At 38.8% G+C, this 72,089-nt stretch overlaps 4 protein-coding genes across 5 annotated transcripts in view; 3 read left to right on the top strand and 1 right to left on the bottom strand.

Annotated features, from left to right (window-relative positions):
* The window catches only part of polr2a (RNA polymerase II subunit A), a 13,607-nt gene extending 7,101 nt beyond the window's left edge, over positions 1–6,506 (bottom strand). The window contains exons 1-15 of the mRNA XM_079852209.1: positions 6,277–6,506; positions 5,239–5,371; positions 4,984–5,120; positions 4,721–4,894; positions 4,343–4,624; positions 4,077–4,238; positions 3,518–3,738; positions 3,255–3,387; positions 3,037–3,161; positions 1,647–1,857; positions 1,315–1,524; positions 1,065–1,233; positions 852–946; positions 545–748; positions 162–384 (exon numbers count right to left, since the gene is read on the bottom strand). Of these exons, the coding sequence (XP_079708335.1) occupies positions 162–384; positions 545–748; positions 852–946; positions 1,065–1,233; positions 1,315–1,524; positions 1,647–1,857; positions 3,037–3,161; positions 3,255–3,387; positions 3,518–3,738; positions 4,077–4,238; positions 4,343–4,624; positions 4,721–4,894; positions 4,984–5,120; positions 5,239–5,371; positions 6,277–6,363 (2,566 nt within the window). The 5' untranslated portion in view covers positions 6,364–6,506. The remainder of the gene's footprint in view (positions 1–161; positions 385–544; positions 749–851; positions 947–1,064; positions 1,234–1,314; positions 1,525–1,646; positions 1,858–3,036; positions 3,162–3,254; positions 3,388–3,517; positions 3,739–4,076; positions 4,239–4,342; positions 4,625–4,720; positions 4,895–4,983; positions 5,121–5,238; positions 5,372–6,276) is intronic.
* Positions 6,507–20,845: 14,339 nt separating this feature from the next.
* Positions 20,846–31,779, top strand: zbtb4 (zinc finger and BTB domain containing 4). The gene is made up of 2 exons (XM_079850522.1): positions 20,846–21,309; positions 24,639–31,779. The coding sequence occupies exon 2, from the start codon at positions 25,019–25,021 to the stop codon at positions 29,723–29,725; it is 4,707 nt and encodes a 1,568-aa protein (XP_079706648.1). The 5' UTR covers positions 20,846–21,309; positions 24,639–25,018; the 3' UTR covers positions 29,726–31,779.
* A 7,590-nt stretch (positions 31,780–39,369) lies between these two features.
* Positions 39,370–44,264, top strand: shbg (sex hormone-binding globulin). The gene is made up of 8 exons (XM_079850521.1): positions 39,370–39,640; positions 41,140–41,231; positions 41,373–41,562; positions 42,315–42,476; positions 42,572–42,731; positions 42,812–42,948; positions 43,567–43,753; positions 43,979–44,264. Exons 1-8 carry the CDS (start codon positions 39,560–39,562, stop codon positions 44,134–44,136), a joined length of 1,167 nt encoding a protein of 388 aa, XP_079706647.1. The 5' UTR covers positions 39,370–39,559; the 3' UTR covers positions 44,137–44,264.
* A 1,038-nt stretch (positions 44,265–45,302) lies between these two features.
* Positions 45,303–70,836, top strand: neurl4 (neuralized E3 ubiquitin protein ligase 4). 2 transcript variants are annotated; one of them, XM_079850508.1, is made up of 30 exons: positions 45,303–45,498; positions 51,913–52,429; positions 53,202–53,267; positions 53,369–53,799; positions 57,144–57,255; positions 57,338–57,426; positions 57,505–57,577; positions 57,665–57,938; positions 58,049–58,230; positions 58,360–58,445; positions 59,200–59,362; positions 59,459–59,669; positions 59,785–59,861; positions 60,286–60,336; positions 62,758–62,836; positions 62,939–63,108; positions 63,408–63,536; positions 63,691–63,836; positions 64,401–64,619; positions 64,793–64,891; positions 64,980–65,132; positions 65,227–65,391; positions 66,046–66,204; positions 66,408–66,587; positions 67,480–67,573; positions 67,661–67,768; positions 67,962–68,106; positions 68,206–68,318; positions 68,433–68,592; positions 69,905–70,836. In XM_079850508.1, exons 1-30 carry the CDS (start codon positions 45,334–45,336, stop codon positions 70,107–70,109), a joined length of 4,821 nt encoding a protein of 1,606 aa, XP_079706634.1. In that variant the 5' UTR covers positions 45,303–45,333; the 3' UTR covers positions 70,110–70,836. The 2 variants fall into 2 exon arrangements, with proteins under 2 accessions (XP_079706634.1, XP_079706635.1); XM_079850509.1 differs by lacking the exon at positions 60,286–60,336.
* The last annotated feature ends 1,253 nt before the right edge of the window (positions 70,837–72,089 follow it).

The raw sequence follows: 72,089 nt of genomic DNA, 5'->3' as shown, positions 1-72,089 counted from the left end.
AAAAAGGTATAAATACAATTTCTACCTTTAACCAAGGCAAAACTGATGGCAATTGTTCAGAACACATCTTACTTGTAATCTGAACTTAATAGTAATACTTGTTTCTTGTCCAATTAGGCTTAGCCCCCAATAGCTGCTGAGCCCATGTGCCTTTTCATTACCTGTCTCAGCAGTTTTGACAGCTGTGTCGATCAGACCCTCTCTTCCTCCCATGGCGTGAAAGAAAAACTCAGTTGGTGTGAGACCAGCCAGATAGGAGTTTTCCACGAACCCTCTACTTTCTGGACCATAATCATCTTTAATGAAGTGAGGGAGGGTGCGGTGTTTGAAACCGAAAGGGATTCGCTTACCCTCAACGTTCTGCTGCCCCACTACAGCAATAACCTATGGGGTGAAGAGGGAAAACCAATATAGAGATTGATCAAATTGTGTGAAACCTGACATTATCATGTTTGCATGTACATTTTTAAAGTCCATTTTCTGGTTTAGACTTTAAATTAAAGAGTCTTTGAATTTAAGATTAACACCAACTGTCTTCACTCACCTGAGAAATGTTAATTTTAGAGCCTTTTGAGCCAGCCACCACCATGGATTTGAAATTGTTGTACTCTGACAGTGACTTCTGGGCAGAGGATCCAGTCTTGTCTCGAGCATCGTTCAGAATGCGGTTGACCTGGTTCTCAAAGGTCTGTCTCAGAGTGTTACCTGGGGTGGGCTCCAACTCATTGTTGTGGGCTTTCTCAATGACCTGTAAGGAAAAAAAAAAAGAAAAGTCAACATGCATGACTGCGTTCATGTACGAGAGCCTTATGACAGCCATGATATTAGTTACACATAATATGCCAACTCACCTCTATCACATCCTGTTTGGCTTTCTTAATAGTGTTCTGAATGTCCTGATATGTAGCCTTATCAGCAATGGAGTCTCCAATACCAATAGAGTGACCTGCAGCAGACGAGATGGTAAATAAATTAAGAATAGATTTTAAGCAAGTGACTTAATATTTGCACGGTTACAAAAAATGCTTTAATCTCCATTTGTTTTTTTTGGGGGGGGGGTTTACCTTCAATGAGCAGCCAGTTGTTGACAACGGTCTGGATGTTGGAATAGAAGAGTCGTGTGATGTCATGCCCCATCTCAAGGTATGAGATATGGACAAGAGAGCCAGCTGAGGTTCCCAGTGACTTCTTACACAGGATCCCCATGATCAGCTCACCGTTCTCCACAATTACCTGCAAAATGAATTGGATAAGGAAAATGTATAGACTTAATTTTGCTTAAGCATGTCCAGGTTTGGGGCTGCACTACTGCACCTTAGTGTCTCCAGGTGAGATGTGTTTATAAGGACCGCTGTCCTCTTCATCAGGGTGAGTGCTGTGTGTGCGGATGGCATTAATGTGTCCAGGGATGATCAGGCTGAAGATCTGTTTGCCCGTCCAGAGGGGTCGAGGCTTTAATATAGCCGGTTGGGGCACTTTGCCATCCCATGTAGAGAGAAACATGAGGAGGTTCATCACCTCACCCTAAAACAAAGCACACAAAAGGAAACAGCAGAGGGCATATCTCTTCATTAGCATGAATCTCATGTACTTGTACATCCAGCTCATTAAATTCATAATTCGGTCACAGCGCTTTGTAAACGCACCCTCTCTAAAAAGACATCTCTCTTGGTGAACTTGCGCACAGCTGTCAGTGTGTCCTGCACAATACCCATCACGGGTCTGTTGGACTGTGGTGTGACAATCATGCGAGGCACCATAGCCAACTCCTGGATCTCAGCACGGGTCTCCAGAGATTGCGGCAAGTGCAGGTTCATCTCATCTCCGTCAAAGTCAGCGTTGTATGGGGTCGTAACACTAGAAGTAAAAAGGATTTTCATTTTTTAAATCCTTGTCATCTTCATAAAACCAAAAACCCTTTTTTTTAGAAAAATGCTGCTAAACATGAGCATTAACTATTTCTATAACGATTTGTTTCTGCAATTATAATGTAGCGCATTCCAAATCTATAAAGTACCTACCCATTGGGGATGTTCATTTCGTTTTTTTCCCCAAACCGCAAACAAAGCTCGTTAACCAATCATTAACCGACAAGATTGTTAGATTAGAATGAATAAGAGTCTGTGACCCTTTAAAAACAATTTCAAATTTCCAGGGGTTTAGTTTTACATGCGCAAATAGCAGCATAAAGAACAGAACATGAGGGTTTATCGTCACATCACGCACCTGCAGCGTGTCTGTGAATGGAGAAAAACAAATTAAAAGTATATATATAAAATACGCTAAATATATATTTTACTTAACTTAACAGATTGTAAAAATTGATGAAAGTTATATACCGAGTTTTAGTTCATTTTTGTGACACTCCAAAAACAAGTTCATTCAAAGGAAACAGAGATGGCAGAAAGCGCATCCAGATTGTTTTCTTTATTTTACAAAAGCACAATGTTTTTGTTTTTATGAATGTACAGAAATAAATGTAAAAGGATTAAAGGGTAAAACTGTAAAAGGTTAAGTCTTACTCTTATCTGTATGACCAAATGAGTACTGAGACATTTCCGCTGTTATAAGGAAACAATTCAAGTGATCACCCAAACGCATTTGACATCACATTCTATATATTACCGAAATAAAATACTCAACCAAACATAAGTTACTGCTCAATTTAAATATTCTGTAGTACAATCTGTGGCGTTCAGCATGACCACCGCCCGTCACAGCGTGATGGTAAACATCGATAATGGAATGCGAGTGAAGTACAAAGCCTAGTTTACATAATAGTTCAGCATCCAAATACATTGCAAATATGGAAACATTTAGATTTGTGCTGAATGTTAGGGGTATTCGACATGAGCCTAACGCCAGTTTCTGTTTCGGCTTGTGACTAAAATGTGACATCTTTTTTCTCTCTCTGAAAAACTCAATTTTATAGGTGTATTCTTAGTGTTGGTTAACCAGTTAATTATGAGCATCCCTACTACCCATGTATCAATCTATAAACAATGTGACAGATCAAGTCTTAGAAATCTAGCATACCTGAGGTTGAGTCGAAATGTTGACCAAGGCAAGATTCGTACTCTATGCCCCATCATAGACATTTTGTGCAGTGTGGGCTGTCTGTTGAACACAATAATGTCCCCATCACACATGTGTCGTTCAACCTAGAAAAAAAACAACCAAGTATTTCAAATACTGTGCTCACTATAACTGCAAATTACATTATATTCTAACATTAACCAAGGCAAGAGACTAACTTTGTATCCAATCTGAAGGTGAAGGTCACTTGGTTTAGGGTGGAATCGCAGGTCAATTCTGTCCCCGTTGTCACGGACGATATATTTGGCTCCAGGATACTGACTGTTACCTCTCCTCACAAGCTCTTGGAGTCTGTAAAGTTAATGGAAAAAAATTAAAAGATTAGGGAAAAGAACAGAGCACAGGGTTACGAAGTCACTGAGTTTGAATATTTTGTAAATGAGATGTGTATTCATTTGAATACAAGAACTCCTAATAATACCTGTCAATGTTAAAGGGTGTGACGATCTCAGGGAAGGTCATGTTTGCAGCAATGGACCGGGGAACTCCCACCTGGTCGATATGCAGGTTGGGGTCTGGCGTAATGACAGTTCGCGCAGAGAAGTCTACACGCTTCCCCATCAGATTACCTCTGACACGTCCTTCCTTACCCTTTAGCCTCTGCTTGAGGGATTTTAGTGGGCGACCAGACTTTTGCATTGCCTGAGACAAGAGCATATGACAGTACAGTCTAAGTCTACATTAAGTCTTCACCACCTTCTACTGTTAACTCTCATTAGTTCAAAAGACTAAATATCAAATTTATTTTGATTGGCTACAACAGTGTCAATGCTGCAGTTTTATTTTTTTAATAAAGGCTTGAATAACCATACAAAAATCAACATTTTAATAATGTAATTGTTCAGTTTAATTCTGAATCATTTATAATAAAATAATCTCACTGAATTAATATTTCTAATACAGTTAAGCATATAATTGTTGCTACTCAAATGTTTTGGCATAAGCCTGTATTTATTTCTAAGGTATAGTGTAAACCTTACCCTAGGTAGACCTGGCAGTTCATTGTCCACCATGGTGGCCACGTGGAACTGAAGCAGCTTGACATCCTCTGCTATAACATGAGCTGCAGCTCCACTCTGCTCATTTCGCTTCAGCTGGTTATTGATCTTCACAATGTCAGCCAACTTGTGTGTTAAATCATCCTAGGGGGAAAAGTGTACAATTGAAAAATCTAACAGCCATCAGTACAAACCTCTGCAATACATCAGATTTTTTTCCCTCCCACTGTTCAAGAAGAAATGCTAACCTGGTTTCTAGCAGAGCCCTGCATGACCACAGCCGGTCTCACAGCAAGAGGGGGCACAGGCAAAACTGTGACAATCATCCACTCAGGACGGGCGTATTTGGGGTCCATGCCCAGGATCATGTCCTCTTCATCTGAAATGCGTTTGAAGATCTCATGCACACGTTCAGGGCTGAGGAGAATCTTCTTCTCCTGAGAGTCTTCATTCACGTGCTTCCACTCAGCATACAGCTCCAGGCCAGAGCGTCGGATACGCGGCTGGTATCTGCCACAACCTCCATGACCCTTGAAATGTAAAGATGAAAATCAGTTTTTAAAAACAATTTTTTTTTTAAATACACAGGAAAGCATTAAATGATTAGAGAATTATCAGTTCTGTACCTTCTCTTTGGTGAGGTCTTCCTCCGTCTCCTGCTGCTCCACTCCAAATTTGTTGTCCATCTCCTCTCCACCCTCACAAATGTTTTTGCCTTTACAGAGGTCATAAACGTGGGTCAGACGCTTCCGTGGCTGCCCCTTCGACTTGGTCAAGATGTCTTTGATTTTTGGATTGTTCTGGGTAAAACAAAATTAAAAGTTAACCATACAGTAAGGAACATTGTAACAAATCTCAAACAAAAGGCAAATAAAAAAATATGGCATACCGAGTCCACAAGGAGCTTTGAACAGAAGAAACACACACAGCGGAGGACCTTCATGATCTTTGTGATGAAGCCAACATGAAAGACTGGCTTAGCTAGCTCAATGTGACCAAAATGACCAGGGCACTCAGTCATGTTACCTAAACGACAGCAATTAAATGAGTACACAATGCATAACAGGAGGAGCTTTAAGTGTTTAAAATTAACCAAAAACAAATACTACGCAACAGAGGATAAAAATCTAAATTATGAATATACCTGCACACGTCTGGCATCTGCCCGACCTCTCAATTACCCCTTGCCGGGGGTCCATGAGTCCCCCCAGTTTAGGGCGTCCTCCCTCTGTGGTCTCAGGGTACTTGATGCCCCCTTCAGTGACGGACATTCGTTTCTGAAACGAGAATGGAAATGGCATTTAAAATGTCGTGCATTTTAACAACAGTGATGAAACATTGGTAAAAACAAACACATTCTCTAATAACATTTGAGAAACACAAGAACAAGAGCAACAGCAGGCTTAAAATAAGCAATTTTAGATGCAAAATGTAAAATTCACCAGATTACACTTTAAAAATGTCAATTAGAAATGTAAACAAAGCGGTTTAATAATTCCATAATAATGGGTTTCCATAATAAAGTACTTTGCACCCATAAAAAATACATTAATCACGAAATGAAGTGTCTGCACAACTGCATTCATTGTAAAATATTTCAGCAGAAACATGATTTAAAAGGTTATGAAAAGGATGACATTACTAAAAACCAGTTACTCTTCATTGGTGTGTCTCATAAGAACCACATAAAATTCTATTTGTAATACATTTATTGTAAAACATAAGTGCACTTCATTAACTTAATGCATTTGAGCCGTTTAAATAAATGAATCATGAATATAAAACTTCACATATTTTATTGCCAGAAAGGGAGACACAGGGAACAATGTGGAAACTTGGGAGAAACTCTGGGTCTACCATGTGACTCCAAAATGGTCAAATAAAGTAAACGAACAATAAACATTACAACGAGTTAAAATTATATAACTTCAAACAAGGCTTTCCGTGTCGTGATGCTAATTGTAAAAGTAGGACTCTTGTGTAGTGTTTGTTCAACTTTCTAAACACATGCTCTTACTAGAGGCAGAAGTGGCTAGCCGGCTAAGTTAGCAAAACACAGGCTCACAGAAGACACTGTATGTTAATATCCGTATTTAATAGGATTTTAACAAGATGATGATTTGAGTAATACAATAATACTCAAAGAAGTAAGAGAATACCCCTTCCCAAGAGCAAAACCTACAAGTTCATCTGGGCTGAGGACGCCGAATTGCACTCTCTTGATGAGGCGCAATGGGCATGCGCTGTCGCTGGAAGGCGGTCCGTGCATCCTGTCTATTCAAAGAGACGCGTCCTCCCCCGGCACGCCGCTTTGTAAGAAGGAACACCTCTGAAACGCCACCAAGACTCTCCTGGCACCCAATGGTGACCGGAACTTGTCCGATGGCGGTTTCCCAGTGACCACCGTGTCTTGCTACTCAATGTGCTTTTAAATTTGTGTTTATATACTAGCTATTGTAGCTACCGGCAATCCCCTTCCCTTTCCCCGATCTACACGCCAGTGCGCTCTAAGCGCATCTGAGAGAAGACTGCTCTCACACGTCTTTATATAGACTGAATGCTTTGCTACAGGTTTACACAGCCTACTTGGCAGGGGCTGAACAGTCAGAGGGCGGGTTATGGATCGACGTTTCTGAGCGTTGATTGGCCGTGAGACTGCAGCATATGAATAATTCATTCAAATTGACGCAGGACCAATGGAGTTGTGCGCTTTTGATTCCTGCGAATCCCATGTAGGTGGAGGCGGGACATAACGTATGAAGAGATTTCATAGGTCCGTATAAACCAAGGGCGGATCCGTGGACGCGTAATACATGAATATTAAATTATATTCGGCAATATGAAACCTTATTCGTCTAACGTTTTCTCAATATGCATGAGCAGAGAGCATTTGGCCAATTGCAACCAACGCTTTGACGGCGGTAAAATAACTTTCTTGCCGCCCGCCTTCTTTACGAGCATTGCCGATTTTACCCGACTGATATTTTTTCACCCTCTGAGCAAAAATAAAAAAAACCAGAGCTGTTTCGTCCGTCTCGCTCTGGATCAGCTAAGAGTGCTGGAAAAGAAGCTCGTGTGAGAGGCCTGCACCTACCGTCGAGGATTAACACCATTATTTTTGTTTTAAATATGATTTTTATGTAATTCATATAATTAATTTTCTCTTATTTTGAAGATTTGTTAATATTTCCCGAACTATTCATTATGATTTCCCTTGATTTATTTGTGTTCTACGGGAAAATGCAAGAATCCACGAGGTCGAGTAAAAACAATGGCTGGACGACATGCGCCTTTCTCGGTATGATCAGCTGGAAACACCGCTGAAAGCCTGGGTTTTCGGACAACACATTTTTAATGTAAAAACACTCGAGAAACGTCGTAGATTTAAACATTTGATGTTTTTTAAACTATTTGGACAATTTGTACGTTCTAGCAGTTCATTGTAAAATAAAAAAATGGATTTGTACATCCAGGCCATGTTGTTCCACAGAAAGGCGCTAGCTTAAGGTTTCTTGTTACTAGTTTTCATATAAACAGGCGCACGTCCATGATTCGTAACTTATTTCATTTGATAGTCTAATATGGTCCTTATTCTCGCAAGTATAGTGTAGTCAAGAAATTGTAGTAATGTAACATGATGTTACCTAGCGACTGTTGTGAGCTTTTGCTAGCTTGTTAGCCGCCATCCTTTGTGGAATGGGAAAATTAAACACCACCCGTTTAAACGATTATGGCACATTTGCTTTAAAATGTTATTTGCTACCTTTAAAATGTCAATGTATGTTTATGTATTTGAGTAAATTGGTTTACATAAGGGTAAATATGAAACATTGTTCGGCTAAATACCCATGGATTAAGGTTACAGTGTGTACAGTGGGAAGTAAAAGCACAAAAACGTTTTTGAAATGGTTCTTATTCAATCACATTTTTATACGCGATTTTGTCTCTTAGATGCATGTTAATAATGACGCGAGAGATACAGAAGACTGTAATATGCACGAACATTTATGATTGTTTAACCAGTTTGGGTTTAAAAAGCTATTTTCGATTATCTTGGTCGTCTTTGTATCGTTTCAGATCGTAGATGTGCCTTTTTAACCGATCATGTGTTACTTGTATCACGTCCATGTTAGCCTGTTAGCATAGAGTTTGGATGGTTACGTTACGTATGTACTTACATTACAAAATACATAGGTTCTCCAAATAGTTTCCGATTGAATAATTACATCTATTGCCTAATACGACAATGTGTTTATAACCGAAACGAGTTTGTTTATTACGGCTATCTCAACAAAGCTAATCGGATAATAGAGTAAGAGCTTATGTTGATCTTATGTATCAAGTCCAAATCGACTCGTTCGATCCCACATGTAACGTTATCTGGAAATTTAGGTGATACCATTTTGGATAAAAATAAATAAATAAGGTATTGGTTCTCCAACGAGCTTTAAATTTTAGTCCCACTGCGTTAATAGTCAAAATCTCATTATTCTTGACCGAGAATATCGAGTGTAGGTCAAGATCTGAATCGGTTTCCTAATTTAAATCAAATCCGTGTTTAGAAATAAAACCAAATAGATGTACATTTTTTGAGGGATCATTTAGTTTATGGCGGGTACAGTGGCGGTGCGATGAACAAACATGGAGTCTGTGCTTGTGTACTTGGGCGGGTTTACAGGGCAGAAAGGAAGCGGAGTTGCGTAACTATAGATTGAAGTGAAAGCCCGAGCTAGCTAGCTAGCTATAGCTTTATGTTCACCGTGGAAACATTCTTCTACAAAAACCAATTTAATGCGGTGCGTTGATAACATTGAAGGCTGTATCGTTGTTTCTGGAAAAAAAGTACTTTGTAGATATTGAGCTCAACAACCCACATAACATAAGTCTTGTACTTGGTGTGCCGTTCATGTCTGTGCAACATGGAGGAGTCCCCGCTGTTTTTTTACATTCAGGTTTTTTTTTCAACATTCGCACTGATTAACTTTTACTGTTTTACTGTCATAAAGATTATAGCTTAATGACCCATACAATAGTATTTGAAGGGGCAGTTCACTCAGAAATAAAACTTTTAGACTTTATGGTTTTCTATGGAGCACAAATGGAGATGTTAAGTTAAATGTCGGGATATTGACAGGAATGAAAAGCTGCAATTAAAATAATTCTGCCTAACATCTCTTTTTGTATTCCCAACGTAAATTATGTGGTTGAGATCACATGGGGGTGTGTGTAAATGATAGAATTTTCATTCTTGGGTGAACTGTCCCTGTTGCCATCTGGACAATTGTCACAAAACTTAACTCTGAATGGTTTGAAATATTCATGTATTTCATTACATGTTCTTATAAGTATTTGGTGTATAAATAAACTCGATTTGCATTCAAATGATTGGTTTTCACTTTTTAAGCTGGGGTCCAAAACGAAAGAAAAATAAATCTTGTTTTCTATTGTCAGGGATGCAGTACTTTAAACTTTACACTTTAAAAGTACACATAAGTAGAATAGTGCAAATTCCAATCGGAAGTGAGCATCCCTATGCCCTACTTTGAGGGGCAGAACATGACAATGATTTAATTACTTCCTTGAAGTTACCATTGCATGTTCTCTTCGCTAACAGACCTGTGGAAGGGCCCTTCGTGAAGGCATTCAGTTGTTCACTTTCTTTTGGAACGCTCCCACAAATGAAGTCCCCTTCCCGAAGTGCCCCCAAGGGTGCAAAAATGCCATTTGAAATTCGTCTATTGTCTAAAAGTACAAATTTCGTCTGTTTACGTAAATAACCCTGTCCAGATAGTCTTATAGTTCAAACCGAGCTGTAGCGTCACCTTGTGGCAGACAAGATTACACAATTGCGTAATTCATTCCTTCAGACTCTTTCTTGAATACTTTTACTACAACATAAGTTTATTTAACCTGCTGTAAATAAACGTAAGTCTGTGCGTTTTAATAGAAGGCATTAACAAGTATATATCAATTTGTAAAAGGCATTTTAAACCTGTATATCGGTTCTGTGGAATTTAACATTGTGGACCAAAATAAAATCTGTCTAGTACCTGAAAAGACAAGGTATTAACAAATAAAATAAAAAATTAAAGGATATTTTCTATTTCTTACACATTGCAAAGCAATTTAGAAATATGGTTCCTTCAAGACATTTAACATAGCACTAAATATTATTGCAGTGCTAGAAACTAAAGTAAAAATATCATCTCACTTAGAGTAATTCCAAACAAGAAGTGAGCTCACTTCTTGAAAAGTGAGAAAATATTAATAGCAAAGGCTGACCAGACATTACCTAAAACTTCATATGACACTTCTTAATAGGCTACCACATTAGGGCCTGATTTCACAAACTAGGCTTGGATTAAGCCAGGATTAGGCCTTAGTTCAATTAGGGCATTTAAGAGGCTTTTATAAATGTGCCTTAAAAAAAAAGCATTACTGGTGTGCATCTTGATACAAAAACTTAAAGTTAAAACTGCTCAAACACGCATTTTAGTCTGGGACTAGGATTAAGTCTTGTCTTGTGAAACCAGGGGGTGGTGTTAATGGATAGGGATAGGGTTAGGTTATCTCCTATACAGTTTTTTCTTTATCTGATATAGCCATTTAAGGTATGTTACAACATACTAATGTTACATCATGGAGATGTTCCAGTCTTGTGTAAAATGCAGAAGAGATGCTGAGAGCGTCGTCAAACTACAGATCAGAGGAGAGACATGACCACTAGATGGAAGCTATGAGCGCACTTCAAGCTCCTGTTACTTCACCAGTCTGTCTGGATCTTCCTCTTCCAAGCGGAAGCCACAATCAAGCAGAAAATGGGATGTGCTTTGATCATGAGCTCTCAAGGAAGCCCTGTTGTTCCAGTTTAGTAATCACAAGCCTCCACAAGTAAGCTTGTTTGGTAAGAAAAAAAGAAAAAGCACATTTACCAAAGGAGTATAATGATATGTTTTTAAGATGGAAAGGACTGAATGGTATAAAGTAAGTCTTACAAAATTAAGCTCACCAAGCAGAAAAATGTTTCTAAGCCTATATTTTAATCATCAAAATGTTCTATTATTTAATTGACGCATCATATAATTATGATGACTGTGAAAAAAAGGCTAAATGTCAAATGAAAGGAAAAAGTAAATAAAATGCAGTGCTAAAGTAATTACACTAAATGGCACTTCTCACTTAAATTATAGTTTATATCTGATTATCCCAAGCTTATATCGCAGTCATTTTATACCTTCTCTTGTAAACAATATGGTAAACCGGGAATGGTTATAAAGTGGGGTGAGTTGTAACACTGTCAGTAATAAGTTCACCACTTAGAAACTGAAATCACTATCATATGAGCATAGGAAAGGATAGAGGTGGTAAGTTCCGGTGTACTAATGTAAGGGACTTACAGAACAAAAAAGTTTGAGGTAAAATACCATTAAAAAGTTTTAGAACAAAAAGAAAGAAATTAATACTTTTATCCAGTAAGGACACATTAAATGGAGCAAAAGTGGCAGTAAACATTTATAATATTACAAAAGATTTCCATTTCAAATAAATGCTGTTCTATTGCACCAAATCAGCATATTAGAATGATTTCTGAAGGATCATGTGACACTGAAGACTGGAGTAATGACGCTGATAACTCAGCTTTGCCATCATAGGAATAAATTAAATTTAAAAAAAAAAATTAAAATAGAATACGCTTATTTTAAAATTATAATACTATTTCACAATATAACTTTTTTATATCCTTATTTTTATTTTGGATCAAATAAATGCAGCTGTGGTGAGCAAAAACAATTAAATGAAATGAAAACGTATTTTTACCATTTTTAATTAAAATGCTTAGAATCCAGGTTGATGTGGGTTGATATAATTATGGGACACATTATGGGAAAGAAAGGATAAGGTTCCATATGATGCTTTGGACTGTATATTTTGAATTATAAATTGTGTATCATTGTGAAGCATGTACACACTTCTTCATTTTCACTTTACATTAGCTAATAATTGAACCCCCAGTTGCTGCCTCTTCCTGTGAATACACACATACATAGAGACAAAGAGTGAATTCAGGTTGACTGGGACACTTTTTGCCACTGAGATGACTGGGAAAAAGTGATTTTCCTTTAAAAGTCTACAGCTTGTATACGTTCATAAGGTCTTCCAGGTTTTTGGAATTGCACACACAGACCAGCCACTAGGCATGTGCCTAAACTGAAAATAGAGACCCTCACAACATTTGATCACTGGATTTATAGAACTCATTTCACTTATAAGAAGTGTTTTCTCAACATTGCATATCTAATCAGCTCCTGACAAACATAAATTATTATTTTGAGTTATCGCTCAGTGAGTCATTTAACCATGTATTACTGTCTTTGGAAGGCTTTTGTCTTTCAAACACATTAAACTGTGCAAATTCACATCATTTCATAGTTACATGCAATGCAGGGATTCCCCAACATTTGTTTGTCAGGTGAATCTCTTAGATTTTAAGATAATAAATTAGATCAGTAATAAAATTAAGCCAATTATAAATAAAAGGTTCACTGTGTTATGGAACAGAGAGAGTCACAACAAGGATGAAAAGGATAATAAACAGTTTATTTGAGATCGGCGGGTATATGGACATAAAACAGGTATGTATCACTGACGTTGGCAAACAGGAATGATGAATGAGATACTGACAATTCCTTTGTGTTGTAGATGGATGAGGAGGTTGTGGATGAGGTGGATGATGGCAGCTGGTCCACACAGAAGATGGGAAAGAGGTAAGTAGCCGTTGTACGAGAGAAGACCACAGAAGGCCAGGGAGACATTGAAGACAAGGAGGATGCAGGTAGACTAAACAGTAAACGTAACATACACTATACTGGAAGTAAGTGATGAACATAAATGAGAGTCCTTACTCAAACGAGACCGGACAATGTGACAGAGTGATGTGTGTGCTTAATGCTGCCTGTGGTGATGAGATGATGATGTGCAGGTGCAGGTGATTAGTATTCAGGTGATAGCGATCTCTGTGATTGGGTGATGGTGGAGCCTGACTGATCCCTGACAGTACGCAATGGAACTTCAGTACCCTGAAGTTCCACAGTGGTCATGGCAGTGGGTAAGACCTTCAGAGTAATTAAGCGGCAGGATTTAGAAAATCGGTCTACTATGACTAGTATGCATGTGCCGAGTGAGTGAGGTTGGTACGTTGTGATCTGGGGACATAGATGCGGTCTGGAGGACACCCCGGCGGAGATGGTTCGGAGACATTGGAGGAGAGTTGCTGGAGTATGGACCATTGGATAGGGCATACAACGATTTCATGAGGCAAGATGGGCTCAGGCTCTTCAGATCTTTTCTCAGAAGTATGGAGACGGGATAGGGCATCTGCCTTGAGGTTGTGTGTACCTGGACAATAGGAGATGTTGAAATGGAAACGGGTGAAAAATAAAGCCCATCTTGCCTGTCTGGGGTTGAGTCGAGATTTTTGTGATCAGTGAGTACGGTAAACTTCTTAGCACCCTCCAACCAATGTCTCCATTTTTGTGATCAGTGAGTACAGTAAACTTCTCCTTAGCACCCTCCAACCAATGTCTCCATTCCTCCAACGCGAGCTTGATGGCAAGCAGTTCCCTGTTACCGATGTCGTAATTTATCTCTGCCGGGGTTTGTTTCTTAGAAAAGAAGGCCCATGGATGGAGACGTGCTGGAATCCCCTGCTGGTGGGGGTGGGGGATACATCGACCTCTACAATGAATGGCTTGTTAGGGTCTGGATGAATCAGGAGCGGTACGCTGGTGAATGAGTCCTTGAGGCTTTGGAAAGCTTGGGTGGCGGTCGATGTCCAGGACAGAGACTTGGGTTTCTTCTTGAGGAGGTTGGTTAAGAGAGGTTATGGAGCTCTAATTGTGGATGAAGCGGCGATAAAAGTTTGCAAATCTGAGAAACGTTGGAGTTCCTTAATGGTTGAAGGTGTTGACCAGTTTCTAACCGAATTTACCTTCCCCTCATCCATCTGGATGCCGTGTTCACTGATGTTATAGCCTAGGAATTGCACAGTGGCTTGATGGAAGGAGCATTTCTCAACTTTCAGGAAGAGCTGGTGTTTTCTGAGGCGTTGAAGGACCTCCGCAACGTATTGGCGATGTTCGGCCAGGCTCCGGGAATATATCAGAATATCGTCTATGTAGACAATCACAAATCGATGAAGGAAGTCCGGAGCACCTTGTGCATTAAATCCTGGAATCCAGGGCTGCTGGGACGAGGGGAAGTGGATAACAGAATTTAGCCTCCGCAAGCCTCCGTCCTTCTTTGCCACAAAAAAAAAGCTTGAAGCAGCAGGGGAAGTGGAAGGGCGGATATATCCCTGTTGTAGAGCCTCTTCGACGTACTCCTCAATGGCCTTCTGTTCTGGAAGAGACAAGGGATATATTTTACTGTGAGGCACTGGCTCATCCGGAAGGAGGTCGATGGCGCAGTCCCATGGCCGGTGTGAGGCAACGACGACGCCCGTTTGGGGCAGAATGTGTCACTGAAGGGGTCGTAGCAAGCTGGGATGTCAATCAATTGCTGTTCTACAGGACTTTCGATGGATGTGGAGTTGACAGGAAGCATCACAGGTTGAGGTAGATGAGGGAAGCATGCTGGAAAACTATCATATTTCAGAACCAATTCAGAACTTCCCCCGTTGTCCAGGAAAGATTGGGGTCGTGTTGCACTAGCCACGGGCGCCCTAAGATGATACCAGTGGTGGAATTCTCCAGAACCAGAAAGGAGGTGGATTTGGTGTGCAACTGTCCCACTTGCAACTGGATGGGTCCCACGGTGAATCGAACATGCTTATTGTTGAGAGGTTTGCCAATTATCGATTGGACCTGATAATGGGTTTCGGAGGACCTCTTCTTAAGGTTGAGCTGGCGGCAGAGGGAATCGGAGATGAAGTTTCCTGCTGACCCAGAGTCGAGGAGGGCGTGTACTGGAAGAGAGATGTGAGAAGCAGTAAGGAGGACTTCAGTGGTGAGAGGTTGCATATTGACATTCATGACAAATTAATTAATCAGAATACTTACCAAAAGTTGCTCCTGCTCCTAGCTCATGGACAGCTCCTACTCACGCTCTCCGTCTCTGCAAGATTCGGAAGGGAATTCCGAACTAGCGTTGACAAACAGGAATGATGAATAAGATACTGACAATTATTTTGTGTTGTAGATGGATGAGGAGGTTGTGGATGAGGTGGATGATGGCAGCTGGTGCACACACAGAAGATGGGAAAGAGGTAAGTAGCCGTTGTACGAGAGAAGACCACAGAAGGCCAGGGAGACATTGAAGACACGGAGGATGCAGGTAGACTAAACAGTAAACGTAACATACACTATACTGGAAGTAAGTGATGAACATAAATGAGAGTCCTTATTCAAACGAGACCGGACAATGAGACAGAGTGATGTGTGTGCTTAATGCTGCCTGTGGTGATGAGATGATGATGTGCAGGTGCAGGTGATCATGAATGACGTGCAGGTGATTAGTATTCAGGTGATAACGATCTCTGTGATTGGGTGATGGTGGAGCCTGACTGATCCCTGACACACGGTTCTATAATGTTGGTTAAAAGTCACATGACAGGTAAACAAATCTTTTTTAATCTTTTTTTAGTAAATGTATTATATTTATTATATTATAATATATTATATTTATTATTTATTTATTATGATCTAATTACCTAATAGCTTTTCATTAAACTCACAAACCCCTGCAGTTCCTTCATGAACCCCAGTCTGCGAAACCCTGACATAATATTTAAAGCTACACTGTGTAATTTTTTAAGTTGATTCTTAGCAAAAAACACTTCTTTCAAAATGATATGTGCTCATTAATGTGTAATTACTTCTACCAACTAATCAAGTCAAATCAACAATTCTCGTAAGCGTAGAATCTGCCATTTAGAATACATACGAGCGAGTCGCTCGAATGGCGGCAGCCATGTTGCGCCTCCATCTTGAAAATACATTAGCCAAAGAGGGACATACCTGGAAATTCAAGCTTCGCCTTTCGCGTTTTGACACTCAGTGGCACCGTGACGAATGCGAGGGGGAGATTACTCGCGACTGCCGGCAGATTTGAAATAATACGGCCACCGTAGGAGTTAAAACGCCCTCGGAATGGGAGGGGCTAGAAAGTAATATTCAGTTGGTAGTCATAAAAAATTTCACCACTAGATGAGAGAAAATCCTACACAGTGTAACTTTAATGAACTTCATGTTGATAACAAAGAATGGAATATATTTTCTTTCTCTTTGTATTTCTATATTAATATGGTAGAATATTATCCTATTCAAATCAATGTGATAAATGAGTTAGGTCAAAATTAATCTAAAAAGTAACCCAAAAGTAGTCAGAATAAATGACCTAAAATGAGTAATCTAAATTACATTACTAACAACAATTTTTGTCATGTAATTTGGAATCAGTAACTGAATACAATTTGTAAGTAATCTAGCACTGCAAATACACACAAGTGTGTCATCAGCGCCTTCTCATTGTAACTTTCTCAAAGGGACAGTTCACCAATAACTCTCATCATTTACTCACCCTCATCGTTTCAAACCTGCATAACTTAGTTTCTTTGGCGAAACTATATTGTCCATTCAATGAAAGTCAATGTTAGTCAACTGTTGTTTTGGACCCTGCTGACTTTCAATGTGGACAATAACAGTTTCAATATATTTTAATATTGTGTATACAGTAGTAAAACTTCATACAGGTTCAGAATGACTTGAGTGTGAGTAAATGATGACAAAATTTTCATTTTTAACCGGTTCCTGACTGTCACTTAATGTATGCTATAAAATTTGTGTCATAAGTCAGTCCTCTAAAATGTGATTTGCAACCCATTGTTATTAAAAATCAAAAAGTGATGAACACTTAAAATATCTCAGAATGAGAAAAAAGCAACAAATGCTGAGACATTCTAAAAAGGCATTTGATAGGTTGTTATGGCCCTTTTTTCTTTTAAATGTGTGAGGTCTTTGGATTTCTACAAAGGTTTACAATGATTAAAGGGATGTATAAACAAGCTGACATAAGAGTGAGGGCTAATGGAAATATTTTGGAAGCATTTTAAATATTGAAAGAAACAAGACAAGAGGATCCATTATCACTATAGATATCTACTTTATCTACAGAGCTTTAAATAATAAGAATAAAAAAGGTCTTAAATGAAGAGATTGAACTTACAGCATTGAACCATATATATATATATATATATATATATATATATATATATATATATATATATATATATATATATATAAGAATAGAGCACTTGTAAAAAGAATGAATTCAAGAGGGACTGAACAAAAATAAATTATTTAAAAGCTGTAATACCAAACATTTGGATCATCATTATGGAGTTTTAGAGAATTTCTGCAATGAAAAGAAACCAAGATTTAAGCAAAATGTTTTAAAATAAAATACTGAAATGGATGAAATGGCAGTTCACAATTTGGTGTATTATGCAGCACATATTAGGTCAGTATTAGTATGGATGGTTAACGATAGCAATTCAAAATGGAAGTATATGGAAACTGGATCAGTGGATTAGACTGAATCAGTTTATTGAAAGAGAAATGAGTAAGATTTTACACCAAACTTAATGTTTTAAGTTATGGGCAAGCAACGTCAAATGTAATACATTTAAGCAATAAAATATGGACTTCATATAACAAGTTATTTATAATAGATTTAATAAATACTTATAATAAATACTTAAATACTCAGATAAATGTATAAAACTCATGAGAAAATGCATAATATTTAAGAAATATGGGAGACAAATAGACAAGGAATGGGAACCGTTTTAAAGAAGCATTTGATAGAATTCGGCATTCTGCCAGGAATATGCTTGGAAGATGAATATGAGAAATCATCCAAGAATAACAAAGTTACTCCATGGTGTTAGGACAGAGTGTCATGAGAGTGCTGCCAATCTTTTTTTTTTTTTTTTTACTCATCTAAGCAGTTACAAATGTTTTGGATTGTAGTTACACAAATTTTTTATTATGAGATAAGAACACTACAAAATACAGCTTTTGGGTGTATGTCCTGTAAACTTAAATCAGGGATGAACTGAGAAAATTTACATCTTGGCACTGTAATCAAATATTATAAAAAATGTGTTTAAGATTTTGTATAATTAATAACTAATCATTTGTAATATTAATATTTATACATATTAAAAATCATTTTGTTTTTAATGACCCTAAAAGTTTGATTAAACTTTCAGCAAATATATATATATATATATATATATATATATATATATATATAAAATATTATATATATATATATATATATATATATATATATATATATATATATATATAAACATATGCTGAAAGTTTAATCAAACTTGTAGGGTCATTAAAGACAAATATCCCCTTCGGACATCACTTTTGGCCACTACTGTATATGTATAAAAAAATAATTATAATGTTTTTGAGATGGCAACTCTATAAAAAATTATTGGTTTAAAAATAATTGGAAAATGGTATAACAAAATCAAAAGTTAACATAAAAATAGAAAAGTAGAACAATTACATAGCCAGAGAAAGAGTTTATTGCTGTTATGAGCATTCTATCAGCTGCTCTAATATAAATCAGGTTGTACATAAAGTTGCCTACAACACAATAGCTACAAAATTGAAATCAAGAAACGATTTAATTTCATTATTTCACTAAATGAATGTCATCTGTACAGTTTTTGATAAATATGAAAATATATTCTTTTTTTTACACAAGCTGTGCAAACATGGATTCTTTGTACTGATAAAAACTACCAAGCCTCAGAGGGTTAAATTGACATTTCATTCATCTGCCCACTGCCATATTTGTTATCCAGTCCACCCATTGCAGGCGGACATCTGACGACCCCCTCTTCCCCAAAACTCTCCAGGAGTCTGTGTGTGGCTGACTCCAGATGTCCCAGCCTCTTTTGTTACCGTGGAGATTCAGCTGGCCACTGCCCTCTCATTAGTGTCTGCTGATCCATATGTCATGTTAAAGACGGCCTTTGATCAGCAGTGAGCAGGGGAACATTTGAGCCACCTATTTTCACAGCAGACAAAGATTAGAGGCAATCAAATGACAAATACAATAATTTGGAATATGACAAAGCTTGTTTGCAGAGTTGAATGGCTGATTCTAGTTTGTGAAGACCACCTCTGTCTGGCCTCTTCTTATTCACTTGAGCAAGAAATAAAAAGTTATAATAAAATTACAATAATAACATAATAGGATGAATGTATAATTACTTAGTGCATGATCCTTGCATTAAATGTCACTCTCACAACATTTGCTATCACACTGACTTTGACTTGAACTGAAGTCTTATCTCAAAGGTATCTTAAATCAAATAGACAAACTTCCATAGAACTTCCTTATCAACAACTACATTTTCTTTCCCCCACCAAGTGATGAAACATGCATTGCCTAAATATATTGACATGTTTTCTGGCACCACTTAATATTGACTATGGCAAAATGTCTTACAGCTTTACAGTGCATTTTGAACCTATTCCTAAACCTATTCCCAAACAGCTCATAACTTAAAATATCAAACACTTTGGGGTGAACCTCTTTAAATAAGTTACATTGCCTATTATGAATTACAAAATAAACATTGCAAGAAACAAATCATTTCAAACGACAAAACACAAACATGTGAAATTAACGTTTTACAATCGAGCACACAATAAGAACCCGTAGAAAAACAGAATCTGAGAAAGGTGTGAGAAAAGTGACAAAGTTCCACCAAGTCGGAGAGATCATAAGAACAACACCCCTTCCAAACCGAGTTCCCATGGAGACAAGTGGGCTGGCATACAATAGAAGAGAAAAAGAAGGAGTGCGAAAGAGAAAGGAAAAATAGAGAGAAGGACCGAGGGGCACAGGGGAAAGGAACGTAGGATGGGGGGTATAATGAGCTGTTCGGCAGAAATTTGGGCATGAAGAAAAGGGGATAAAAGAGGAAGAGTGAAGCGAGAGAAAAAATTCAGTAAAAACCCGAATTTCCTTTATCCTCTTGCCCTGCTCTCTCCGCAGGTCCAAAATATTTCTGAATGTCAAGACAGACAGTTTTAAATCATAGTCCTCCACACACAATTCTGTAGAACAGTTTTAAAACAGGTGGTTCCTGAACTTTGTAATAGCTATAGATTACGCATTGACAGTGAACTGGATTGATCGATCCAGCAAATGTCAGACTAAATGTTTAAGCAAATGAAGGCAGGACAAAAAGTACATAGAGGTGCTATTTCTCTGCTTCAGATAATGGCGAGAAGGCCAAATCTGTCATAGAGGGCCGTCTCGGCCAAAGACTCCAATGTTTACTCCTCTGTTCCACCGCTTCTTGCCATAAACGTCCTTCTTTTCAGTCAGGGAAAGTAAAAGAGAGGAGAAAATGGAAACCAAAGTGCATGTCCATGCCTTTCTCTTTGATCTCTCCTTCGGCTACCTCACTTATTTAGAGTTATTAAAGAGTTTAACCCAAGTATTGTCTGGCGTCTCTCTGTTTCTCCCCACTCCTACTCTTTATCTCTTTCCCTTCGTGTCTCTATGGCCAAGCTTTTTTTCTGTTGGCATGGCTCCTGTTTGTTTTCAGCCATTTTGGGGACTGGCAGTGCTCGTAACAAACTGCTTAAATGGCGTCCTCTCACTCGCTCATTCTCTCCCTCGCTCCCGTTCTCCCTCCCTTCCTTGCTATCATCAGGCTTGGTGTATGTAGAGAGTGTGCATGGTGAAAGTGTGTGTCTAATGAACAAAAAAATGTAGAATAAAAAAGAGAATTGGAATTAAAATGAGGCTGGGGGGTGGGTGCGGGTGAGTAAGGGGTACGAGGCTGGGGTAGATAAAAAATGCAAAAACAGCCCAGAATCATGTGTCAGTGGCAAACTGAAGTGTGAGAGAGAGAGTGAGCGAGAGTGCAGGCGAGGGAAGGAGAGATAGAGCGGCAGAAGGAGGGGGAGAGTCAGAGTGCGAGAGAGTCGTCTCTGCCCTCTACATAGCGCTGCCTGTATGCACGCGCTTGTCTTTCCCTGTGTTCTCTCTCTCTCTCTCACTCATACACGCACACGGGAACACGCAGACCAGGACACACAGACCGAGGGAGGGAAAGTGAGAGAGTGAGAGAGAGAACACATCGCAGCCGAGATGCAGCAGAAGGTTTTCCGAGGTACGTTGTCTTGTTGTGTGCTTGCCTAGCGGAGAATGGGAGCGAGAAGGAGAGACTTTTTCCTCTGATCTATCTCTCTGTCTTCACCTCTTCCTGCTTCTTGCATTTCTGTGACACTCTCATATCATATCGATGTTGTTTTGGTTTTGTGTAGACACCAGAAATGTGTGTGTGTGTGTGGGTTTGTGTGTGTGCTAATCAAGGCCTGTCTCCCTTATCCTCCGCTGTTGTGGCTGAACCACGCAGTTCTTTTTCAGGGCTGGTGAGTCGCTCCAAGATTAAAGTAAAATGAGAATAAAGCTTCATACTTTTTGCGTTCTCTTTCCATATTTATGTTCTGCTGAATTTGGATACTTTATGTTGTGGTAAGTTCACATCTGATGAAATTATCTCAATAGCGAAGGACTCGGTTTTAAAATTAATGACCAAGTGGCGTCTTGAAATATGGAGCCCTAAAAAAACAGCATCTACCTGTGCTTACAGATGGTGGATGATATTATAAGATGCACATTTCATTTTCAAATTTACAACTTTTTTTTTTTTTTTACTGTGTAGCATACTTAGTGATACACAACCCCTACAAGGCCATAGGGTCAGAGGTCGTTAGAAGCCAAGCAGCCAAGTTGTATGGTTTTATTGAAGTGAGTTGAATATATGCCAGGGTCAAATTTAATTTACTGTCACCGCTTATGGGTTCAAGTCTGCTAGCATGGGATATTTGTAATTTAAACTCTGGCATATGTTAGCATAAAGTTTCTGCCATAATGTAGCAAAAGAGGTATCAATGTTAGAACGGAAACATGGCAGGGCTGCTCGTCTTCCAAAACAAACTAAAGCATTATGGAAGCAGGTTCAGGCATGATCTAGAGGAAGTAGCTTCAGCCAGGTCACTAGTGGAGTTTCTCACTCTATTTGTGATGAAATTTTCTTCCAGTTTTGCTCTACTTAGAATATTGTCCTTGATCATATTACAGCAACAGATTCATGGGAATCACTTGTCAAGTTTAAACTCAGTGGACCATGTCGAACACAGCGTGTAAAACGGGCAGACTCGCTGGAGCATGGCCCGTCATGCCAAATCACAAAGATACCATAAATTGCTCAGGGGGAAAGCAAGGAGTGAGGACATTCACCCACAAACTCAACCTCATCCTTCTCCATCTCCCAACTGCTTCCCTCTTGCTCTTCCAAAACAGCCTACTCCTCCTTTTTGCTCTTTTCCCTACCCCTCATCTATCCTCTGGCTGGCTCCACTATGTTTTTGGCAGGGGGTTGTGCAGAGTTCAGTATCTCGCGACAGCCCCCTTTTCACAGTCAGCCTCACCCTGGTGGGCCCCGTCACGGCCACACGGAAACAGGCGGCCTTCACTCATTACCCTTTTCCACTGCCATTCAGTCCATGGTCTCTTTCACTGGCACAGCTAAATTCAAGACCTTTAGCTCATTATCCGGCTTCTTCCAAGCCTCTTCTCAGTTTCTAACCCACTGGTGACAGCATTATAAAACAGCGGCCTCATGTGCGTAAATTGAAAATCTTTACCTGGTTGACTAGCATGCACTTTACGTTCCAGCGGATGACGCAGATGTGACGCTTGTTTTCAATTTCCTACATTTGGGAGAAAGTCAATTTGCCAACCCTTTTTTTAAATTGACTTGACATAATATTTCATTTAGCAAGATGCAACACTTTAATACTTCAGTTCTAACTCTTTCAATCGGTCAGATGTTTGAGTAGAGGGGCAGTTTGAGGGGGAAGGCAAAGGCCTTGTCACGCTTGGCCAGCCTCTTGCGCCAGGAACTGTTTGTTGAGAGGCAGTGTGTGCGTCATATGTGAAGAAAAAGGAGGGTGAGAGGGAGAGATAAATAGGGACAGACGCACAGAGAAAATGAGGGGGTGGCAGATGTGTTTGTCCATTCACTATGCGATCACCATGTAAAACTGTGTCATCCTTAGGCCTTGTTTTACGCCATAGCGGCCAGTCACAACAAGTGCCGGACAGGTTTAAATAATTTTTTCAACTCTTCCTGTCTAAATATACTCTTATGTAACATCTATTATTATGCAGGACATCCTTTGCACACTCTCAGCAGCTGCATTTATGGTGAGCTGGGTAACGCTAGCTGTCAAGCCACTTGTTTACAGACAGACCGGTTCATATGTGCCTGCACGCCTGCAAAAGTGTTTGCGTGTTGAGAGGAGAACGCTTGTGTGCTCATGCAGCTTGTTGACTGCCTCTGTGTGTGTGTGTGTGTGTGTGTGTGTGTGTGTGTGTGTGTGTGTTAGTGTGTGTGTGTGTGTGTGTGTGTGCATGTGTGCATGTGCATGTGCATGTGTAAGTGTGTGTTTGTGGCTGTTCCTGTCTCCAGGCCTGTATCTCGCTTTCTTCCCCACCTCTCTCTCTCTCTCTTTCTCTCTCTCTCTCTCTTTCTCTCTCTCTCTCTCTCTCCATTGCTCTCCCTCCTCCTCTCTTTCTCTCTCTGCAATAACAGTGCTGACCTAGTTTCAGTGTGTTCAGGGCTGCTTGTGGAATTTTACAGAGGCCTGCCTGCCTGCCTGCCTGGCTAAAACGCAGGCAGAAAACCATGACTGGGGATTTTCTCTGGTGTCGCATCATTAGTGCTAACTAAGAATGCTCTTTCTTTATGGCTAACAAACAGGTTAAGCAAACAAGATGATCATTAAATAAGCAACCAAAAAGGTTTATGAATGCAACAACAATGTGGACTATTCACTCTCAGACTGCTAAAGAAAAACTGACATGACAGTCTTCTGTCTTCTGCATTACATGCTATATAGTAAAATTGCATATTTATACATATATCCAAATAACTTTATCAGGAATACAAGATGCTTCAGTTCAAAAGGCCATCTATATTTTGGTACCTGTTCAGTCTAGGCATATTTGGAGCACTTTGACTATAAATAACACCCTGTTGGGGAAATCTTAATTAAATCTTAGCAGTGTTCAATTAGGTGAAGCGAATGCTGTGACTCAGTGGGGTTGATTGCTGAGATTCTTTCCACACTTTCAGATTTTGTCATGCCAAATTCAGAAACTGAGATGACTGCAGCCAACCTTGTCTGACTTGTCTGCATGTGTATGACTACCATAATGGATTGCTTACTTGGTGCTAACTTGTATTTTATAGGCAGCAAATTCTAGCTCACTGATTTGCCACCACACAGTGCATACTTTTTGTCATGTGTATTTCTTGTCAGTTTAATACTAGCACAAAACTCTCTGGTGTTTGTGGTTGTCTAAAATCTACAATGTTTCCTGTGATTAAAACAAAATATTTGAAAACAAATTATTTTCGTTCTGTTGCAGGACAAAGAGCGGGGTCATGGTGTCGGGAGAGGATGGCTGGGACCCTCTCCACACCTGCGCTGCACTCTTGGAGCTGAATGTTCAATGCACGGCAATCCCCGTCCTGTTTTATACCAAGATAATCAAAGATGCACAATGTTACCTACACATAGGAGTCGTCATCTCTGAACTTGACCTCCATGAACTGCCATCTTCTTGATCTGAAATTTCTGTTCTCCATCATCCTTCAATCGACAACTTCTGCACTGAAGATATAGACACTCTTTAAAGTCTTTTCCTGGACCTTCTGGACTACAGATAAACCCTTTGACTGTCTAGTGCTCTGTTGTTGGCCAACGATAGCCTTGGAGAACATCTTAGAGAACTTGTACAAGGATCCAATGAAACACAGAAATAAACACATGAGAGGAGACAGGATGGGAGAGGGCACGGAGGAGGCAGATGGTGCCAAAACTACGAGGATATCGCTCAGTTTTCCCCTCAGTGCTGGATTGCCTGGCTTTTCTGGACAGAAGCACTGCTCCTCATCCCACCCTACTTCCTCCTCTGATGACCATGACAGAGACAGCTCAGATGGCACAGCATGGAAGGGGGAAGCATTCAGAGACAAACAGCTATCCAAAATGTCATCAAAAACTGAGCGCCTACCATGCTCTTCCTCCTCCTTCCCAGTTGATCTAACTGCTCCAGTCAGTAAGAACTGCAAGCCATCTCTGTCATTTTCTGTTGATGGAAGTGGTACCCGATACCCAAAATCTCCCTTACAACACTCTAATAAAATGGACTGTTCAAAAGAGACAGCTGGGGTTAGTCTCAATAATGGGTACAAAGAGCATTCAACAACAGAAACAGCACACATCCTTTTCAACCTCAGCGCAAGAGCCTACCAGGACCAAGGTGTAAAGGATCCAGAGAGTTCAAAAGGCAAAAAACGCAAGGCAAACAGCCTCCATGTTGAACTGAGCCTTCCTCTCCCTAGCATCAACCCTCGCTCATCCTCATCAACCCCTCCTCCTCCTCCTTCACCCTCGTCTGTCTCTCTAACTTCCTCCCCCTTGACTCTCCCCACGTCATCTTTCCATGACTCCTTTAAGGCAGTGCCGAAGCCAGAACTACTGTGTGGGGTGTGCCACCGTCTGTTCAGCACTGCCTCGTCCCTCACTGTTCACATGCGTCTCCATCGGGGGGGACGAGTACTCAGCTGCCGCCACTGTGGCAAAGCCTTCATCCATAATAAAAGGCTGCAATCCCATGAGGCCACCTGCAGGCAAGGGCTGCCAGCTTTTCCAGTGCCACCCAAAGAAGAGCCCCTGGAGGAGGGTGAAGTGGAGGGGGAGAGAGCAGATGAGGCTGCAGAGCCAGAACAGCTTGGACAAGAAACAAGGCCTGGACGACCCATAAAGAAAGTGCGCGACCTTTATGCCCATCATGCTGAAACACTGACTTGCAGGGATGCCCTGGGGGAAGAGGATCACTTTGTAAAAGTGGTAGATGGACATATCATTTACTTTTGCTCCGTGTGCGAGCGCTCTTACATGACTTTGTCTAGCCTGAAGCGACACTCCAATGTGCATTCATGGCGCCGAAAGTATCCCTGTCACTACTGTGACAAGGTTTTTGCTCTGGCTGAGTACCGCACCAAACATGAGGTGTGGCACACTGGTGAAAGGCGCTACCAATGCATCTTTTGCTGGGAGGCGTTTCCTACCTACTACAACCTTAAAACACACCAAAAGGCTTTCCATGGTATCAATCCTGGCTTGATCTCAAGTGAGAAAACAGCCAATGGCGGTTACAAGCAGAAGGTCAATGGCCTTAAACTGTACCGCCTGTTGCCCATGCGATCTCTAAAGAGACCTTACAAAACCTATAGTCAGCCAATGGCTGATGAACTACTCACTTCTGATTCATCAGTTACCCTGCCTTTATCTATAGATGGCAGCCTCCCACAACCTCTAGACACAAAGAAATTGGAGTCTTTCCTGAAAGATCTTAAAACCCCAGACATCAAGGCTGAGCCTGAGGGATTCCCTATCAGGTTGGATGTAGAGCAGGGTAAAAAAATAGCTTCTCCCCAAACAGACATTACAGAAGAACCCAGAGAGACAGAGGGGTCAGATTTATGGCTGTCAGGTAGCAATGGCAAAGGAAAAAATCCAAAGTGCCCAGAAGGAGCCGTCTCTTCAGTCATTGCATTTGCACACAGCAAACCATCAGTCATCATGCACAGCACTGCAGTTTCTTCCTCTGTCATTGTTCACAGAAATAAGATGGATTCTGAGGAGAGAAAAAGAAGTCCAGAAAATCATACAAAGACAGGTCATAAACAGATTAGAAAACATAGCCAGAGAGAGCACACAGAGGCATACAGGGAGTGGGATGCTGTCAGTTTAGACCCAGAGGTCTTGAAAATCAGACAGCCAACAGAGAAACTTCACAAGGGACGAAAAGTTCACAATAAAACAGAGTCAACAAAGACAATACCTTTAGCAGTGGGATCGGAAGTCAAAGGCAGCGGTCCACTTTGTCAGATTACTGTGCGCATAGGCGAGGAGGCCATTGTCAAACGGAGCATCTCTGAAACAGATCTAAGGAGAGACAAAAGCCCTACACGCAGCAAACTCAAAAAGAGTAACCTATCACAAGAGGACCAGAGAGAGCAACGGCACACCCATCACCACCAACATAAACACCGCAACTCCAGTCAGGAAGGAAAGGAAGGGGAGTCCAAATGGAAAAACCCTAAACTCAAAGGTAAGGTGAGGAAATATTTCTTCCGGCAGGAGGTCAGGGAGGACAGAAATGACCATGATGTGGAGGACAACCTATGGAGGCCTTACTATTCTTACAAACCCAAGCGAAAGGCTCTTCATATGCAGGGGGCAAAAGCTTGGAAACGCAAAATGCACTATAAACGATCCTTGAGGCCTATGAGGAGAGCTGAGAGACTCATAAAAAATTTTAATAAAGAAGTTGAGAATGAAGATGCAGATGAGGGAGAGGAAAGGAGACAAAAAGTAAAGAAAGAGCAGAGAGAAGTTAGTGATCCACAGAAAGCTGAAGTCAAAGAAACGCCACACACTTTTCCTGTCTCTTCAAGAACAGAACAGAAGGAAAAAGAAAAGGGAACTCATGGAAAGCCTGATCTCCCTCTCCCTTCATCTGTTCTTCAGGCTACACTCAATCCTCAACACACAGCATCCTCTATCATCAAGCAAAGATGGTCAGAAGATCAGGCATCTGAGTGCGGAACATGTGGCCGCTGGTTCTCCAGCCCAAGGAAACGAGACAAACATGAGTTGACACATCTGTTTGAATTTGTGTGCATGCTTTGCAGGGCACCATTCCCATCACAGTCCAAGCTAGAGGAACATCAGAGAACTCAGCATCCCAAAAACAAGCCCCTGTCTGCCCCTACTTTCTTCACTTCTCAGTCATCAAAAAATGAGGTGGAAATGAAAGTGGATGAGAATGGAGTGGATGGACGGTCCATAGAGAAAGGCAGCCCAGTTCGCTTGGGCAGGAGGCCTTTGATCAGATATACATGCTCACAATGTGATAAGGTCTGCAAAACCTCTGCTGCACTCAATTGCCACCTCAAGCGACATGAGTTAGGCAGTTCAACCGAGGTTGAAGACACACAGGAAAAGCAAGACATGTCAAGCTACGCACCTTCTACAGCGGAGACTATACCAAGCAAAGGTTTAGATGCCAATTGTGAGCAAGTACAGCCTGTGTCTGTCATATATTACTCCAAACCAGACTGTCAAATCACTGACAACCAACTAGGTGAGAACATGGAAGAACACCAAAGAGTCAGAAATTGTGAAAGTCCCAAAGTGGCAACTAATGACAAAGTCCACAGTCCATTGTGTGCACAGTTTTCCCAAGTTATCCACAGTCCCACTTTAGAAAGGTTTAACGTCATCTCTCCTAACCTCCCTAGTGTACTAGTAATGAATGGTGCAGAGTGCCTAGACTACAGAACGCCAGAAAAACGGAATTTAGACACACTAAACCAACAGAAAAGAAGCCAAACGCTGAGCGACAGGCAAGTCCAGGTTTCTGAAATGCTGACAGAGCCTCAGATTAGAAGAGAAACAACTCCATCTGGACCCATATCACTAAAAACAGGCAGAGGTTATGTGTTTAGTGAAAGTGACATTAATCCAAATGAAGATTTCAGTGATTTACAAGATGCTCAGGATCTAAGAATCTTTCCTCAATCCAGCAGCCAAGCCCAAGACTTATCCATGACAACAATACTGGCAAAAAAGAGAGAGCTTGATCAACAGATTAAACATCCATCCAACATCTCAAAGGAACAGTCTTGTAATGAGGAGGTGTCGTTGGTAGTGCCCAAAGAGGAACCACTCAGTCCAATACCATCTCCTACATGCTCTGTCATTCAAACCACTCCAAAAGGACCTTCTCAAAGGTATTCAAAGTCACCTTGTCACTCTCCAGGACCCTTGGACCTACAGTTGCGACCACAGCTGGAGCAAAGCCAATCACACAGAGGAAGGCACAACACAGAAAAACAGGGTCTTATGTTGCAAGCGAATTCAGCTGGGATGATTGAGCCTTCTTCCCACACCCTGCTACATTCTCAAGTGCCCACAGCAGAGCCTGAATCAAAGGACAACACCTCTCTCACTCCTACAGAATACCACATGGGCTCAGGCTACCCTGTCCAGGAGCTTACTCTTCCCTTGGTCATACCTGGAGGGTACTGCTCTGGTAAGAAACAGGAGGAGCAAATCCTGATGTCTTACCCTGCTGGACCCCTACCTTTTCCATCACTTGGGAAGATGGTATCCCACTCTGACTCTGCTAAACTGCCCTTTTACCCTGACCCCTATCACCTACTGTATGGCCCACAGCTACTGCCATACCCCTATAACCTTGCTGCCCTTCCAATGACTCTAAATATGATGGCATCAGGGGACAAAGAGCCCTTGCCCTTCTTGCCTTTTTTCAATTACGCTGCCGCCCCTTTAACAGGCACAGTACCCCATCCATTAGTAGTGAACCCCAGCCTATACAACAGTGGCGGCAACAGTAGCACAAAGCAGGACAACCCATAAGTGAGTACACATTGGCAGCAAGGGAATACCTGTAAAAGAGCAGAGGAGGCCATTAAGGGTGGAAATTATTTTTTTCTGTTTGTTAACTGACTCTTGCACAGCTCTTACTTCTCTTTTGTAATGCAGCAAATGCATAGGCATACATAGGAATCAAATGTGATGGAAAGATGGAGGGGTTTCTTGAAGACGAGGAGGAAAGATTATAAGGGGGTGAAGAACAAAAAAGATAACGCCCCCTTTAGGCACTGCCAAGATGCACCTTCAACACACCACTTCTTTGCCTCTTCTGTAGTGTCATTAGAGCTTGGGTATCCATCCTCAGAATCATTATGATATTATGGATAACACATGGAACAATAACAGCTAACAGGATGTGTGTTTTGCTAAATGAATTCTGTCTGTTTCCCATAATAAGGACAGTATAACAACAATAATGATAATAATAGTTGTGTTAATTATACTGCTTATAGTAATGCAAGGGTGGCTTATCATTGAAAGCAAAATGAACAACACACAGGGAAGGAAGATGCAGCAGCTGTTTTATGTGTGTGTGTGTGTGTGTTTGTGAGAGAGAGCGAGAGAGAGAGAGAGAGAGAGAGAGAGCATGTGTGTGTGTGTGTGTGTGTGTGTGTGTGTGTGTGTGTGTGTGTGTGCGCGCATGCATGAGTGTGTACAGAGTGTGATTTTGTATAGAGGTAATGCATGGAGACTTTGGGGTAGCTCATAGTGTCATATCTTACATCGGTACTCCAGTCATGTGTTTTTCAGTATTCCGGCTTTATGTGTGCCTGCAGGTTTGTGTAAGTGTTTTTGTGGGGTGTGTTGGGGGTGTAGGCATGCACACTTAAAATCATTGTGCTGCATCAGCCTTGGTCAGTTCCATGGAAGTTCACGTAAAATCATCATTCCTGGAAAAGCTATTATAATCTTAATAGGTCAGTAAATAGAAAACATAGATGAAGTTCTTCTTTCGTAAGTCATAGCATAGCAATTTGATGGTGTAGCTACATGTCATATGGACTAAACATATTATTATGTGATGCCTTCACTAACCAGGATTATCATGACAAGATCAAATGTATGGTGATTTAGAATCCACTCTACTTTTGACCATGTTATGTATAGAGACAGATTGTGTTTCACATAGTTTCGTTTTGTAGGATGTGGGTATTAATCCTTGATCATTTATGAAATAAGTCTGTGTACTTCCAATACTCCTGCCAACTGTTTCATCTCTTCCAACAACATACGTTCCAGTCGACTCCATGTTTGTGGCCTTCTCCTCCCCACTGCCCCCTGGTGTCCACCAAAGACACTCCATTCATTGACTGAATTTGAGACGTGACAGAATGGGTGAAACAAAGTGAGACAAACAGAGATTAAAATAGAGTGAGAGTGTGAGCAAAATTTGGGAGTAAAGTGGAGAAAAGCGCAGCTGGGCAGTATGTTAGCATAAATGGAGCTTCCTTTATAAAGACAGAGAAAATCGTTTAGGCTACTTGTAAGAGGCAGTAGCTGGTGTTAGTTTTAGGAAAACAATCTACTACAAGCAAGCCACCATTTCTGTTGGTTAGCAAATTCTCTCTCGCAGAGAGAAGAAAAGGAGAGGACGTCAGTCAGTCCTGACGCCCCTGCAGGGCTTGCACTATGGGACTTATAGCACTGGAGTGGCTTGAGCTCTCCCTTGTACTTTCTTGTTTTTTTTTTCTTTTGTTTTTCACTATATTATTTGTTTGATTTATATATTTTTCCCTTTTTGGTAGTGAGACAAGGCTTGTACTTGAAGCTCATTCAAGTACATAAGAATATGAATGTAATTTAGTCATGAGGTTAAAAAATAAAGATAGTTTGGTAGATCATTTCTGTACGCTGACTTGAAAAATAACATGTAATATCGAACCGCTATGGGGTATTCATATATATATATATATATACAGTAGTCTTAGGGATATGTCAAGGAAGTTGGATTCAATATAACCACAACGCATGAGCAACAATTGCTTCTTCAGTATCTTCTGGTGTTGTCACAAAACTCAATTTTCCTTCATATGTGGTTCTTTCATTTCATTTTCTCCTGCTTTTTCTCTTGAGGCATGTACTCACAAAACTTTTTGGACTCTTTTTTAACCCCTCAGTATCAAAATTTTCAAATCTAAAACCAAAAAGAAAAACTCCTATGTTGCCTTATTTCTTTTCCCCAAGCATTACGAAAGCCTTTCAAATACTGCCCTTCCATCTCCACATCTTTCTCATTCCAACACCCTCTCCCTGTCTATTCTCAATATTTTACCTTCTCCCTTTGAATTATGTGTGAAACTGTGCAATGTAGCCGCAGCACTGTTCATTTCCTGAGGGTAAAACACAATGCAATGAATGGTTGTGGATCATGTAGCTTCACTCGGGTATGAGTACAAGCCTTTTGTTTGCATTGTAAGAGTGTGGTGTGTGAGAGAAAGGGTGTGTTGTGGTAAAGGAAAAGGAAACCAAATCAAGGTCTATCTCCCTTGATAGCTACCAACAAACTTGTGTTTGACCTCTTGTTTTTGCTGTATTTTCTCCACCATGACAACATTTTTACATAAATTCTAGAAATATATAAATGAATGAATTGCATCAACTACCTGTACCAGTGATTGGTTAAACAAAAAGTAAATGTTAAATTTGTGTAAACGAATGTAAAAACCGTTAGTAACAACCATTGAGAGGTTCACATAAAAATGTAACAATTATTTTCAGAGAATTAATAACATTGGGTTTGTAAATGTATTTTTTTTTTTTTTTTTCATTGAGTATTTAAGTCTAATTGGGTTTAAATATCGGCCCAAATATCAATTGTTAATTGTTCTGGATCAATTGTTCTGAATCAGTAACTGGTTTAAAATAACTAAATCAAAAATTCTGATGTTTACATTTAAGATGCCTTTTTATTTAAATAAGCTAATAAGTATATGCACATAATCTGAACGCACCTTACAAAGAAGAAATTGTGATACCATTTTCTATAAAACATTCTATTTAAGTATTACTTTGAGGAACATCAAAATGAGTTACGCTCTCATGTTCCTGTTTCATCCATCAGCAAACATTCAATGAAATTCAGTAGATAGTATGCTTAAAAGAGGTCACTTGTGGCTGTGTGGGCTACTATTACTACTTCTAGTCCTACTTTAAAAAAAAAATATTTATCAGTCAGCATCTGGATAGACTACTGAATATTTGCACAGAAAAAGGATAAATATTTTAAAAATGAAGTAATGCCTTTTGGGGGCATATGTACTGAAATAATCACAGATCTGTCCAGTACGTTTGGTTTTGAACAATGCCTGAACTACAAAAAAATAGCCTCTTCTTGGTCCATCCAGAACAAGGACCCTTGAATTTTCAATCAAAGTGACTTAAATCTACCAGCTACATATGTTCTGCACTTGGTCATAGTTGTAGGCATGTGACTAAATTGTCTGGTATTTTGTGACAATGTTATATTGTGCCATTGTTTTAGAGGTCCACATTATATTTGGGCAGTTTCAAAGAAGTGAAATGTTTGAAAACTTTATTTGTGTCTTGTTGACTTTGTGACCATTTAATACAGAGGTTTGCTGGCATTGCCGATTCAAGTCTACAATCAACAGTTAATTTCTTTGCTCCTGTTCTCTTTTCTCCCTCTGTCTATGCTACAACCATACAAATAAAGTATTAACCTGATGACGTGCAAAATATCTTTGAATTCATCATCAATATGCAGTGTTGGCAGTTTTGACACAACATTCAAAACAAAATGCAGAAGTGCAAAAGAGAGCTCTAAATTGCAACAAAAAAAAAAAGTCAGTAAATTAATTTACAAAAAGCTTTTCCCCACTTATTTCAATACAGAAAAATATTTTGTCAGCCACATATATGAAATGTGAAAAAATGTGTTTTTTTCATTTAGGATCATGAACATGCTTGCAAAGTTTCAACGAGCTGATGTGTTGTGAAATGTGCATACAGAAATTCAAAAGCAACTGTACAGACACAAAATACAAAACGCTTCTTTGTTGTTTGCCAGAGCTCTTCAACTCTAGTCCTGAGGTGCCCGTGTCTTGCTGAGTTTAACAACTTTTTCTTTTCAAAGTTTGTAAAAATAAGAAGTTGTTTTACCTGTTAATTGTCTGTTCCGCATAGACTTGAAAATGATTTTTCCAACTTAATTTGTTAAAAAATCAAACTTCAGTTTGGTATCTTTTTAAAGGGAACACTTCACAAATTATTAAAGAAGTAAAAAAAGTTGTAAACGTAAAGTTTGAAAAACTTTATAGAAGTTTAAGTTTATGAAAATTTTAAATATATAAAATAATGTACATGTTTTATTTTAATTCAATGTCTAAAAAACACAAAAAACATACGGAAAGAATCAGAGCGTGTGTAATAGTTTGGCACCACATCACAAATGCAGAATCTAAAAGCTTTCAAGTGCTATATAGTTTGTCAAGATTACTTTAGGTTTAGACCAAGATATTGTTATAAACTTATAATGGCAAGTGCACCACGAGTGTCAGGGAGGGGTAGTCTTAAAAATAGTGGTTAAAACATTTTTATAAATCACAAATTCAGATATTTATTCTTTGTAATGTGTGAAAAGTATTGATATTAAAAGTTAATTATTTGTACATGATTGTATGTTTTTTTTCACAGTGTGATTTTTGGGGAATTGTATAGAATCCAATTAGGGTAAATTTGACCCGGACCATACAGGCTGTAACCAGAAATCGAAAACAGTGCATGAATGAAATACTTAAAATAGTGGAACTTTTAGTTTTCAATAATTAATTTGACAACTGTTGATGATTGTTAGTTTTAGTCTGAAATATACCAAACTAGGTGCAATTTTTGCATTCTAAGAACAAAATATACATCAAGGTTACACAGTACTGAATGAACAAACATCAGGGACCTTTCAAAGTTCATTTGTTATGCAATCAGACTAACTGCCAGGTTGAGGATGAGAAGAGGTAAAGTCTGCATACACAAAAAAAAAAAAAAAAAATACACATAAATAATGTTAAAATTAATTATAAATAAAAAAAATGATATTATTATTTTATATTTATATTATTTTATTTTATATATTTCAATCATTTAAAATATTATATATTTCACACACACACACACACACACACACACACACACACACACACACACACACACACACACATATACACATATATATATATATATATACATACTCACCTAAAGGATTATTAGGAACACCATACTAATACTGTGTTTGACCCCCTTTCGCCTTCAGAACTGCCTTAATTCTGCATGGCATTGATTCAACAAGGTGCTGAAAGCATTCTTTAGAAATGTTGGCCCATATTGATAGGATAGCATCTTGCAGTTGATGGAGATTTGTGGGATGCACATCCAGGGCATGAAGCTCCCGTTCCACCACATCCCAAAGATGCTCTATTGGGTTGAGATCTGGTGACTGTGGGGGCCATTTTAGTACAGTGAACTCATTGTCATGTTTAAGAAACCAATTTGAAATGATTCGAGCTTTGTGACATGGTGCATTATCCTGCTGGAAGTAGCCATCAGAGGATGGGTACATGGTGGTCATAAAGGGATGGACATGGTCAGAAACAATGCTCAGGTAGGCCGTGGCATTTAAACGATGCCCAATTGGCACTAAGGGGCCTAAAGTGTGCCAAGAAAACATCCCCCACACCATTACACCACCACCAGCCTGCACAGTGGTAACAAGGCATGATGGATCCATGTTCTCATTCTGTTTACGCCAAATTCTGACTCTACCATCTGAATGTCTCAACAGAAATCGAGACTCATCAGACCAGGCAACATTTTTCCAGTCTTCAACTGTCCAATTTTGGTGAGCTCGTGCAAATTGTAGCCTCTTTTTCCTATTTTGTAGTGGAGATGAGTGGTACCCGGTGGGGTCTTCTGCTGTTGTAGCCCATCCGCCTCAAGGTTGTGCGTGTTGTGGCTTCACAAATGCTTTGCTGCATACCTCGGTTGTAACGAGTGGTTATTTCAGTCAAAGTTGCTCTTCTATCAGCTTGAATCAGTTGGCCCATTCTCCTCTGACCTCTAGCATCAACAAGGCATTTTCGCCCACAGGACTGCCACATACTGGATGTTTTTCCCTTTTCACACCATTCTTTGTAAACCCTAGAAATGGTTGTGCGTGAAAATCCCAGTAACTGAGCAGATTGTGAAATACTCAGACCGGCCCGTCTGGCACCAACAACCATGCCACGCTCAAAATTGCTTAAATCACCTTTCTTTCCCATTCTGACATTCAGTTTGGAGTTCAGGAGATTGTCTTGACCAGGACCACACCCCTAAATGCATTGAAGCAACTGCCATGTGATTGGTTGATTAGATAATTGCATTAATGAGAAATTGAACAGGTGTTCCAAATAATCCTTTAGGTGAGTGTATATATATATATATATGTATATACAGGGCTGGAAATGGGGGGGGGACGGAGTGGGGGGAGTGAATTTCGAGGGGGGACGGCGTTCCAGTTGAAAAAAAAAATGGTTATATTATTATTATAAATTTTTTTTGTGGACATTGTAACGATTACTATATTTTATCTACAGTATAATAGCTACATAAACGTAGCACATGATAATAAAAACTTAGAGGGATATTGATATTTATCAATGACATTCTGTAAAATTGGCTGCGCTATGTCATCTTTTGTTATTGGCCAATGCCTGCAGACTGCAGCCAATGGAAATGCTTCTCTATCAGTGCGCGTCTTTCTTACTACTCACAGAACTTCACAACAGACCGCTTGAGGTAAATAAATAATATTGGATGATGAACTGTAATATTGTTCGAAAATCTGAATAGAAACCGTTACTTTAACAGATGTCATAACAGAAACTTTCGTATGGGTAAGCTGTATTAGCTGAAATGATCCGGTCTAAAATAAAAATAAAAATGGCCATCTTAAAATTAACCGGTTGTTTTGTTCGAAAAGAGCTTTTCGGATTTCGAAATCGAATTTCCGTTACACGTATCTAGTAAAAAAAAAAAAAAAGTGACAGATCCAGAAACGCACACTGTAGGCTAATCCAGAAATACATGCGTGAGATGCACAAAACAGGCACGGCGCCAGGATTCCAGTTTTGAATGGGCCAGACCAATTGTGGTAGGCCTTAAATTAAAAACGTTAAATTAAAAACGTTATCCAATCACTGTTTAACCTAAGAAAAATTAATGACTAATATACTGTTATATTATCTGTAAGTACATAATATAGATTTTAATAGCTTGATGCTCTTTGAATATTTTGTTGCATTGTAAAAAGTTTCGGTGCATAGGACGGAACTATCCACGATCGCTCTCCATGGTTCTGACCAAAGAAGAGCGCTTTGGAATCTCCTTTACGCATCGCATCATACCTGGCGTTGTCTCTTAGTGCGCTACGAAGACTCTTGAGGTATAACTTAACTAAAGGTATGCTACCACTAAAGGTATACTACCACTAAAGGTATACCATTGCTAGGCGTCTTCAGGGCTATCATCCACTCGCGAGGCAGAGGCGCTGGCGCCCTCCTAGCAACGGCGCTGGTCGCGAGAAAGATGACATGGATAAGAGTTTTTTTTTTTTTGAAGAAAGACTCTTTTTAAAAGATTTTCGTTTTGTATAAATTGTATCTTAATTTTGATCAATGTTTTATCAAACAATTAGGCTACCTGTATTTAATAAATAAGAAACAAAAGCCTATATAGCAGACAATGTAATAAGATGCCGGCACGATCACTTGTATTTCACGTGAATGGAGGGCGCCGAAACTCAGATTTTAGAAATATAGGCTATCTATTATAGAAAGCTTGAAATGTCTACTTTTAAACGAAAATATTCAAAACCAAAAGAAATAGGTTACTCTCTGATTATGAAATCCATATGAAGTGTGCATTTCTCTCTGGCGTTCATGGCGAGTCCGCATTGTCAACTTCATCTTTGCAGCGACACAGAAAACACCAGTTTATTAATAAACAATTAAATATCTCCATGCTAATTTAGACACATTCATAATCATTACTTTAACCGGTTCTTTGTGACGCTCATTATCCTGTGTAGGCTATATAGCCTATTTAAGTAATTAAAATAATATACGATTTGTCCACGAATGGCTTTATGAAAAACTACTAGTCGACTAGAAAACATTTTTTTAGTCGGAGGCAGCCATATTCCGCATATTTTCGAACCAGGCAGCAGGCCATTCTGGGTTGAGCGAGCGACCCTGAGCGGAATGAGCGAGCGGAGCGGTATATTCAGAAATGCGCTCTCCGCTCACGAGCTCTGATCGGAACAAACCCGAACCTCTGCTGAACTTGCGCAGAAACATCACAATAGACATAACCAGCTTTTTAAATTTGTTTTTAAAACTAAACAAGACTATTTTAGCACAATGATGAGCTTATTGCCGAATTTTTATAATTCTTGACAAAATTAGAATATATTAAAAGTTTTTTCTTTTTGAAGAAAGAATGGTGAAGCTGCTCTCTCTTACATAATTTGTTAAAAAAAGATAAATCAGCTACATCAAAAACAAAATTGTATTGATATAATAATGATTTTAGAAATGTCTAAACTTAAATCTAAAAGAGATAAAACACATTGAGTAATCCTCTGGAGCCATATAGTGGTTGTAGGTAAAACTAGTCTTTGATCATAAAAGTTTTTGTTTTGGCAAATAAATAATAAAAATACCATAAATCCCCATAAAAGACTGAGTGGCAGCATTTGTTTGAAAAACACATAAAAAGGGAAAGAGCTTTAAGATTGACTGCACAATTAGATTTGACAACAAATCTGAAGTAGCCTATATTCTTTACAGAATGGCGAAAGCTACGCAAATGGATCACTGCAATTCTGAATTCCAGGCAGTGAAAGGTGGATTTGCAGTTATCATTTTGAAAAAATATGGGTATTTAGGGGTAAATTTATGAAAAACACAACGTTTTGTTTTTATTATTTGCAATAGCCGACCCCAGGGGGTAAAATGAAACATAAAATAAATAATTTAGATAATTTAGTTAGTATTGATTATAAAGGTTTTTAAACATCTGAAAGGTCATCTAAAGCCTGGATGACCTCTATTTATTTTTTATTTTTTTCAAAATAGAGTCCGCCCAGTGAATTTTGCCCATTTCCACCACTGTGTATATATACTATATATGTACTAGTATATTATATGGTATATTTATTTATTTATAATATCCACTCTTTGTGAAAAGATTTACAAATAAGTTGCTCTGCTATTTAAAAAAAAATCTTTATTTTTTAGGGGTAAACTGTCAGAAAGAAATCTGCAAAGGTTTGAACTTTAACAGAAGTCACAAAATGTATTTGTACCTTATCTACCCCAAAAGACTATATATTATCTTGATGTCCCTAGAGGTATAAATTTTACACAGTGTACTCTACATTCATCCAATCAGTCATTCATTTTTCATTTTGTGCCCTACTCTCACCCACTTAATTTTCTGTAGTCATTAAACATCATAACAAAAGCATATAATTGAACGCTGGTTATGATAGTACACTGGTAAAATGAATCACCATGTTATCAGGATACAAAAGACCTATACACTCAAACAAACCCAAAATCAATATTTTTTCCGGTTCTGTGATGTCGACATCCTTATAGTCTCTGGTCTTCTGGGAGGCTGTGTGCTAGACCGGAGTTTAATCAGTTCTCAGAGAAAGAGACAGAGAGGTAGTCTGACAGCATTCGGCTAAACCAAAGCTTTTGGTCTGATTCCATTATTTCTTGTTTCTACTCATGTTGTAATCTTTGGAGTTAAAAGAGAATGAACTATCTCAAGGAAGCGGTCATACTATTGTTAGGCCTGTACCTGATTCTGCTGTGCAGGAGAGTGTCAGGTGATCAGGTGAGTATGAGATCTCTAAAAGACAGGTCTAAAAAAAATCATATATTTTTAGCATTTCACAAGCTACAAGAGATACATAATCACCAATGCCTTTGTTTTTTACTATGCAACTATGTTGAGAAACCGGTGCCTTTTACTATGTTACACATGATATGCAAGTGAAAAACTGCGAAAGCAAATGTTACCATGCAATTTAATCATCAGAAATTGAAAAGTAAAGCCTAAATGTTGACAACACACATATGAATGAAGATTCTATGTATACTGAAGCTTGCCTGCTTGCTTGATCCTCACTTACTTTACACTCAGAAATATGACTTCTGGTAATATCAGATGAATTAGATTTATTTAAATAAGCTTAACTTTGAAGTATGAAATGAGTTCAATTAATGCCAAAGAAAATAAATGTTATTTGCTTTTTCTTTCAATTAAATTCTTAAATTCAATTAAATCCCTCATAAAGGGATTCAATTTGGATAAAATGTAAAGTGATATACTATGTAATGGAAATATTACATTAAAGCTACAATTATTCAAGCCAAATTCATTGGTTAGATATAAAATAGATAATACTGTATAATCTCTATGATTTCACTTCAATTGATTTTTTAGTTATTTGGATTTATATGAAACATTTTATAATTCATTAAGTTTTTATAATTAATTAAAAATTCTTAATTCTTTGCATCTATGATATTTAAAGGATATATATATATTAGGGCAGTCAAAAGATTAATCGCGATTAATCGCATCCAAAATAAAAGTTTGTTTTTAATAATATATGTGTGTGTACTGTGTATAATTAAATTTGTATATATAAATACACACACATGCATGTATATATTTAAGAAAAATGTGTTATTTATATTAAAAAAAATTATATTTATATATAATATAAACTATATAAATATATACAGTATATGTATGCAAATATTTCTTAAATATATACATGCATGTGTGTGTATTTATATATACAAAATAATTATACACAGTACACACACATATATTATGTAAACACAAACTTTTATTTTGGATGCGATTAATCGCGATTAATCTTTTGAGAGCCCTAATATATATATATATATACTGTATATATATATATATATATATATATATAATTTTGTAACAACAAAAAGAGCCATGCACCTGCTGACATGCCTGAATTCTACATTGGAAAACCAATTACATAAGATAGGACATTGCAGGCAATGTATATTTTGAGCTGACTGGCTGGCATGGAAGCAACTTTAGCTGACAAAGTCATTGCACTGTTGGCGTATTCAACTCTGAATTCGCTGAACCCTGGTTCCACACTTGCCTGGAGGAGTAGTATTTACACTGGCGGCTTGCCTGGGATGTTGCAGATGCTTGTGTTTACCTAGCCTTTAGCAAGAGTGAGAGAGATATGTCTAAATGTAATCTGAGCATGCTTGGCTGCTGTATGATATTTGATGTATGATGTCAAAACCATTCTCTGGTTTTTGGGATGACTGAGACAGATATCCGGCAAGGGAGTTGTCAATCTTGCACACAGACAGTCCAAATGGACTCCCTTAATGCAGACGAGCGCAAATCTCTCGGACATCACAAGGTGAGTTGAGTGAAGATTTCACTTCACTTTCTAAATCGTAATTCCTTTGTGTTTGGCTGCAGTAGCTGGTCATCGTCTATCTAATTTAAACATAAAGAAAATCACAGTGGTAGAATTCACTGTCTTACCTCGCACATACAGCATCAGATCTTTCTTTGAGTTTCGGACCTTTGACCCAGAGGGAACCATCTTTTATGGAGACACCAAAGAAGGACAGGACTGGTTTGTGCTTTCACTGCGTGATGGCATACCTGAAATGCAGATTGGGAAAGCAGACATCTTAGTGAGCGTAAAAGGAGGTCGCAAACTCAATGATGGAGCCTGGTACTTGGTAAATACTGTTTGTATTTTTTAATCTCTACTGATTTCTCTGAAACCTGATAGTGTTTTAAAGCAACAACCCTTTGTATGCTACTACTGCTGGCTACTACTGCTTATGTTCACCAAGGCTGCATTTACTTGATCAAAAATACAGCAAAAACAGCAATATTGTGAAATATTGTTACAATTTAAAATAACTGCTTTGTATTTTAATATATATTAAAAATGCAATTTATTCCTGCAATGGCAAAGCTGAATTTTCAGCTTTGTTACTCCAGTCTTCAGTGTCACATGTCAGAAATCATTCTAATATGCGGATCAATAATCATTTCTTTATCAATTAATGAAAATGAATGAATGAAAACAGCTGTGATGCTTAATATTTTTGTGGAAACGGTGATACATTTTTTAGGACTCTTTGATGAATAGAAAGTTCAAAAATATAAATATTTGAAATAGAAATCTTGTGTAACATCATAAATGTCTTTGATGAATTTAATGCATCCTTGCGGAATAAAAGTATTTCAAAGCCTTACTGACTTATGAACGGTAGTGTATATATATATATATATATATATATATATATATATATATATAAAACAATTTAAAATTTAATAAAAATGTGTGTGGTTTTTTGAGACATCCAGAATCAACATGGCATTTTGAAACATGCTAATTAAAGCTCTGTTTCGAACAAATATAATTTCATTAACATTCATTATGTGATCAAACATCTAAGTATTCTCTGATCATTTTGGACAGCTGGAATTGCGCAGTGAGGGCAAATTTGTGGTGCTAGAGGTAAACAACAAGCCAGAGCTTGTAGTTGGTCTCCATTCTAACCTGGCAGAAGAAGAACTAACAGGAAAGATACGTCTGGCTGTTGGTGGCATGCTGGTGGACAAACAAAAGCTCTTCCATCCAGTAAGATTAATCGTATTTTCCAATAATATTCTAATTGAATAACATTGACTGACCACACATAAAACAAACTTATAGGTGTCCTTTTTATTACTCAGTTTCAACCGGAAATGGATGCGTGTATTAGAGGAGGGCATTGGCTAAATCTCAGCACCCCCTGGGATACAGACTCAACATGGGAACCCCGGCCCTGCTTCTCCGAGATCAAGAGAGGGAGCTATTTTCCAGGAACTGGAGTGGCTGTGTTTAATACATCTGGTGAGTGAAAATTCATGTATGTTTAAACTTACATTGCAGATAAGATGACGTTATCTATTCCATGCACATAATCACGACAGATCTTCCTGGACTTAAGACAGAAGAGGCTGGTATCACAGTCGAGATCTTTGGATCTTGGACTGGGACGGTGTTGAGTCTCCAAAGCACAGGATTTCAGTATATTTTGGAAGAGTTAGATGGGCATAAAGATGTCAAGGTAATAAACAAAAATTCATTGCAATATTAGCATTTAGGCTAAACGATTAAACCGCTAATGATTATTTCACACAAAACTTATGTAAATGAACATCTGATCCTCTGTAAAAAGTGAATAGTTGGATCAACTTAAAAAAAATACTTCAATTGGTAACACCTAAAGAAATTAAGTTTTCTCAACTTAAATTATCATGTTTTATCATGAAAAACGTGATAATTTAAGTTGAGAAAACTTAATTTCTTTAGGTGTTACCAATTGAAGTAATTTTTTTAAGTTGATCCAACTGTTCACTTTTTACAGGTCTATTACAAGCAACCTTTTCATTACATTTATCAGTAACACTTTACAATAAGGTTCCATTTGTTAACATTACTTACCTACATTAGTTAACATGAACTAACAAGGAGAAATTATACTAAAGCATTTATTAATCTTAGTTCATGTTAATTTAAACATTAAGAGTATTTGTTAGGACCTATGCTGACATGAACTAACAATGAACAGTTGTATTTTTATAAACTACTGTAACAAATGCTTTGCTCATTGTTAGTTCATTTCAGTAAATGCATTAACTAAAATGAACTAATGGGACCTTAAGTATTATCTGCATTGTAACAGGAGGAGCAGCTGGGCCTGAAAGAGGGATCGGAAACGGTTGACCTTCCCCGTGAACCTGCAACACTTACTTTTACCATACTGAAACATTCACTTGTGGTAAACAGCAAATCAGTGCATGAAACGGAAAGTCTGGACTTTTTCACCATGTGGAAAAAGGGGATGCTACTGACTTTTGGGGGAATGCCAGGTAAATTTGCGAGATGGAAGTGAGCAAGAATTTCCGTGCTCAAGTACTCTTCCATTTACCAATATCCTTGATGTTTTGTGTTGAATTCTTTATATTTTACTTGTATCTGTCAGGTAGACAACTGTGTCTTATCTCAGGGAGTATATTTAACAAATCTTGCTACTTTACTGAAGTAGAGGATTTGTTTGAGTTGATTCTCAGAACTCTTTTTTTTTTCTTTTTCAGATGACAGTGAGGCGACAAAGAGTACACATCACCTGCATGGGTGTCTGGAGAAAATCCATGTCCAGGGCCAGGTCATTGATCTTGATCGGGCATTGTACAAACACACAGCGGTGTCATCTCATAGCTGTCCTACAGAAGCAATGAATGAACTCAGTTAATAGAGATTCAAGGCAATCATCCTATTTAAAAATAATGAATGTTCAGGTGACCCAAAATAACCTCCAAAAATGTACTGATGGACTGTTATGTTACTTACACTGAGCAATAAAATACATTTGAAATTAAACGGTGCGTCTTTCTAATACAGTAATTTAATGATTGAACAAAGGATAATCCCAATGAACTGATACAAAAACATCTAAAATGGAATGTTTATTAAAATAAATCAAAATCAATAAAATATGCAGTTTCATTAATTTATCATTCCATGAAGCCAGTCTGATAAATCCTCTGATGAGCAAATCTATTCTTTTTCAACCTAACTCCTTTATTTTACAATGGATATATCTAGAATTGTATGTATACTAAATACACAGAATTAAATAATATTTTGACACTTTTTGTATAATTTGATAACATTACCGCTTAACATGTGTTAAAAATAGTCTGATCACAATATATTTCCCTGAACTGTTTGTTGTGGAGGAAAAGACACTGTTAAAATTGTTCATTTATTTATTATGTCTCTTTGTTCATCATAGTTAAACATGCAATACTTCACATGGTGGTCAAACCCCCATCTAATGTTTTGGCTATACATGAGCTTCATAAATCAGTTTATCTGTAATCCACTGCCATCTAGAGGATTTTTTCAACAAACCTAATATAGTGCCCATATATTTGAATTGGGGTTATTTAGTAATATCAGCAATCGATTCATTAGTTTTCTGTTCAAATTATTTCCTTAGGAAAACTCGGCTTTTAACAATTCCCAAGAACAGCCATTGATAGAGTTGTTAACGTCAATATAATATAGTATTATGTAATCTTATATAATAATATAACGTCAATAAAGTTCTTCGAGTGAGCCTGTTCTTAAACTTACCACTGACTTAATTTGTATTGTTGTGACCTGTGGCGTTTGAGAATGTATTTGTGATATAACCTATTTATCCAGTTTTAACAACCCTTGCTTGTTTTCTGTATTGTTATTTAAATTAAAAATAAGAATTCATTTTTGCTGGCCTATCTAAAAATCGTGTTATGTGTTTAAAACAATGTAGTATCAATGCCACTGACATGCCAAAAAATACACCTATAGCAAAACATGATAGCAAAGCGCGAACTGCCCACAAGCGGCACTCTACTGTCGCAAAACGACGCTGGTTGTCGTGCACCGCGCCGCCCGTGCGAAGATGGCGGCTGAGCTGCATCCGCGCAGCGGAAAACTGATCGGTTTGTCGAACTCCAACAGAACCGCTCAACGAAATCAGCCGGTACAGGAATTCAATCACGGCCTGGTCCTCAGTCGGGAGCCGCTGAGAGACCGCGATGTCTTCACTGTCCGCATCGACAAGAAGGTAAACAAGCATGTCTCAACAGAGAGAGAGAGAGAGAGGGAGAGAGAGAGAGAGATCGAGATCGAGAAAAGGGTGTGAGTGTGTGTCATGTCGTCTGCAGTGGTTCATTACTTAAGCATGAGGGTCTGTCAGATCTTATTCATAGGTCATGTGTGGTGTTTAGGTGTGTGGATGTCTCAGGACGTGCGTGTGCTGCGGGTTTGCAGTGAGCTGTCATGGTTTGTCAGTGCTGGTGATGTTTGGATGCTGTCCTGCCTGGCTATTCCGGGACTGTCATCGGGTTAACGAGATGAATCTGTTAATGATCACAACGGTCTGGATATATACCGCATATTTTTGGGGGAAATGCTACTATATTTGTTCCATCGGAAGCCCATGTAAACATATATACACTCCGTTTGATGTGCTGTTAGCTACTGGTTTTGGCTCAGTCCAGGGAATCGATTCATTTGAATTCGCTCGCTGATTTGTTCAGTGACCCTTTCAGCAGGTTACATCTTTTACAGTGTTATGAGTGAGTCACTGATCACTCAGGTGATTCGTTACAAAATCGAGATGACCAAAACAAGCAGAGCATGGTGACAGAGAACAAGTAGGAACGTTGTTCCAGGCCCTGTGACAAGAGAAGGGCCCACTCATTGGTACTAGGGGAGAAGGGGGCCACACAGAATATTTGTCCCAGGCTCCATGAATTTTACATTGTATTATTTTTTTTTTTCGTTTACAAAGTATGCAAAGATAAAACACATCTTCCCTACAAATTATAATCATTCCCCCCCTCCATTTTGTGAGACAAAATCAGTGACAACAGTAATACCCTATATACATAAATATAATTTATATATAGCTAATAATTATGCAATAATAATGCCTTTTTTTTTGGTTTATTCGTCAACAGGGTATTCCAGTTTTGTTGTGACATGCAACTTCTGTTGTTTTTTTGTTTCGTTATTTTTTTTAAATTCACGTTTGAGGTGTTCTTAATTAATGTTACAAAATGTGAAAGTTGCTGCCTGTATGCAGATGCTCATTGTCCACCTTGCAGCTTGCAGATAGTTTAAATCAGATTGTATTATCATCATCATATTTCATAATGATAAAAAGCTTATTTGATTTTCCCTGTTCTCAATTCTCAGTCAGTATCGTTTCACAAGGCTGATAGACAGCAGATTCAAGTAAAAATGTTTAACTTTTGTTTCTTATCTAGGATATCTTACTTTTATCCCAATACATCTCAATAGATGGTTGAACAGCATTTAGTTCATGTTGTTTGTAGTGTTATCAATGGACTTTTCATTAAGCTGTTTCTCACTTAAAATTAGCTTATGGTTTTGACCACCAGAGAAGATGGTGTTAAATATTAAAATCCTGTTTTTACACATTGGGTCAGTATAAGATCATTTAATTGATCATGTAACAGTGAACAGATGGCAAGCATTCCAGAAAGTTTTCTGTGGAAATAAGTATAACCTGATACTCAACATATTCTCTAAGCATGTGTACGTACACATTGTTTTTGAAATCATGATACACCAATAACTTCATTCAAAATCTAGGAAAAATGTAAGAAGTAAGAACGACCAAAACTACTCTGGGTGGCCTTTTAACCGTGTTAAGATAAATTTATACATAGATATGTCATCTTAAATGTAAAAAAGTAAGAAAAGCTGCTGTATATATAGCTCGAGCTGTGAGGTTTCTCTGTACAACAGCACAGATATGCATATGCACAGCTGGCTGATAAGAAGTCTGCAATCAGGGTCTTAATAAAAGGTGTTTATTGTGTTAGAACTGTTTTGAGAATGGCAAACTTTGGCACCTTGCTTGCGCATGCTGTCAGGCAAGAGCACATCTTTAGAGAAGGTCATATATGTTTGCAACGAGTGACGAAAGGCTGTTAAGGAAAGGCATGTGGTTGCTGACCATCGCTTGTTTTAGAATACTCCAAATTCATTAACATTAAAATCAGGATAACGTCGGCACAGAAGTTGCGATAGTCATTTACATTTCTGTATTATTTCTTACTTGAATACTTCGAAGTAAAATGAAAAATGTAAAGCACTGTTAATTTCATTTGTTTGTATTTGTTGTACTATACTTATCTTTTAATAGCAAAGAAAAAAGAACAAAAAATAATTAATAAAATAAAAAATATTATTATTGAATTAATTGGAGTAAAAGATGCAAAGGGATGCATGGAGAATTGTTTTATAATCGAATCATTACCCACTGAATCGTAATCAAAATGAATCGTGAGGCTTGTGAATAATAATAATAAATACTGTAATATTCCATAAAAATATAAGAATTGTCAATTTTGATTATATGGTGACTTTAAGAACAAATTCATGTTTGCACACGTATGTTGTATTTTGTTGTAATTTATTGTGATTTTATAAAAACGAAAAAATCAATGCAACTCCTAGTGAATGAGACTTTCTTGTTGTTATCTGGAAATGTTTAACATTTATAGGCTGATGCTGTATATTTTTCCATCTTTTTGAACTGTGGCTTCCTCCAGTCAGCTCCTAGACAAAATGCTTGTTAGAGGATGTGTTTTAGACAGATTTGATCATTGAAATGCAGTCTGAACAATTTTATGATAGTCTGAGAATGGGAAAATAGTCTGAGAATCCAAAAAAATGGACTTTCAGTTTATGTGGCTGTAAGCTAGAAATTAAGACTTGATAAAGGAATTGCACAGCAAAAAAAATATTCGTATTGTGCTATGATTAATATTCCTGTTTCCTTTGTTTTCACTCTTTCTGTTTCATCACTTCTAGACAGAGGGGAAAATGACAATGAAGCAGATTGCTGGTCACTTATGTAACCAGATTAGAGAAATACGTTTATCACATTCAATGCCACCTGTCCCTCTTCTCAGCCTGCCTTAACCCAGATACACACGGCCCTGCTCCACTGACAACCTACATACCATAAACATAAAGACATTTGGAATGCAGTGATGAAGCAAAATCTAGAGACAACATTTCACTGAACAGTGTGAGATGGAGATTTGTTTAATGGAATGTTGCTTTATTAACTGCATCTGTGGCATGTGGGTCTGGTCTGCTAGAATATGCTTTCATGCTTGAATGTTCATTGTTGCAGCACCTCCATTCTCAGTCTGTCAGTAACGCTCTGTTTAGTTCGAGAGTCTCTATCCACTTTATTTTTCAACAAGGAATTAAGGTGTTTTCTGTGAATGTGCGAGACTTTCGATTTACTAGCCTCTATAGGGAAATAACGAGAAAAATATATCAAAATGCGTAAACTGTAAAACAGTTTGCGCTACAAACCAGCATGTTTATAATTATAATTAGGACAATACATTGAAATAATATGGTAAGAAATACCAGGTTGCAAGATCAAGCAGCATAATGAGATGTTTTTACAGCTAAAAATAACTGGAAGCGAATGACACTGGAAGCCAGACACATTAACGTTCTTTCCTGAAAAATAAGGTGGATTAAATGCAACACTAAAGAACTTTTTTTTACCTTAAAATAATATTTCCAAAATCATATCAGTGGTTCATCAAGTCGTAACAGGGTGAAAGGCACTTGCAAGTTTGCCAGATTGGGTAGCGTTTCTGTAGTTCAAATGAGACATAAGAAACTACAAATTTGACTTGCTTTACGGTAAGCGTTACAATTGTCATTATTTTGTTTTTCTTCGTTTCTGATGTTGCAATACATCATACTTTCATAAAATCATGCGACATACTCTACCTTGTCTGTGGACAGCCGGTGCTGGATAAACATCGAGTGTGTGTGAGGTGAGACAGTAGGCTGCGTAGCCTAGGCGAAATTATTTACGACAGTGGTAATGGACAATTCCGCTTACAACCTGTAGGGGGACCGAAGAGGAAAAGTTCTTTAGTGTTGTTTCCTTTCTGTCTGAAAAGCGCAGTGTGCTGACTGTGCTCTGATTGGTCAGCTGGACCAATGTGTTGTGATTGGTCAACTCAACTGCTTCGAGCATGTTTCGGAAATGTCACACCTCTTGCCATAACTGCAAATTTCAACCATAGACTGGATGTCAAGAAAAATATGTAGGTTTCTGAAGAGCATTTTTGAAGCCCAAAGTGGGCGGAACTGGCCGACGCCATCTTGGCAGCGCGTCACCGTGCGTCTTTTTATGGTTGTTGATAAACTGAACATGGGCAAAGAGACGGGATTAGCTGAGGTGATGTGACGGCTAACAGAAAGCAGACAAACAGCTAGTAGTGACAGCAGCGGCAATCCACCTGTCACTCAAGTGGCCACACCCTTATTTACGCAGAACTTTAACTGTGCGTTCACACCGCAGAGAGCGTCGCGTCTTGGAAAGCGAGAGCGGCGAGAAGAGTTGAAGTCAGGTCAACTTTATGGTAATGAGCTATGACGCGTTTCGGCGGCAACCAATCGGAATGTAGAAGTCCTCCGCTTGAGAGGATTCCAGAGAATGCAGTCCTGTAAACTGTGGTTCCGACCACATTAGTTCCCAAGCATAATAGAGGAGAAGTTGATCATGTGAATTTGATAAGAAGGTGCATTATAGGCAACATTTTCACGCTAGAACGCTTATTTTTCAGCGGGATTGCAAATTAGATTAGCACTTAACCATGAACGGAAAAGATACACCACATAAATGGCTTTTAATTGGTTTATTTCGTTTACAAACATGTCACTATAATTGTTAAGTTCTTTCCATCGATCAACTTACTTTCACATTTAAAAGTTTATTGAGGTTAACTTATACCCTTCTTGGTCAGTCTGCAAAAATAACAATCAACATGCTTGTTTGCTTTGCGGCCCCTTAAATTAAGTTGAAAAAAAGACCAAGCATTCGATCTATGTCAGAGCGTCGGCGTCCACGAATCTTTCTACTCAAAACTGAAATCGGAAGTGATCAAAACGAAGTATATCACCTTTTGAAAGTAGCATGGCGCTTAAAATAATAATTGTATCGATTACATCATTATGCAATCATCTGAATCAAGTGAATGTTAAAAATGTAATTGTCATTGAATTATTAATTCAAGAGGTTTTTTTTAAAAAAACGCTGATCCATCCAGTATTGAAACAAGAAAAGTATTTTTGAGTAAGTCATTAAATCATTTATTCAAACCGATTTTAAAAAAATCATTCAGAGTCATTAAACATTTTAAATAGACTACAGCGATTAACATTTGTCAGAACACCTCTAGTAAATGACATGTTGTTTTGTTTAGGTGTCTGTTCAGGATCGTGGGAGAATAGTGAAAAGATTGATTCTCAATTTATCCAGAATCATGTAGCTCTAGCCAGCAGCCAGACGACTTTCCTGTGTTAACCATGTAATGCTCATAACCCCAGTAACTTTCATATAATATGTGTGATAGGATGCCAGAAAGGGAAGTAACCATCCACAAAGTACTTTTCCATTGAAGCTAACTCCACACACAGGACACACATTGGTGGACTCATAACAAAGTTTTTCTGTCTAAAACAGTAGCCCCACTCTCGCCACTAAAAGGATGATTTAGACAGCTTTTATAGCTCCGATAACACAATTTTCAAGAGAGGCATTAATATAATTTCTTGAACAGAAATATGAGTCACATAGACTTCAATAGTGGTTTACTGTAAACAAGATTCTTCTTTGTTTTTTTACATCATAGCCTATATAAACAATTGTCTTGGCTCAATATAGTTTATTTAAGGGGAAATATACTGTATATAAATACACTTCCATTCAAAAGTATTTGAAAAGCATTCTAATATGCTGAATTAGGTGTTCATATATGTGAATCAATACAGACTGAGAAGAATTTGAGAGCAGAGAGAACATCAAATCAATGTTTCATTATTATGAAACTTGTAAGATGATATTACAGTCTAATTTAAGCTATCTGCTGGCTGCAAGGTGGATGTGAAGCTAACAAGCAGTATAATAATGGCAATGAGCATCCGCATACAGGCAGCAACTTTGACATTTTGTGCTACAACATTAATAACAGCTCAAATGTTAATTTCAAAGCCAGTGTTTTATAAAAACATAAGCTGCTCAGGTCGCAACAAAACTAGGATACCTTGTTGATGAATGAACTGAAAAAGGCATTATTATTACATAGTTATTATATATAAATACTATTTATTATTTATCTACGCTATTACTGTTGTCACTGATTTTGTCAATTACCAAAGATGGAAAGACATGGGAACATAGGATCACAAGACATAGTATCATAATATGTTGCATGCTAGGCTTGAACTTGTGCCACTCAAATGAGAACCAGGGCTCAACATAACATGTTCACATGCACTAACCACTGCTCCATGGTTCTGAGATCATTTATAAAATGAGAAATCAATGAAGATGCTTGATTAGTTGGGATAAACGAACTGTAATTTGACTAGCATTTAACTAACTCGCATTTCTTTGGTCCAGGTTAACTCTTGGAGCGGTTCTATAGAGATCGGCGTTACTGCGCTGGACCCAGCCGGTCTGGAATTTCCCAGCAGTGCCACAGGGCTGAAGGGGGGCTCGTGGATCGTGTCCGGGTGTTCTGTGCTGAAGGACGGCCGCTCAGTCCTGGAGGAGTACGGGCGCGACCTGGACCAGCTTGGGGAAGGGGACCGTGTGGGGATCCAGCGGAATGGGAAAGGAGAGCTGCACCTGTGGGTGAACGGGCAGGACTGCGGCACAGCAGCCAGTGGACTTCCTTCTCGTTTGTGGGCCGTGGTGGACCTCTATGGGAAGTGTACCCAAGTGACTGTGGTAAGCTGTGAACCACCACCTGAAATGGAAGCGGAAGAGAATGAAGAGGCGGAGGATGAGATGGTGTCGATGCAAGCGGTGTCCATGATGGCAGATGCTTGCCATAACCATGATGACAGGGCTGGAGCTATCATGCTGTCTGCAGCTGCTGCTACAACAGCCGCGATGAATGGATCCGCGGAGGAAGGTAAAGCTAGAGTGATGGAGAGGTCTTCAAAAGTAGTTGGGTCAATAGGGGCTTTTGCACCGGAGGAACCTTTTCATAGTTCCTAGAACTACTGGTGGAAGTACCTGTTATTATTCGATAGAAATAATTTTTTTTAACAAAACTGCTTATTAATATTTGAAAAACTTTTGTCCACAAAAGATCTAAGTCACGTGATGCCTTGAAACATGCAGAAATATGCATCGTGACACCCCAAATATTTGATATGGTATTTAGTAATAAATTCATTATATTTGAAATATACATACTGGTCAAAAGCTACTCCAGTATACTCAGCCGTTACTCCAGTCTTCAGTGTCACATGATCCTTCAAAAATCATTCTAATATGCTGATTTAGTTCTCAAGAAACATTTCTTATCAATGTTGAAAACATGCTTCCATAAGTAATACACTAATAATCGTAACTTTGTACCCGTAGTGTATATTTAAAAACCTTTTTTTTAAAAAATGATTCAGATGTGTACACTAGCATGTATTCAAGTTGTAAGGAAAATGTGTTATTACATTTTACATGATGGTTACACCTAATATACCACATGACATTTTTAGGGTCATTCTATTAAAGCTTTTCTTAAAACCAACATAAATTAAAAAAAAAAGAGTACATTTCTAAGAATCTGGTTCATGAATTTTAACTTTTTATGATTTTTCCATTTCTTTATCATGGACACTCTAATATGTCATCGGCCCAATTGTAATGAACAAATGCTCACTGTTTTCTTTTCTCATCAGTGCCTGAGGTGTCCAGGACGCACAGTCGGCCGGACAAATTTCCAAACAACTTTGAGCCTGATAGTGGTACGTCACTTCTAAAACCAGCCTAAGTAATCGTTGTTAATCTGCGATGTCATTGTGGTTCACTCTATCTTTTGCTCTTTTTCTCCCTGTTGTCCACACAGTTTTGACTGAGCATCAGTTATTTGATGTGTTCAACAATGCCATTGTCTCTCTGTATCGTTCGGAGGATGAGGGTGGAGAGGACTTGGGGGTGGGAGGTGGAGGAGGTTGCTCTGACTCCTCGAGGGGCGGCACAGGAAGTAACGGTGGTGGCAGAGGAACAGGAAGTGATAGTGGCATTGGTGGCGGAGGGACAGGCGGAGGCAGTAGCAGCAATAGCAGCCCAGCGGGGAGCTCTGGTGGGGCAGCGGGACTGGGGGTGGCCGCTGGCGGCATGACGACCAATGACGCACTGCTGTTTCATGAGAAGTGTGGCACGCTGATCAAACTAAGCAACAATAATAAGACCGCAGAAAGAAGGAGGCCGCTGGATGAGTTCAATAACGGAGTCGTCATGACCAATCGGCCACTCAGACACAATGAAATGTTTGAGGTATGAGCATTTACATTCTAAATGTGATGACAGCCTTTATTATACAGGTGTTAGTTGTGATATTTTTAGGAGTATTTTCTGTGGAAAAAAACTGTATGTATATAATTATATGCAGAAGTATTAAAAGTACTGGGAAAGTGTTAAATTTTTACTTGATGTAATATCTAAGTATCTAGCCTTAACCCTTTCGCACGTTCGACCACACCGGTGTGATCAGTCTTGGCTGGTCCCTGGAGTGTACGATCACACCGGTGTGATTAGAATGGTCAGTGCATCACGTGATCAACTGCTAAATTCAAACGTGCTTTCGCGCATTGGCTGGCACTGAGCCAGAGACGGACGCGCTCAGCGCTGTCATATATCACAACTATTCAGTGTTTTCAACCACATGCTTTTTATTTTAGGTTTCAGACATTTAAAATCACATAATTACTAGCAAAACAATGAATTTGAGTTTGTAAAATACACACTGATGTCTATGGAAGCGGCAATAATAATCCTTTCCATTATAATAAGACGACACGTTTTATTCATGTCAGATACACATTGTGTAAGTAATTTGACATTTTACCCTATTCTTCTCCCAGTTCACCGGCCACTTACTTTCATGTATTTTGTGACAAGTGGAGGAATTGATGTGTTGTAAATCCAACAGATCTGATTCTCTGAACTGACAAACTAACATGGCGCCGCCCATCGCGCATACAGCTCAACTAACGCGATCGTTATAAAGGTATTTATATATCCAAATATTTTGGATAAAAAGGGAAAAATGCCATAAAAGCGGATCATCATTCATTCAGCGCTCTGTTGTGGTTGTGTTGTGTCACGTGACAAGGAATGACGCGTCACTATGGAAACAATAAAGTGACAGGTTCTAAATAACGGTCGCTTTGAAAAACTCATGCTGGAGGGGTCAGTTCGAATATTTTAAACTTAAAGGGTCATTTCACCCGTGGAGACATGAATGTGTATTGAAAGTGGGTCATTTATGTAGAAGAAATGTGAAATTATTTTTGAATTTGGAGCTTTCTAGACTGAGAAAAGCCAGAAAATGTATTTTTGGCTTATGTGGATGAAAGACAACAACTCCCAGAATGCCCTACAAGGCCACTCCCAAGCCACGCCTACCGGTAAGACAGCGCAGTTGAAAACAAAAACATCAAGGCAAGGCTAGGCTACGAGTGAGTCTCCGTGACGAGTTTGCCCAAAATGTCCGGGATTCGGCTTTTGCGTTCTACAGTCGCCATTCATCATGTTTACTGTGGCGAGCAGGACGAGGCTGAGGGGCGCGGGAGAACGGCGTGAGGCCGGTGGCGTGATTACTGACGACCGACACCTGTGAGGCACTGTTCTCGTATCTCGCACGGAGGAGCAGGTATTTTCTTAGCAATGGTAAAACACACATTAACCGATCACACCACCGGCCTCGCGTCTTTCAACCGATCACGCCACCGGCCTCGCGTCTTTCTCCCGCGGCGCTAGCCTCGTCCTGCTCCCTGTATTACTGTGATTACTGATGAGCGCGCCTGTGAGATGCACCGGTCTCATGGGCTATCTCTCACGGAGGTGCGGGTATTTTCTTAGCAATGTTAAAACGCAAATCAACCGATCACTTGTTTAGCATTCATGTAAACATTACATTCAGATTCACCAATCGGGGTGAATTCAGTTAAAAAGGTGAGCATGTAAACAATGGATGGCGACCGCAGAAAGCAAAAGCTGAATCCCGGACATTTTTGTCGATCTCGACGGCCGGACATGTCCGGGAAATAGAGTATGGTAACCCCTACTACTCAGCTTTCTTCGTCCCTGTTTTCTGCAGGTTTCTGCCGTTGAAATCAAACGCACTCGCACTGATTTGTGATAGGTCTGTTAGCGCATTAGGTCCAACCCCCTATGGGCGGGTTTGAAAGGGTGGATCTAGTGCTTGTAGTCTTAACAGAAATCCCCCCCTCTTACACTTCCTCCTACAATGACGCAAAATGACGATTTTTGCGTCATTGTAGGAGGAAGTGTAAAGAGGTAAATACAGATTTCTCTCGTCTCGGGGGAAAATGAAAAAATGTTGCATGACCATTCAATAGTATGACTGGGTTTCTAACAATGCAAAGCTTAATGCAAATGGGTGAAGTGTCCCTTTAAGTCTGAAAGGGTTAAAGGCACACTATGCAAGATTTGTACCTTAATATAACAGCTTCGAAATCATTTCGATGGTAAAAGAACTCGTAGTAGGGCGAATCATCCCGATAGCAAAGCGGGGTGGGGGGACGCCGCTGGCAAACCCAGCAATGCAAGTTTAAAAGGTGGCGCCCCGACAAATCTTGCGAGAATCACGACTTGCTTTATGGCACGACGCCACATACATCAACAACATGTGAAGCAGCCTCTATGGAAGACACTAGCACGCATTTCAGACGTGAATCATGGCAGAGTCGACGAAGAAAGCTCGGTCGGAAGAGTGCAGAAACGGCTCTGCGTGAGTGGTATTTACGACAGTAACGTTACTTACAAGTACTCCACAGTGACTCTAGGGGTCGCTGTTTGAGAAAAACGGAAACTGCATAGTGTGCCTTTAACCCTTTAGAACCTGAAGCTAAAATAGGTGTTTTTCACATATTTAGATTTTTTGACTAAAATTCTAAAACAAAGTGCTATCTTCATGTGCAAGGTGTCATCTTTTTCTGAAGAAAAATAGCTTTCAACAAATTACAGTTATTGACCATTGCTGTGTGTAGTGAGTTTGTAAATAGAATTTAAATAGACAAAAACAAAAAAACGAGAATAAATTCACTGATTTTTATTTAGAAAAAAACAAAAAAATCACGAACGAAAGAAACTAACACTTTAAAGTTGAAAAATGAACTATAATACATATATATAAGTCTTTTTTTGTGACATTGGGTTGCACAGTTTTCATTTGGGACACTTTTTTTTCATACACGTACACACATACAAATGCATGCATACATAGGCACGCACACATACACATGCACACACCACATGCTAAGATATGTGAAAGAGTAAGCCATCCGCCGTTAAAAATAATTTTATTTAAAAAATTTTTTTATTTATTATTTTTTTTTTTTATTTACTATTGAAATAGCTTTTAAGATTGAAAACAAGGGATGGAAAAGACTTTCTCATTAAAGTTGCTTTATTGATTTATATTTTAATTTAATTTATTTATTTATTACAAAAAATATTATTTAGTACAAAAGTTAGAATAGTCTTTTCTTCAATTTTCTGCAAAGATCAAGAATTTCTATAAATATGTATGTTATTTATTTATTTACAAATCAATGATCCTTCAAAAATGATATTCCTTCACTTGTTTATTTCAGATTCGCATCGACAAACTGGTGGATAAATGGTCTGGTTCCATTGAGATTGGAGTGACAACTCACAACCCAAATAATCTCGACTACCCTGCAACAATGACCAATTTACGCTCAGGTACACTCTTTATTATCAAGCATTTCTACATAGCAGGTAATAATTAAATCACATTTTTCATCACATTCTTGTTGTCTTTAAGGCACAATCATGATGAGTGGTTGTGGGATTTTAACCAATGGGAAGGGGACTCGTCGAGAATACTGTGAATTCAGCCTGGATGAACTCCAGGTAAGTTGGCTGCTGGATCTGTGAGTTTTATGTTCATCTCATGCAATCTAATACTCAAGATGTCGTTGTCTTTTATAGGAGGGAGATCACATAGGGCTGATGAGGAAAGCCAGTGGAGCTCTGCACTTCTATATTAATGGCATTGATCAAGGTGAGAGAGGCACTTAAGATCTCAGCAATAAGAGATTCACATTTAGTACAGAATTTTCTAATATACTTTTGCAAAATGACGTTATAGGCGTTGCAGCCAATCAGACTCCTGGCGTAGTGTATGGAGTGGTGGATCTCTATGGCATGGCAGTTAAGGTCACCATTGTCCACAACCATAACCATAGTGATCGTTTACGCCGCAACAATGCCATCATGAGGGCGCTGTCACCTGACGTGGGCCGCCCTCGGCCTGCTCTCTCATTGACTCCTGAGCCTGATGTCCCGGACCACTTGCTTTTTCATGCAAACTGTGGGCAGAAGGCTGCAATCATCAGTGATGGACGCACTGCTTTACGGCCTCAGTGAGTTAATTTAATCCAAAAATATTTTAATTAACTGATCTCTACCTACTGAATTAATAGGGGCACTGCATTGTGGGGGCAGTTCAATAAAATGTTGATCTCTGGTGCAGTGCGACGGATGACTTCAACCACGGCGTTGTGCTTAGCAACCGTCCGTTGCACTCCAATGAGGTTTTCCAGGTGCGCATCGATAAAATGGTGGACAAATGGGCAGGCTCTATAGAAATTGGTGTGACGACTCATAACCCCACATATCTTCAGCTACCATCAACCATGACCAACCTTCGCTCAGGTAAGATACTGCCATAGTTACTACACAGCTGACTGAACAAAGTGCTCATGAGTCAAGGCCACCTTACCTCTAGCATGAAATTCATGAGTGTTGGCTGACAACTAATCTAGTTCAATGTTATGTCCACAGGAACCTGGATGATGACAGGAAATGGTGTCATGCACAATGGAACTACAATTCTTGATGAATACGGGCACAACTTAGACCGTTTAAAAGTGAGTTTGAAGCCCTGCTCAATCTTTTTACTTCTGTTTTCAGTATTTTTAAGAAAGTTCACTTAAAATGAACAATTACTCGTTCTTATGTTGTTCCGAATCGTTATGCTGTTATATTTTCTGTGGAACACAAAAGGAGAATTTTGGGAAAACCTCAACACAGATTTTTTATTATTTATTTTTTTTATTTTTTTTACACAAGAAGTTTATAGTGACCATTTTTTTGGTTGTTTGTTTGTTTCAGCCCAAATAGAAACAATTGTGACTATGCCAGTGTCTAGTCCGTGCATACAACATGGATAAGCAACAACAAGTAAACATGTTAACATAGTGTGAAAGCACTTCACCATAATCAAAAAAAGGATGCAAGAGTAGTAATATGTAATTTTGTTTGGTGGAAATATTGAGAGGCCGTAGAGCTGTACGATTGTGGATAAATTGAGAATCAAACAGATAACGATTCTCCCAGACAACTAAACAAAATAACGTGTAATTTACTAGACAAAATATCAATTAATGCAGTCTATTTAAAATGTTTAATGACTCTGAATGAACCGAAAAAATCGGTTTGAATAAATAATTCAATGAGATTTCACTTGTTTCATTAATGAATGAATCAACGTTTTTTTTTAACGAATCTCTTGAATGAATGTCAAACGTGCAACAATGTAATCGATAGAATCATTATTTGACGCGCCATGTGTTACTGCTCTAGAGGATTTTATATTGGCGTGCCTCATGTGAATGTTTACAGGCTGGAGATACAGTGGGAGTTGTACGAAAGGAGGATGGGAGTTTGCATTTCTTTGTGAACGGAGTGCCTCAAGGCCCCGCGGCCTGGAATGTCCCGTCCAGCGTGTATGCAGTGGTGGACCTGTATGGACAGGCTGCTCAGGCCACCATCATGGATGATATGGGTGAGAGCAACAAGGATGGAGTCGAAATGAAAGGATGGTAGACACCTTGAAGCACAGGCCTTTAGTAAAAAATCTCTTTCTCTCTCTCTCTTTTAGCCGATCTCCCTCCCTTGCCTGATGACAGTTCTGAGGGCCCTACTGCCATGTCTCCTGGTAGCCCATGTTCAGTTTCGGGGGGTACAGCTGCCAACGACCTGCGCTTTCATCAGCTGCACGGCACAAACGCAGTCATCACTAACGGTGGCCGAACGGCACTTAGGCAGAACTGCCGTAGCGAGTTTAATGATGCCATCGTCATTTCAAACAGGTTACTTTTGTTTTAGCATGATCTTTTTTAAGTGCTCTTAGATCCTGCTGGTTCATCCTAATGGATCAGACATCGATTAAATGAATATTTTATGTTTGTGTGTCTCACTGAACAGGTGCCTTCGGGATGGAGAGCTCTTTGAAATTGTGATTCAGAAAATGGTGGATCGCTGGTCCGGCTCAATTGAAGCAGGTGAGCTTTTATAAAATACCCTGATTCACTAAAGAAACAGTAATTTACTAAAGACTTGAGTCTAGCGTGGAATTTTCTCACTCAAACCACTGCCTGCTGCTGCTTCTGATTGCTTTTAGAGGGAAAAGCTGCCTATAACTGCTGGTCTAGGATCAGTTTTCTCTGTAAAAAAATAGCATATTGGCGAAACAGATTTGGCAAACAATCCATTGCGTGTCTGAGACTGTGGGCCTGTTTACACCTGGTCACTTCATGCATTTTTAATGATCGGATAGCTATCTGATTTGTTAAAATGGTTTGATTTACACTTGGAGACATAGTGTCTCCGCAAAACGAATATAGATCTGATCTTCAATTCCCGCGCTATATGCAAATTTACATCAACGAAAGCAACAGATATGAGCTGCATTTCATTTATCATCAGCTAATTTCAAGATCAAAGACCACAATAGGAGAAGGAGCAGCATCAGCACTGGTAAGATCATTTAGTCTCACTACTTTTAATGAAGATGATTGTGTGTTGAGCATCTGTGACTTGCTTTTAGTTTCAATTGCGGCAGTTTGTGCGTCGGCTTGCTGAAGATATACTCATCCGCGGCGATGCGTGTTGCAATAGTGCTGTCATGTCTGGCTATAATAACATGTCATATAGCCTATAACATGCCCCCAACATTTTGGGAGGAGTAAAATTGACATATGTGTTTTCAAAACCAGATGCATTTACACTTGTCCAGTTTTGTCTGGAATGAAGTGGTTTGATCGATAGGATTTAAATCCGTCCCGAAAGCATTTCGGAGGCCATTTACACCTGGTCTTTTTACAAATGGATAGCTAGCCGATCAGAGAAAACTCATGAAGTGACCAGGTGTTAGACATTATGTTAATAAGAGATTCATTGTGCAGTCAGCTTCATTTATTATAACAGAACTTTGTGAGATCGCAATGAAGTAAAAGTGACAGTTTTACAACAGTGATTACAAAAGGAGCGCTCTGCACGCCAATTCCCGCATGCAGTATGCTTGCCTTTTCTGTTAAAATTAACAGTGGTTTATGAACGTAGATGCTTTAATAACAAAAAATGTATCGAGAGCATTTATGCTGTGATGTGTAGGTTGTGCGGCGCACGCAAATTGAAACTATTATGCTACAAAGAAATGAATGTTTAGAGTTGGTTCACCTACCGCCTGTGATTACCAACCAAAATAAATCACACATTCTTTCCATGATTGTTGTAGCGAGGCGCTCTCTCGCAGAAAACATAAGCTTTTGTGTCAGGTTATGTTGTAATGCTTAATATAACGGTAGAATTGCGTGTATTTATGACCCTCTGAAATGCCTGAGCTAAAGTCTGTCTGGGACCCGATGTGAGATCCACCAATCAGACAGGTTCCCGAATATAAATCATTTTTTTGATCAGATAAAATGAAAGGAGAATATCTCGTGTTTTTCTGTGGCTGCTTAAGCCCTTCCACTAAGGAAATACTACTGATTCATTAAGGAAATTCTAAAGAGTTACTTAAGAAATACTACCGAATTGCTAAAGAAATACCTCTGATTCGCATAAGAAATAACACTGATTCACTTACATTCATTTACTAAAGGAAAATCGCTCATTAAAGGTGCATTAAGCAACTTTTCATGTTAAAAATACCCGTTTTCTAACCCATACATGCTTAAACAATTGCCTGATGGGCTGAATGAGCCCTTCTCTGATCACTGAGATTGTCTCTATAATCCTGTAAAGTAAAATAAATAAGAGGGATTCGGGCCGGAATTTTAGACTGGGCGTGACGTCATGCGCGTTCACGGCACACTCACATAGCTATGCCTGGCAGGTTTGTGTATTCGCCGGCATTCTCCGTAGAAGATGGATTGTAAGAGACCTGGTTATAGTTCATTTCAAACACCAACGCAAACTCCACGTAAGATAAAAAAAAAGAAAACTTTTGTCCGTGAGCGTGCACACCTCTGGTTGCAGTTTTGCTTGCCGCCAGAGGGGGCATAGTTCTGCAAAAACTCAGAGACTTGCTTAATGCACCTTTAAGTAAAGAAACACCACTGATTCAATTAAGCCAGCAGCCATATCACCCTGTAGCCCAAGACTGGTCGCCCACTGAAGCTGAGCAGGGTTGAGCCTGGTCAGGATCTAGATGGGAGACCTACTGGGAAAACTAGGTTGCTGCTGGAAGAGGTGTTAGTGAAGCCAGCAGGGGGTGCTCACCCTGTGGTCTGTATGGGTTCGACTCCTAACGCCCCAGTATAGTGATGGGGACACTATACTGTCAAAAAGCTCTGTCCTTCAGATGAGATATTAAACCGAGGTCCTGACCATCTGTAATCATAAAAAATTCCAGGATGTCCTTCGAAAAAGAGTAGGGGTTTAACCCCGGCATCCTAGCCAAATTTTCCCGTTGGCCTCTGTCCATCATCATGGCCTCCTAATCATCCCCATGTATACTGATTGGCTTCATCACTCTGTCTCCTCTCCACCAATAAGCTGGTGTGTGGTGGCGATATGACTGCCGTTGCATTATCCAGGTGGATTGTGCACATTGATGGTGGTTGAGGAGATTCCCTCTTCCATGTAAAGTGCTTTGAGTGCTGAGAAAAGCGCTTTATAAATCTAACGAATGGTTATTATTAAAGAAATACAACTCATTTACCAACAAATTCTACAAATCTTAGATTCACTGAAAGTTACTGGTTCATATGTTCAGGAATCCGACTACTACTAGTTTTGCGGGAAACACTTTCAGAGTCGTTTAGTTTGATGTTCTGTCTGTATCGGTAGAAAAATATTGGTTTCCAATTCTGAAACATTAATGGAAGCAAAAAATGTAAAAATGTAGCCCGGATCTGAATAAGAACCTGTTGTTGATTTTTGTATTGTGCATAGGAGTTACAGCGATCAGACCAGAGGAACTGGAGTTCCCTAATACGATGACTGACATTGACTATGACACATGGATGTTGAGGTGAGCAGTAATTTAATGGATTTCCACATTATACAGAGCATTAAAATCCTTTCTTTGTCAGACTGATACCTTATATATATCTTTGCTCTTTCTCTTCTGTAGTGGCACAGCGATCATGCAGGATGGGAATACTATGAGGAATAACTACGGCTGTGACTTGGACTCTCTGACCACAGGCTCCAGGATCGGAATGATGCGTACGGCTTCTGGAGACCTGCATTACTTCATCAATGGGCTCGACCAGGGTGTAGCTTGTACCGGGCTGCCATCAGGTAATTTTCAAGGGAACTAGTTCACCTAACTTTATGTAAATGTAGCTGTGTTTCCATCCACCGATTTTTATGCAAATTTTGGGTTAGCGCATTAAAAAGCGCTGGATGAAAAATGCACATAAAAATGAATGTGCTCAGTTGAGGCGAATATTTTTTATTTGATCCGATAAGAAGACATGCGCATAAACAAAGATAGAAACACATTTGCAGAATAAATCCTTCAATGCACAATTTATTTCAGAACTTAGTAACATTTTCTGTCCCCCTTCTTGTCTTTCTTTCCATCTGCCTTTTTTTAGAAGTCTTTGCTGTGATCGATCTTTATGGTCAGTGTGTGCAAGTGTCCATTACAAGTTCTTCCGGGCCGCTGGATAACAGTCTGTGCACCAGTAATATCACAGAGAAGAGCTTACCCATACACTCCCCAGGTATTGTATTTTTACAGTATGTTTGCTTGTGAGGCTGTAGTCATTTATTAAGATTGAAGAAACCATTTTAAAATGCGTTATAGATCAGGTCTTAACATTCATGCCAAGTGTTGGAAAGCAGTACGAGTTGTAAACAGTTTTTGTCACTCTCTAGTGGCAGGGGTTGCTCATCGCCTGCACACCAAACATGGTAAGAATGTGGTGTTATTAGGAGACGGTTGTCAAGCACTGAGGGTCGGGGGATATGCTCATGGAATCGTCTTTAGTGCAAAGGAGCTCAAAACGGATGAGTTGTTTGAGGTGAGATGTGGAACATTATTAATTTACAGCTGAAAAACTTAAAAAAAAAGTGGTAACCCATTAGTTTACATTAGTTGATCCAAAAAATGAGCAATATTTATTAAGCTATTACTGTTAGTTCATGTCCGCTCAGGTCCATTAAATAACATTAACAGATACAACTTTTAATAATGTTTTAATAAATGTTTGAAATTAACATTAAGAAACGCTTTTGAGGTATTTGTGGTTAAACTTTTAGTTACATATTTTAAGGTGCTTTTTTTTACAATGTAATACATAATAAATACATTTAAGTACTGGATAATATTTGTTAACTTGTTAATAAATAATCTGTACTTACTATATAGTTAGGATTAGCGTTTGGTTTTGCATAATTATGCATAATTTATTACTATAATAACTACATGTAACGTGTAACAAGGACACTATAAAATAAAGTGTTAATGTATTTTTCATTGTTAGTTTGTATTTACTAATGTGGTAGCTGATGTTAACAAACAGAACCTGATTGTAAAGTGTTACCAAAAATAGTCTTATTCATATATGGTCCTATTGTTGTTCTAGGTGAAAATCAACAAGGTAGATGACAGATGGTCCGGTTCCCTTCATGTGGGTTTGACCACCCTGCAGCCCCCTGATCTACCGTCCTGCCCTCTCAGCGGTCTCTCGCCTACGCTTACCCAGCTCAGGTCAAAGGTCACCTGGGTCCTCGCCGGCTCTGAGGTCAGACGCAACGGAGTGCTGCAGAGACAGAACTACGGCTGCTCTCTAGATCGGCTCACGGTAAGATATTTAAGGCCCGTTCACGCCAATCACGCTAATTCGTAGCTGAAACTATAATCATTTGCACAAAAGATTTAATAAACCAACCACAAGGGGTGGACGAGTCAGTGAATTTGTGAATGATGGGTATCTGCTTCCTCTTACACATCCCTTCTTTGTTTATCGTAATATAGGTGGGAAATCGTGTCGGGGTGAAGAGATGCAGCGACGATACCATGCACATTCTCATTGATGGAGAAGATATGGGACCAGCAGCCACTGCAGTGGCGAAGGTACCAGTATCTTTCTATATCTGTTAGTGGAGAACATGATTTTTCAGTTGTACGTTCTGCTCACCCATGTTTATACCGCATGTTTCAGAACGTATATGCTGTTTTGGACCTGTATGGAAAGGTGACGGCCGTGTCCATTGTCAGCTCCACGCTAGTTGAGGATTCAGAAAGCGTGAAAGCTCCCTCGCTCTCGTCCGACAGCTGCAGTGAGGGAGAGGAGGACAGCACTCCTGTCAGAGAGGTGTGCCATCTCAAACCATCATATTTTGAAGCTTTATCTGTTGTATTTTTTATCTCACTCTTAATTTTTTATTTTTTTTTCTTGTCCAACTCAGTGTGAGAATGAGCCTCCACTGGCGCCCACGGTCATGACGTTTTTAGAGAACCATGGAAAAAATATCCAGCTGTCCAATCAGAACCTGACTGCCGCCCGGGTGTCCAGCTACAACCAGGGACTTTTGGTCACAGCGCAAGCTTTGCCCCGCCAGCAGCTCTTCCAGGTGTGTTTGTGTGTGAGTGTGTTTGGAAGTGAGAGACTGTGTCAGTAGCTATGTTTCCATCCAAAGTTGCAAATTTAACTTTGCAAAATTGGAAAATCTCATAAAACGTGAGAATATAGCATTGTTTCCATACAGCAGAGTGTATGGAAGTTTGTCCATACAATTTTTACAAACTAGGGCTGTCAAACGATTAATCACGATTAATCGCATCCAAAATAAAAGTTTGTGTTTACATAATTTATGTCTGTGTACGGAGTATAATTATTTTCTATATATAAATACACACACATGCATATATATATTTAAGAAAATGTGTTATTTATATATAAATATTTATATATAATATAAATTATATATAATATAAATATATATACACAGTATATACATGCAAATATTTATTAAATATATACATGCATGTGTGTGTATTTATATATAGAAAATAATTATACACCGTACACACACATGTATTATGTAAAAACAAACTTTTATTTTGGATGCGATTAATCGCGATTAATAATTTGACAGCCCTATTACAAACGCAATTTTGTTTAAGAGAACAAAATTGCCTCTTCCCAGGAAATTTGTGAAAAATATCTGTAATAAAAATGGAATTTCTGCAATCGGGAAAGTCATGTTTCTCCATCGCTTCCTCAGTTTCAGATAGACCGTTTGAATCCATCATGGACGTCCTCCCTGTCACTGGGTGTGATTGGTCATTCTCCAGACCGCCTCAACTTTCCTTCCACAGCTTGCTGCCTTAAACGCTCAGTCTGGCTGCTGCAACGAGACTCTGTTTTCCACAACTCGCTGAAGGTGATGTCACATCCCTTGTATGGTTCTTTTCCTGATCCTAACATCCTTATTTTGTTTCTGTGCTTTCTTTTCTTGTTTTACTTAATTCCTCTCATATTTATGTTTTTCATTTTATTTTCTGATTTGTGTGTGGTTAATGTCCTTCTCATTTCTTTACTGTATTGGTATAATTCCTAACCTCATTCTCTCTCTTCTTTCCTCAGATTTGTGAGAACTATGGTCCTAACCTGGACACCTGTCCTGAAGGGACAGTTTTGGGGCTGTTGGTGGACAGCAGTGGTTGTCTCCATCTGTTTGTTAATGGCATGGATCAGGGCGTAGCAGCCCAGGACATCCCGAGCCCCTGTTACCCGCTCATTGACCTTTACGGCCAGTGTGAACAGGTCAGAACCTATAACTGTAATATCCTGTTACTAATTAGGCCTCAACAAAAAGGTTTTATTTCCCATGCCAAAATCACAGGCTGCACTACAAAAATATTATTTTTATTTGTTTGATTGACAACATTTTCACAGGCCCCCTTTTTTTCGTCTTTTTGTAAATAATATATACTTTTTAAGAAACATTGATTTATTATTATTATTAACTCTTTATATGATATATCATGTTTTACTTTCCCTGCCAACATTTTTAAAGGTCCATAACAAAAATGTTACTAATTGCAAAAAAGTAATTGTAAGTAAGTGTCAGAAAGTTTTATTATTAATAAAAGTTATAATATTTTTTATTAAACTTTTTGCTATTATTATTGATTATTTATATAATATTTAGTGTTGTCAAATCGATTAACCGTGAGTAATTGCTGCTAACATAAAAAATATATATAATAAAAAATAAATAAAGTATATATACATTTACATGCATGCATGCATACACACATACACACACACACACACACACACACAAACATATTTACAAACGTTAACGTTAGATGCGATTTGACTGCACTAATAATATTCAATATTTTTATCTGCCCTACAAACATTTTCACAGTAATTTCATAAAAACTTTTTTATAATATTTCTATTTATGTTTTTCTTGTCAGAAAATACTAGTTTTATTAAACATTTTGTTATTATTAATAACAGTTTGTTATTATTGTTGTTATTAATAATATATTTACTATTTGCAATAATATCTGGTTATATAAGATATTATGTTAATGTGTTGTTCTAAATATATATATATATATTTTTTTTTCATAATAGCCTCCTTATGTAAGCTTTGTTTAGATTCACAGGAAGTGATTGTCTCCTGTTGTTGTTGTATTCTTAGGTGACCATAGTGACAAATCACGTGCCGGTGGATGGCGGGGAACGAGGAGACGTGCGTTGTCAGGCCGACATGGAGAAGGCTGATATGGTGGATGGTGCGTGAAATTTTGACCTCATGTCTTGCAGTGACTTTAGTTGTCATTCTGCTTTACCCATACATGTGTGCTGTCTGTTTGTGGCAGGTATAAAGGAGAGTGTCTGTTGGACGCCTCCTCCTGAGGTCAACCCCAACAAGACGTGCGAGTATCAGGCGCTATGCTCTAGATTCAAAGACCTGCTCACGCTGCCCGGTACGACTGCATTACACCAATAAACCTTTATTTATGTGAGCATAAGAGATGAGCATAAGCGACTTATTTTATGCTCACTTTATGCAGACTTTTATTAAACCTTTATTTTTTACCCTTATTTTCTGATTGTTTCCGACGGTATATTTACTAAAAGTCTTGCTGTCTCCATATCCCACCTCATCCTCTTTTTCAGATGGTTACTTTAATGAGGATGCTAAGTACAACTTGTGCTACTGTGAGTCCTGTCACAAATTAAGGGGCGATGAGGCCTATTACAAGCGAGGGGAGCCTCCCAGAGACTACGCTCTACCATTCGGCTGGTGCCGCTTTGCACTCCAGTCAGTTATTTTTAATTGAATTCAGGAATAAAGCTCTGATAATGTGCAAATTATGTAGTGTCAATTGCTTACGTAATAGCTCTCGTCTGTATTTAACAGGATCAAGACCCACTGTGAAGTCTCCAATGCCTTCAAGAAGTGGCATATTGCGTACCACGGCACTAGTGTCGGCTCCCTTAGACGCATCCTGGACCACAACCAACTCTTGTCAGGTTAGTAACCGCCAAGTTTTTTGTTGATCTGATAATGAAATGCATGAAAGTGTGAATTAGAAGGAGATCAGAATATTTTTGCACAGCTGAGCTTCTCTGTTTTCCCTTGAGCAGAATCGTCCTCCATTTTCTCTTCCTCCCCGGTGAAGACAGAGGGTCACGGCAGCTACGGGGAGCCTGAAGAGAACAGCGCGCCAGAGCGAGAGATTCCCCGTGTGCAGCTTTCTCCAACAATACGCTACTCTGGCCTGGAGGCCTTTGCCCCAAAAGTGCAGTAAGTCAACAGCAGTGCTTCTAAAGAAAAAGACTAGAGAGAACATAACATGATTGTCTAGAAATGTAATTTTAAAGTGCGCATATTATGCATTTTCGTATGATAAATGGAAGAAAGAACCGATTCTGAGCTGCCTGAAACGGGTCATCAGTAATTCCAGTCTTACTTCCTGCACGAACCTACCTAGGATTGTAACACATTTGCATAATGCCTATGGTCTTCATTGGCTGCCCATGACCAACGGCTACTTTGACCCGCCCTCAAACACTGTAGTTGTAGCTGAGACCTGGAAAAGTTTGGTTTGTGTTGTCGACATGTCGAGAAGACTTTGTGCTGTGAAAGCAAATCTGCTTTGCGCCCACTTCTAAAGGATGAGGACTCGGGATCGAATTGAGACAGTAAAACCAACACCATCATTACTGTTCATTAGGGATGGGTACCGAGAACCGGTATTTTTTTTGGACCGGTACGTAATTGGGTCAATAACGGACTAACGATAAGCTTTATACCTTATTGGAGTCAAAATTAGGAATTGATGAGCAGAATCGGAATCGTTAAAATTCAAATGATACCCAACCCTAGCTATGGTATGCTGAGTATTCTCTCTCTCTCTCTCTCTCTCTCTCTCTCTCTCTCTCTCTCTCTCTCTCTCTCTCTCTCTCTCTCTCTGAAGAGCCTTTTTATTTTAAAAATGTGATTTATATGCCTTTTTCTGTTTGCGTAGAGGCATTTGTAAACTGCAGTACTGAAATTCAGCAGTAATAAAATAACTTTCAACATCTTTCAAATCATGTCTTTCTGCATCAAACTATAGAGAGTAGTATCGATAAGTACCGGTATTGATTAGCGTTATCGGTAATCGATAAAATTTAAACAGTACCCATCTCTACTGTTCATATCACTGTGTTTACAAGTGCTTAGGAGGCTTTGAGAGCTGAAATTCACATATGGTAATGGCCGTTTTGTTTCCAACCTGCTGTAAGCAGTAGACCAATTACAACAGACTGGGCCATCTGACCAATCAGAGCAGAGTAGGTTCTCGGAAAGCAGGGGTTTAGAGACTGAATCCTTTATCGAATTGTTTCAGACACTGTGAGAAAAGAGGTGATGCTGTATATTATAAGAAGAAAAATACAATCTCCTACAATAGGTTTACATGCATGCAAGGTAAAAAGAAAATGAGTGTTTTTTGACTTTGCATGCATGTTAACCTATTGTAGGAGACCTTCAAAATTCAATTAGGAACCTTTAAAATAGCATAATAGTGGAACTTTAATACATAAAATGATGACGGTTACACTTTTCTGTGCAGATTCCGAGACCCACGTTCCCTCCGCTGTCACCAGGCCCAGGTTGGCTTCCAGGTGTGTGTGCGGCCAGGCTCGTACAAAGTGGGGCCGACATCGCTGGGGATCAGCGAGCCCCTTGACCCTCGATTCAGCAATGCAGAAATCGAGTGGATCACCAAGGAGAAAGGAGGCACGCTCCTGTACGGCCTGCTCATACGGGTGGAGTAAAAAGAGACTCGCGCGAGGATATCAGCATCATCTTCCTCACTATCAACCAAATTTCAGTGCTGAGGCGTTGAGGATTTTAGCATTGTTTTGCTGCACCGGCTCATTGATCTCTGCATGTTTCAGACATACTTTTGTGTTCGTTGCATTTAGAAGGATGGTGATGATAATCCCCAGAGACAGAGACACTGCCTGCACTTTATGTTTCGGACACTGGTGGGCGATTTTTAGTCTTTCTCATTAAATTCCCTCGCTCAGCAGGCTCTCCATTATTTTTCTGTCTCTTCACACATCTAAATCTATGTATCACCCCCTGTTTTTTTTTTTGTTTTTTTGGCTTTGGGAGCCTGTTTTTCTCTCAGAAATAAAACTGGACTGAAGCAACACAAAACCACCTATTCATAGCACAGCCCTTGATTTATACTAGTGTTTTTCTTAAGACTTGCAACGGACAAATCAACCTGGAAATAACCAAGACCTGTTTCACTGACAACGTCAAGAAGTGTCAGCAAAATCTCCTGATCAGGAAGAGACTCAGTGTTACTGTTGTTTATTTCATCGCTTTGTTTACTCGCTTTACAAATTCTGCTCTAAAAATTTGGTTTTATAGCTGTGTATTTATTCACAAATGACAGTAGATTCAGTGTTTAGTGTATTAAAATGTCTACATAAAGACAAGAAGTTAAGAAATGTCTCGGATGGCTAGAAAATTGATTTTTTTTTTTTTTTTGTCAATACACAGATATAACTGTAACCATCGATGGAGTGAGACTCTCTATCTGACCCATCATACCCCTAATATAAATTTTTGTTTTAAATTGTGGCAAAAGTACATCATTTAACTGAATGGATGCATATAAACAAACCCCCAAAGCACTCGAAAAAGAGCTGGAGAAGAGATTTATCAAGCTATATCTGTATTAGTCTGTCTGTTCTGGCCAAATGTGTGTGCCAGTTGTCTTTGCATCATTCGCTGCCCATTATTTAAGGTCAATCACCTGTGGGAGTTCTTGTCTTATGTTTAACATGCTTCACTGCTTTAGACGTTGTTTACACGTGTTGTGTTCAGATTTGTCTTCTGTTCTGAAGTCACGTGTGCTGAAAAGCCCATTCGTTTACTCACAAACTTTAATGTAAGATGGTGGTTAATGGTGGCAGGTACAAGAAAATGGGAAGGACTGTTTATGTTTTACATTCAACATCCTGTTCAACAGCAAGGACTGTTTATATCAGGTCGATGTGCCTGAACTCATGAGGAATCGTGAGTATTGAAGCCGTCTAACTCGAATACCTGATCCCAGGATTGGTGTTTACACTGGGAATGTGATTTGTTTTTAATAGATTGTTTACTCCATGCTAGACTTATTGCCATTTTTTTTTTTTTGTATTCTCTTATGACTAAGATTGCACATTTGTAAGCCCTTGCTGGAAAAAATGACAACAACTAAAAATCAACTCTCTTCTGATTGTATCTAGACTTACAGGACCCTCTGTGAAGGCATATCTATCCATTTGTTTGAGTTGTTTTTTATTTTTATTTTGTTGCCAATATGACATACTTGAGTGTACATTTCGCATTAGTTATCGCGCTTTATTGCCAATGGCGATGTCTGAATGAATGCTTGCTATGTAAATTGGAAAATGTGAAAACACGGGGTTCATGTCGGCCCATTGCTGCTTTTTCAGTTGTTTGTATTATTTGTTCATGTTTGTATTTTTTTTTATGTCTTTTCGTTGTGTTGTACAGCCTGTTACATAACACTAACATTACCTTCCTGGTTTGTAAGAAAATAAAAATCCAAAAAAGAGACAGTTATGCACAACATAAGAAAAATGTGTCTGTGTGTTCAATTAGTTCTGGGTGACTCATGAAATTTCATATTCAAAAATAATCCCTCCGAAGTTGTCATTACTGTAAGGCAAAAATAACCGATGACATATACAGTGTATATGTGTGTATATATATATATATATATATATATA

This window comes from Squalius cephalus (assembly GCF_949319135.1).
Source record: "Squalius cephalus genome assembly, chromosome: 19".
NCBI classification, from domain to species: domain Eukaryota; kingdom Metazoa; phylum Chordata; class Actinopteri; order Cypriniformes; family Leuciscidae; genus Squalius; species Squalius cephalus.
Note: the sequence above shows the minus strand (reverse complement) of the source record. Positions and strands in the feature narration are given on the sequence as shown.

Coding starts and splice junctions, on each gene's coding strand:
- zbtb4 (XM_079850522.1), top strand. CDS start 25,019: ATGAAACACAGAAATAAACACATGAGAGGAGACAGGATGGGAGAGGGC.
- neurl4 (XM_079850508.1), top strand. CDS start 45,334: ATGGCGGCTGAGCTGCATCCGCGCAGCGGAAAACTGATCGGTTTGTCG. Junction 64,620..64,792: donor GCTCTCTAGATCGGCTCACG/GTAAGATATTTA, acceptor ATCGTAATATAG/GTGGGAAATCGTGTCGGGGT. Junction 65,133..65,226: donor ACAGCACTCCTGTCAGAGAG/GTGTGCCATCTC, acceptor TGTCCAACTCAG/TGTGAGAATGAGCCTCCACT.
- shbg (XM_079850521.1), top strand. CDS start 39,560: ATGAACTATCTCAAGGAAGCGGTCATACTATTGTTAGGCCTGTACCTG. Junction 41,232..41,372: donor AATCTCTCGGACATCACAAG/GTGAGTTGAGTG, acceptor TCGCACATACAG/CATCAGATCTTTCTTTGAGT. Junction 43,754..43,978: donor GACTTTTGGGGGAATGCCAG/GTAAATTTGCGA, acceptor TTTCTTTTTCAG/ATGACAGTGAGGCGACAAAG.